At 40.3% G+C, this 71,639-nt stretch overlaps 1 protein-coding gene across 2 annotated transcripts; it reads left to right on the top strand.

Annotated features, from left to right (window-relative positions):
- Nucleotides 1-10,954: 10,954 nt before the first annotated feature.
- Nucleotides 10,955-57,861, top strand: LOC122171177 (tubulin polymerization promoting protein). Of its 2 annotated transcripts, XM_042838584.1 has the most exons (5): nt 10,965-11,040; nt 18,977-19,098; nt 25,608-25,922; nt 45,430-45,583; nt 56,972-57,861. In XM_042838584.1, exons 2-5 carry the CDS (start codon nt 19,055-19,057, stop codon nt 57,164-57,166), a joined length of 708 nt encoding a protein of 235 aa, XP_042694518.1. In that variant the 5' UTR covers nt 10,965-11,040; nt 18,977-19,054; the 3' UTR covers nt 57,167-57,861. The 2 variants fall into 2 exon arrangements, with proteins under 2 accessions (XP_042694525.1, XP_042694518.1); XM_042838591.1 differs by lacking the exon at nt 18,977-19,098 and having other exon boundaries at nt 10,955-11,040.
- The last annotated feature ends 13,778 nt before the right edge of the window (nt 57,862-71,639 follow it).

Below are 71,639 nucleotides of genomic sequence, written 5' to 3'. Positions count from 1 at the left end.
GAAGGAAGGAAGGAAGGAAGGAAGGAAGGAAGGAAGGAAGGAAGGAAAAAAAAGGTTTTTTGCTCTACACATTAAACAAGAATAATCCAAAACAGCAAAGACAAGAAAAACAAAGAAGGTAACACACCAGTATGCTCTTCGGACTTTTACTAGTAATTATGGTCACGTTTTCAACCGTAAACCTTGTTTACTTATGATCTGAATCAATTCTCTCACGACTTCATCAGTCTAGCTGTTGGCTCTGTTCTAAGATAGATGTCTGCTGCATTCTACAAACTGATCTTTGTTTTTCTGCCAACAGTCAGGACCAGAATTGCTCAAAGAGCATTAAATGCATGAAGAAATCTTACTGTCATTAGTTTGGGCTGTTAATCAACTAGCTTGTTACAATCACTCTGTGTAGTGACATGCACAGTACTTGTCATCTTGAATCACATGCATGCAATTTTTATAAAGCTGGGAAATACACATTTAGTAGTCCTTTTTTAAATAAGCTAGATAAGATATTTAGATTTTTTAAAAATCTTTAGTGTAAAGAGTTCTAAAATTTTCACTACATTAATGCATTGGCATTAAGATAAATAATTTTCATTAATAAATTAGCCTTCTTCTAAATTAGCTGTCTTACAAAGGAGATTATGACGGCTTTCATCAGCCTTGACATGGCTTCTCTTTTCTAGGCTCCAAAATGTATATTGGCCCAGTATTCCAGATTTGTGATCAAGCAATCTTAGGGTTGTTCTTGCTTTGATGTGAGTAGTTAGTGGTCTGGAAATGGCTCTTAAGAACAATTTGTCTTTCATGTCTTGGCTATACTTTTTCTGTTTATGCCAAAGCATGAGAGCAGAAATGAAAAATGAAGATGAAAAGATGAAACTGGTCACCTGCTTTCTTTTCTGGAAGCGACTTTCTTCAGGTCTTGGTTTATTCAGCTAGCCCAAAACTTAATAAACTTTGCAGTTATGAATCTGACATACATGAGACATATTTCAATTAGAGAGAGCTACCGAACCTTATTCATATCTCTATTTAATTTGCTTATGGAACTAAACAATTTGGAAATAAGAGTTAAAACTGGAGCCATAATGTGACCTAGAAATGAAGGACTGAACAGTATGGTCCCCATTTCATCAGGGACTTTTTAATGAACAGGTGCAGGGTCCATCTTTCACTGCTATCAGTAAATAATCAGTTTCCTCTTTTAGATAAACATAAAATGCCTGCAAATGAGCTTCAAACATTAACTCAGCATTCACTCACTGTATGAGGAATATAACCATGTCTCAATGTGAGAATAAATTTGAAAAGTAAATGACCAGTGTTGCAGAGCTGAATTTTGACACAGAAGAACCACCGTCTGGTTTGATGGTATCAAGAAATTTGGGCATACTGAGCCACTTTCACACAAAGCAAATTGGGGTATTTAGTGCTGGGGCAGTGAGTGACATAGGAGATGCACAAACCAGTAGATTTGAAAAAGGCTTCATATATTCTCATATCTGCTAACACAAAGTAACCTAAGCTAACTGTATGAAAAAGTCCCAGCCTCTCAGATTTTAGCAGAAAATCACTGTGGATACCTGAAGGGCCTCCTCTATTATCTGGGCAATCTTGGTAAGTTTTTTATCTTTTATTTTGACTTGCCTACAACTTCTCAAAGGATGTGAAAACATAGAGAGAATGCTTCTTGCTTGCCTATTTTAAATGCTATCATATTTTTGATGCAAATAAATACTCCTTGGAATATTATATACAAAAAATGTATCTATACTGCCAGCAGGAGTCCTGCAGATGGCTACTTTTGCCCTCCTATAATTGACTAAGACTGAACACAGACTTAGTTGCAAAGGAACAAATTCGGTGTAACATAGGAGGTCATATTGTCAAAAATCATAAAGGCAGGACAGGTTCCAAAAAAAAAACAACAAAACACCACAAAACCAACAAACATCAATGGAGTTGAATACAAGTTAATAAAAATTGACTAAACATTGACTGAAAGTTGACTAAACCTAATTGGAATGACTACTTGCAATTTAAAAATGATCTCAACATTCTGATGGAAGTTTCAACCAATATCATACTCTTTCATTCACACAAATATTCTGACTAAAATATACAAAGCTTGAAAGTAACAAGCAAATTGAAGTGACCTTTTATTATAATAACACAGTCTTAATGTTATTACAATAAATTGTCTTCCTACTGAGACCTGATGACTTGTAAAATCTTTTTATTTACTGTTTGTTAGTTCTGGTACAAGATATAATGTAACAGTTGGTTCACAAATTGCCCCATGTTTATGGAATCTATCATTTTGTCAGTACTGCATCTCATCGCTCAGCCTAGGACATAATGCTGGCCATAAAATTATCCTACTGTGGTTGAACTGGCTGTATGTATTAGTAAAGAAGCTGTCTAAACAAGAGAGAATATCCTGTCTTGCAGAAAACTGCAAAAAGAGCAGATGGAAAAAACATATATAAAATAACAAAAAAGAAAAGGAAAGGTAAATATTAGGTTAAACAGTATAGAAATAACAAGCAAGAAGTATAGCAATTTAAAAAGACTCTGTCAGCTGTAGAAGGTAGATATGCACATTGGCTGATGGACAGAATGAAGTGGGGAAACATACCATTTTATTTTGAATAGGTCTGTATATTTCTAGTGTTAATTAAATTGTGTAATATTCTGGAATTCGGCGTGGAATCTGTACTTTTCTTACTGTGAAGATCTGAGAAGGGAAAACTGTGGGACCAGATTTTCCCACATCTGTAGCCATCAGCCCAAGGGCAACAAAGTTCATTTGTCAGCTTGTATAAAGGAGTGTTTGGGACCTTTGCACTGTGAGAGCCCCTTCGGAGCCATTGTACAGCCCATGCCCCTGCTCTGCCCCTCTCCTAGGTCTTAAAGAAATATGCTCCTGCTGGAGTGGCTTTGGAACATTAGAGTGTGTATGAGAAAATAATATTTGATCAATAATGTTTTCAAATAGTTATTTAGAAGAGGAAAAGAGAACTTGAAATGCTGGGTCACACAGATGAATCATCAGATCATGTCACAGCTGAACTATCACAGTGGTCTGTGATTAGAAAAAGCATGGTATCCTCCAGTCACAGCTACAGCCTACAAACACAGCTGTACTAACCTCTTGGGAAATGCAGCTCAGCTTAGGATAACAGTGAGATCTCAAGGTCATGGTCTCCTTTTTTTTTGCGAAGGAGCAGACTTCCAGACGAGATTGAACCAACCAAGAATCACAGAATCATAGAATCAATCTCTCCTGAGAGCTAGACTACTCTCAAGAGTTTCTGAAAGGCCACCTTCTATGGCAAAGCAATATTGATTTATTAGTGTAAAACTATTCAGTTTTATGATGATTTTTGGGAATGAGGAAAGTCATTCCTTGTGCAGGGATGAGAGAAGGCTTCTTGGAACTCGAGGGTATTTCCTATAGCAGTGTAATTTTCTCATGTAAAGGAAATGTAGATACTGCTGTAGAAATCCACAAAATACATGAACACGGCATTCATATTATTTAATTTTTTGAATAAAAGTGCAATAAATAAATATAAATGATGGTAGCTTTCTTGAGTTTAAGACAGTAAATGCAGACTGTCCTGCTTTGAAGTATAAGAGGTGTTAATTTTAATGCAGAAATAGAATGAACTCAAAGTTATAATATTATATGAAGGTAGTGTGATATGAACTAAATGAAATTTTGTGATTTTACACTATGCTCTCCTAAAATTAGTTCAGCAGGTGTAGAAGATAAGTATCTTGAACAACAAAAAAAAGTGTCAGTTGAATAAAGAAATAGAGAATTAATCATTTTGCTTATCCTCATCCAGTCTGACTGTGAACTGAAGAGAGGAATGCCGGTCATTAAGGGTTAGGTTGGCAGAGGTATCACAATAGTATAGAACATACTGACTTAGAAGAGACATCTGAGGGCTATTGAGTCCAAGTCCTGGCTCCACACATGACCAACCAAAATTCAGACCATATTCTGAGAGCACTGTCCAAACACTTCTTGAACTCCAGCAGGCTTGGTGCTGTGATCACTGCCCTGGGGAGTCTGCTCCAAGGCCTGACCACCCTCTCGGTGAAGAACCCTTTTCTAATATCCAACTTGAGCCTCTCAAATGCAGCTCCATGCCACTCTCTCGGGTTCTGTCACTTTCATGAGAGTGATCAGTGCCTTTTGCTCTGCTTCTCTCATGAGGAAACTACAGGCTGCCATGAGGTCTCCCCTTAGTCTCTTCTTCTCTGAGCTGAACAAATCAAGCAATATACCTTGTCTTCTAGACCCTTCACAATTTTCATAGCATGCGTTTGAATGCTCTCTAATAGTTTTATGTCTGTCTTAGATTGTGACACCCCAAACTGCAAGAAGTAGTTGAGGTGAATGTGCGTCAGACAGGTGTCCTCTCAACTAGCAAGCAATGCTTGGGCTTGATGCACCCCAGGGCGATTGGTCCTTTTGACTGACAGGACAGATTTCCGACTCACATCCAACCTGCTGTCAACCAGAACCCTGAGATCCCTTTCTGTAGGGCTGTTTTCTAGCTTCTTGTCTCCTGATCTGTACCTCCTCATCCAAGGTTGTCCAACCCCAAGTGCAGAATCTGGCACTTGCTCTTGTTAAACTTCATGTGGTTACTGACAGCCCAGCCCTCTGCAAAGCCTTACTGCCACTGAGGAAGTCATTGGCTCCTCCCAGCTTGGAGTTACCCACAAATTTATACAGTGTACCAGTTCAAGTCCTGCATCCAAGTCGTTGATTGAAACACTAAAGAGAACTGTCCATAAGAAGGAATTCCCTTACAGACTGGATACCAGTCTGATGTAACACCATTTACTATAACATTCTGAGCCTGACTCATAGGCCAACTGTTTACCCATTGTGCTATCCTTTTGTCTAGCTGTATGCTAGACATTTTGTCCAGATGGACACTGTGAGTAATAATACTGAAAGCTTTGTTGAAATCCAAAAAATTACATCAGCCAGCTTCCCTTGGTCAAATAGGTGGGTAATTCTTGTCACAAAAAGAGATTAAATTTGTTAAACAGGACTTTCCCCTCATGAACTTGGTTGGTCGGCTGTGGCCAATCACTGCATTGTCTTTCAGCTGTTTTTCAGTAAGTCCTGGAATAATCTCAATAACTTTATCAGGCACTGTGGTGAGACTGACCGATAACTATCAGAGTCTTTTTTCTTGCTCTTCTTGAAAACTGGGGCTATATTTGCCATCCTCCAGTTGATTGGGACCTTTCCTGCCTACCAATCCATTAAAAAATAATTGACAGTGGTCTTGTGATGGCATAGGCCACCTCTCTTGAGAACTCTGGGATAGGTCCCATCAGGTCTCATAGACTTACATGCAGCTGGAATTAATCCTGCACAAGTTTGGAGCTGGCTGGGAGTTCATTATTTCCACACTAGAAGTCCTCCAGCTCAGCACTCCAGGGGTCTTAAAGTCCACAATCAATGTTGAAGACAGATGTAAAGAAGGCATGAAGCATCTCTGCATTGTCTGCATCATCTGAGAACTGAGATGAAGAGAACTGAGGGCGAAGAAAGGGGTGTACAAGCTCTGGAAACAAAGTTGTGTCACCTGGGAAGAGTACAGGGATGCTGTCCGGATTTGCAGACGTGGGATCAGGGAAGCCAAGGAGCAGGCAGAACTGAACTTGGCAAGGGACGTGAAAAACAATAAGAGAACCTTCTACAGGTACATTGGCCAGAAGAGACAGGCCAAAACGGGCGTACCTACTTTGGTAAATTTAAAAGGAGAACTGGCTTCAACAGATGAAGAGAAAGCTGAGGTGCTGAATGAGTTCTTCACCTCGGTCTTCACTGGTGGCCAGGATTCTAGTCTTTTTCACGTCCCTGAGCCCTGCATCCCCAAACCTCTATGTGGGGACCAAGGAGGTAAATCCCTCCCCACTCTAAGGGCAGAGCAAGTCCGAGAGTGCCTCCTTAGACTGAATGAATACAGGTCTATGGGGCCGGATGGCGTGCATCCCAGGGTCCTGAAGGAGCTGGCTGAGGTGGTTGCCGAGCCGCTCTCCATCATATTTGAGAAGTCGTGGCTGTCAGGTGAGGTCCCGGATGACTGGAGGAAGGGTCACGTCACTCCCATATACAAGAAGGGGAGCAGGGAGGACCCGGGGAACTACAGGCCGGTGAGTCTCACCTCCGTGCCTGGGAAGATCATGGAACAGATCCTCCTGGACAACATCTTGATCACATAAAGAATGAGCATGTGATCTGAGACAGCCAGCACGGCTTCACCAAAGGATGGTCATGCCTAACTAATCTTGTGGCCTTCTATGATGGAGTGACGGCATTGGTGGATGAAGGGAAGGCGACTGATGTCATTTACCTGGACCTGAGCAAGGCCTTTGACATGGTCCCCCACCACATCCTCATCTCCAAATTGGAGGGAAGTGGATTTGATGGGTGGACGACCCGATGGATAAGCAATTGGTTGAAAGGCCGCAGACAGAGGGTGGTGGTCAATGGCTCTATGTCCAGGTGGAGGCCGGTAACAAGTGGTGTCCCCCAAGGGTCTGTCTTGGGACCGGTGCTCTTTAACATCTTTATTAATGACATCGATGAGGGAATTGAGTGCACCCTCAGCAAGTTTGCTGACGACACCAAGCTGAGTGGTGCAGTTGATACGGTGGAAGGAAGGGAGGCCATTCAGAGGGACCTCGACAGGCTGGAGGGCTGGGCTCGGGTGAACCTAATGAGGTTCAACACGGCAAAGTGCAAGGTTTTGCATTTGGGCCGGAAGAACCCCAGGCACCCGTACAGGCTGGGAGGAGTGGGCCTTGAGAGCAGCTCGGCAGAGAAGGACCTGGGGGTCCTGATGGACGAGAGACTGAACATGAGCCAGCAGTGCGCTCTGGCAGCTCGAAAGGCAAATGGGATCCTGGGCTCCATCAGGAGAGGGGTGGTCAGCAGGGACAGGGAGGTGATTGTCCCTCTCTACTCGGCTCTTGTGAGGCTCCATCTGGAGTACTGTGTCCAGGTGTGGAGCCCTCAGTACAAGAAAGACAGAGAGATTTTGGAAAGGGTCCAGAGGAGGGCGACTAAGATGATCAGTGGGCTGGAGCACCTCCCCTATGAGGACAGGCTGAGGGAGTTGGGCTTGTTCAGCCTGGAGAAGAGAAGGCTGCGGGGTGACCTCATTGCAGCCTATCAATACCTGAAGGGAACCTACACCCAGGAGGGGATTAAACTCTTCAAAAGGGCTGACAACAGCAGGACTAGGGGAAATGGATCGAAGTTGAAGGAGGGAAGATTTAGGTTGGATGTTAGGGGGAAGTTCTTTACAAGGAGAGTGGTTAGGCCCTGGAACGGGCTGCCCAGGGAGGTTGTGGATGCCCCGTCCTTGGACGTGTTCAAGGCCAGGTGGGACGGGGTCCTGGGCAACCTGATCTGAATGAGTATGATTGGTGGCCCTGCTAGGCAGGGGGGTTGGAACTACATGATCCTTGAGGTCCCTTCCAACCCGGGTGATTCTGTGATTCTGTGATTCTGTGATCTGTGATCTGTGTTTGAGGTGACCATCCTCATCAGGTAATGGAGTGATTTTATATCCAGTTCTCCTATTGCTGTTAATATATTTTTAATAGCATTAACAATGCTCATCTTGTTTAATATCTTTACTGATGACCTAGATGAGGGCATTGAGTAAGTTTGCAGATGACACCAAGCTGGGAGGTGGTGTTGATCTGCCAGAGGGTAGGGAGGATCTTCAGAGGGATTTAGACAGGCTGGATTGCTGGGCTGAGGTGAATGGGATGAGGTTCAACAAGGCCAAGTGTTGGGTCCTGCACTTTGGGCACAACAACCCCATGCAGCACTATGGGCCTGGTGATGAGTGGCTGGATGAGTGTGAAAAGGAAAGGGACCTGGGGGTGTTGGTTGATGCTCGGCTGAACATGAGCCGACAGTGTGCCCAGGTGGCCAAGAGGGCCAACAGCATCCTGGCCTGCATTAGAAATGGTGAGGCCACCAGGAGCAGGGAGGTGAGCATCCCCTGTACTCAGCACTGGTGAGGCTGCACCTCGAGTGCTGTGTTCAGTTTTGGGTCTCTCACTGCAGGAAGGACACTGAGGCCCTGGAACGTGTCCAGAGAAGGGCAACGAAACTGGTGAGGGGTCTGGAGCACAAGTCTTACGAGGAGTGGCTGCGGGAGCTGGGATTGTTCAGTCTGGAGGAGGCTCAGGGGAGACCTCACTGCACTCTGCAACCTCCTGAAGGGAGGTTGTGTGATGAAGAGGGGTTTGGCCTCTTCTCCAGGCAACAAACAGGACCCGGGGAAATGACCACAAGTTGGGGTGATTTAGATTAGATATAAGGAAAACCTTTTTCTCCCAAAGAGTAGTCAGGCACCAGAATGGCCTGCTCAGGGAGGTGGTGGAGCCACCATTCCAGGCAGTGTTCAAGAGGCATCTGGATGAAGTGCTACGACATGTGGTTTAGTAGCTTAGTGGTAGAAAGGACAGTTGGACTAGATGATCTTGTAGGTCCTTTCCAACCTTGTGATTCTATGATTCTAAGATGTGGCTATTAGTCCTGTTTGTGTATTGAACCTGACTGATTTATTAAAGTTTCCTTGCTTGATCATCCCTCTTCCTTTCATGAATCGCATAATAACAATGGACCTCTGGAGATTATCTACTCCAACTCCCTCCTTCGAAAACAAGTTCTCTGGAGTAGAATGCACAGAAAAGCATCCAGGTGGGTTCTTAATATCTTCAGAAGAGGACACTCTTGACAGCTTGTTACAGTGTTCTGTCATCCTCACAGAAGTTTTTTCCTAATTTTCAGATGGAACTCCCTGTCTTCCAGTTTGTGTCCATTGCCTCTTGTCCTTTTGCTGAGCACCACAGAAAACAGCCTGGCCCCATCCACTTGACATCCACCCTTTAGATATTCCTAAGTGCTGATAAGATCCCACCTCAATCTCCTCTTTTCCAGGCTAAACAGTCTCAGCTTTCTGAACCTTTCCTCATAAAGAAGATGATCCAGGCCCATAATCATCCTTGTAGCTCTTGGCTGGACTTTCTTGAGTAGTTCCCTATCTTTCTTGAAGCGGGGAGCCTAGTCTTGGATACAGTACTCCAGATGTAGCCTCACAAGGACAGAGTAGATGGAGAGGATCATCTCCCTGGACGCGCTGTCCACTCTTTTTTTGATTCACCCCAGAATATCACTGGCCTTCTTGGACACAAGGGCACACTGCTGGCTTATGGATAACCTGTTACCTACTGGGACACCTACTCCACAGGGCTCACCTCTAGCAGGTCATATCCTAACTGGTACTGATGCATGCAGTTATTCCTTCCCAGGTGAAGGACCCTACCCTTGCCCTTGTTACTTCTCATCAGGTTTCTCTCTGCCCAACTCTTCAGCCTATTCAGGTGTTACTGAATAACAGCACAGCCTTCTGGTGTGCCAGCTGCTCCTCCCAGCTTTGTACCATCAGCAAACTTGCTGGGGGTGGACTGTATGCCTTCACACAGATCGTTGGTGAAGATGCTGAACAAGACTTGACCCAGTACCAATCCCTGGGAAACACTGCTAGCTACAGGCCTCCAAATAGATTCTGCACCACTGACAACGACCCTTCAAGTTCTGCCAGTTTCCATGAGAACTCTCCACTCATCTATCCTACACTTCCTAAGGTTACCTGTGAGGATGCTATAGGAGACAGTATCAATAGCCTTGCTGAAGTCAAAGCAGGTAACACTGCTGCTCTCTTCTAACCTACCCAGCTCCTCATGACATCATAGAAGGCTGGCAGACTGTTCAAGCATGATTTCCCCTCGGTAAGTCCACGTTGATTGCGGACGGTGAAACACAAATAAATTTGTCCACATTCAATCACAATCAAACTTGGGTAATTCTGATTCTGCACGTTTTTTCTAAGAGTGATGCTACTAAAAGAGAACATCGGTCTTAGCATGGGTTGTGGTTAGTATGGGTTTCTATTAAAGAAACCGTATTATATTCTGAGCTGTGTGGACTGGGGAAAATTGAAGATGATATAGTATCAGCTGTACGTTAAACACCAGGTGAGTTCTCTTCTCTGGACTACTTACTAAACCTTGTTTATTGTTAATCTGTATTGCACTCATTTTGCCTTTGAAACCAGTTTCTAACTCAGAACTGCACAGCTCTTGATCTGTCTCTCAGTTGCAGGGAGGGACCTTTCTTGGGGCAGCTCAAGTTTCATAAAGAGTAAACTTCCAGTGTCCTCACGAGGTTTTGAGGAACACCTACCGCATTGCACAGCCCAGCCCAGTTGTTTTTTTTTTTTTTTTAGTTACTTATTTTTAGTTGTTTATTATTTGTTAACAAGCACAGTTTAAGGTGCAACTGGTCAGCCATCAGAACCAGAAGCTGACAACGCCTGCAAGACTTGGTTTGCAGACTGACGCTTCTCCCTGGTCATGGGATCATAGAATGGCCTGGGTTGAAAAGGACCATAACGATCATCTGGCTTCACCCCCCTGCTATGTGCATTTTCCTTGGGACGGGAGAAACGGCGGAAGGTGCTGAACCCGGCCTCGATTCCCAGGCTTCCCGACGTAGATTTATGCGAGTACATCCAGCCAACCGATCCGTCTCTGTCCCAGCTCTTAAAAAGAGGAACGGCAAGGAAGGCATCTCCTCCCTGCCCACCTACTGCCGAGCACCGAGTAACGAGCAGGGCGAAGAGAGACGGCACAGCGTACAACCATCCATTTAAGGCAGCAGCTGCCCCTACGTTAATTCATTACCTCACGCTCCGTGGGAGGCGGGAGCGGTCGCCAGCTGGACAGCCCGTCTGTCCTATGGGGACGAGCGGCAGAGGAGGGCGAGTAGGCGGTGCCGGGCGCTCGCCAATGCCGCTGCCGGGAGGGCAGGAGCCTGGCTGAGCCGCCGCGCCAGCTCGGGGTTGGCTGCTGATCGCGTCAGAGTCGGGGCGAGAGTCAGGTTGGGCTGGCAGGAGCTGTCGCTCCCTCGGTGAGCCGGTGGTAAGTGGACTGAGGCAGGGTCGCTTCCTAAGTCCCTCTTTTATGTTCTTTTTCCTATTTTTTTTTTTGAGCGGTCACGCTTGGCTGGTGGATCTTGTCCTCTCGCCCCGTGTCGGCGCGCTGGCTGATCATTTACATTCGGTCAGCGCAGCCCTACGGGGAGGCTTTTGGTTGTGTGCGTGTGCCGTGCCCCGGTGGGAGCGGAGCTCTCCCCGCACCGCAGCGGGTTGCGCAGCGCTGCGCTCCTTGCTGCCGTTATGTAACGGTCTCGGGGGGCTGTGACAAGACGGCGGTTGCTTCTCCTTGCAGGCGTAGCGCGTTACCATCGCTCCCTCCTCTCCCCCTCCTCCCCCCTCCTTGTGTTTTCTTCTGTTTTCCCCGCGACCCCACGCCGTGGAGGGGCGAGGAGAGGGGCTCTATGCGAAGCTGCGTTTATTCCCTTTGCCCTCCGGTTAGGATGGGGCCTCCAAGCAGGCGCATCTTCAGGGGGTTCCCGCAGCCGCACGGGAGTGGAAAAGCGCAGCAGCAGCCCGTCCGACGGAGGATGGGATTGCTGTCCGGATCCCGAGGACGCTGCGCTCACAGCTGGGTGGAAGGACAGCGCTGTCGGCTTCCCGTGGGTAGCTGGCTAGCTCAGGTCTGAGTGCACGCATCTATCTCCTGAAGGCGCCAGGAGAAAGCAGACGAGTAAATTGCTGTTCCACTGTGCTTTGGAGCCGATGTTCTATTGAAGACAGCAGTAAAACCTCATCCCCTGCAGTTGCCTTTTCTGCATTCTTGCGTAGAGCAAGTGATCCACCGCTTTTGTGGAGATCGGTAAAGGACTTGTGTTTGCTTTTTTCAAAATGCCCAAGGGGCTTTGCTGAGAACTACCTCTGTGTGGTGTCCTCCGTGAAAAACAGCATCTGGGCTAGGAGGCTGTTTACGGACTGCAGCGTAACAACCTGCAGGTATAGAGCTGAGTGTAGGATTCCAGGGTAAAAAACTGGATGCAGCAGCATAACGTGAATTAATCAGTTCTCTTCAGCCTCGGTGAAATAACTTTAAAATGGATAAAAACAACGCCAGCAAATCAGCAGTGGTTGCAAGTATGTCTTCAATCCTGGTTAGTCACATGGTTGAGTTATTCATCAGAGAAATTGGGTATCTGCTGGAAGATGCTGAACGCTTACATGAAAAGTATCTTGGAGGCTGACAGCTTTGAATCTTGCAGTAGGTGCTGCTAACAAGCAGTTTACCTATTGACATAGGCAGGTGTGTGGTGGGGAAATTCTTACGGACAGAGGCTTGCATAACTGCTTTTTTTTTTTTTTTTTTTAAAAAAAAAAGAAGAGGTCAGAATCAGCCCCTGGCCCGAAATGAAATGCAATGCAGACAAGTTTGAATTGTATGAAGCAGTAAATGGGTGCATTTTCACTCACTTTTATTGAGCCTTCACGCTATTTTCTCAGCTAGTATAATTAGCCTGCTTTTAGAGTGCTTAGAAAGCTGACAAGTGATAGCAGGATAATGGAGCATAGAGGACTGGAGACTTGTTTTTTTCTTTCCTCTTTTCAGCTAGAGCTGTGAAAATGTGGAGGAAAAAATGGGAAGATATGCTCTCTTAGTCTCAGGCTTAAATTAATGTGATTGTTTACCAGATGTATACTGTGTATACATATAGTCCTAAAATGGCAATGGCTTTTTTTAATCCTTTAGTGACGAGTCACTTTCTTTTCAAATTGTTATTTACAGATCCTTCCCTTTCACAGCCTTCCTATTCCCAAAACCTAAATAAAATGCTATATTGCATGCTTTTATCTCTTGGGTTACAGTCATATACCTGCAAGCAGTCCATTACTTACAACTGTTGGAGCGTTTGCCTGTTATTAAATCACAGTACAGTGCAGTGCTTGGGCAACGTGCCATGCAAGGATCAAATGTCAGATAAAGCTCATGTGAGAATCTCCCACAGTGTATACATTTCTCCCTTGTAAATAAATGGGAATGCTCGTCTAGTAAGTAGTTACCTAATTAAAGCAGTGCACTGGCTGTGGTTTAAAAAAAAAAAAAAAAGTTTTATTTGAATCATAGCTCCATTTACTTACTGTCAGGAGCTGTATATAAGAGGCTGTTTTTTACTTCCTATACCTTGAGATTAACTTTAAAAAAAAAAAAAAAAAAAAGCTCTCAAGAGGGAGGGAGGCAGGCAGCAGTGTTGACTGATGTTAAAGTAAATGTATTCTTAGTGTATGTAGAGATGATAAGTTGTACTTACTGCAGCTAGGAGTGCTTTACAGAATAAGCCATATGACATTTAAATTTGGTAACTTTCTCTTGATGTTAAGCTAAGATACAAATTAAAATAAGTCATAAGATATATTTCATGCCATATATATATGTGTGTATGTGTGTATATATATATGTGTGTGTGTGTATATACATATATATATATACACATATATATATAATGGAAGTCTTTTGTGTGAGAATGTGATTGTACTCATAAGCCTGTATTGCTCCAGACAGGGAAAGCTTGTTGCAAGAATGGTCTTTCTTCTGGTGTAGTTACTTCATTGCTGTTTCTACTTGTGTATTTATGCCCTTGCATAAATTAAATGAACTCTTTTCAGCAAATGACAAGCAGGGTGTTTTTTCTTTCTAGAGACAACTTCTATGCTCTGCGTAAATAAAAATAAATGCAAGTGTACAATCTTTGCCCCTAGTCCTTTTTTTGCCATACTGACATAAATGTTGGATTTCGGAAGCTTTAAAAAGTAACTAAGATCAGTTTTGCTATATACACATTTGAGTGTCTAGGACTGATAAATTCTTGTATTTCTCTGCTTCTCAGTGGGGAAGTTCTCTGTGCAATTAAGGAAAAGTCTTCTCTGTGAAGAGAATAAGTTATGTACTGTACCTGGCTTTAAATGCTTTTAGATATCCCTGCCAGTTAGTTGAAAGGAGATTCTTGCTTATAATTTGTATTGCCATTGTGTCTGGGAGCTGTGATCAGGGACGTCAACTGTTGTATGACAATAAAACTATTGAACATGAACTTGGGTCTGGCCTCCAGAATATTATGATCTAAAACATGGAACAGAATGCTCTTAGTAGTAGAAAAAAACGGAATGCAGCTGTTAGGATGCATGGGTTTATGTATTTTATCTATGTTTTTATCTACGTGTTTTATCTTACATTTTAGAGCAAGGGAAATGGTCAAACTTAACGTAAGGTTCACACAGTTGTCTCCAAGAGTCCCCTGGGATACCAGAGCATCTTTCAGACATGTGACACATGGTTTGGTTTTGAGAGGATTTTTTAATATATTTAACTTGACAACAATTACTTAAAACAAACAAAAAAAAGCCTACGTTGACCCAAATTGAAAATTTTTCTCTTTAGGCAACTTAATTTTTACCTTAAATTTAAGGTCAGGAGTTTTTCTTTAATTTTCTTTTAAAACTGAGTTTTCATTTCAGGGTCAAAGCACAATGCAGGGAAAATCATACTGCCTTTTCCCAAGTATTTCCTGTGAACTGTTCTTGTTCCTTCCTTTCGATTCCCTCACGTGCCCAAATCAACGAAAGATGTAGAGCAACAAATATACCTTCAATAGAAAAAGGCCTTCTCCATATCTTTTCTTGGATTAGTAGAAGATGTTACCTGTAGCATTTCCACTTGTTGATTGTTTCTGCCAAAGTTTTTTTTCTAGTTTAAATTAGCATAAACTGTTGAGGGTTTTTTTTTTTTTTTTTTTTTTTGGTATCTTAGACAATAAAGAGCCATTTTGTTAATAATGCAGTTTCTCTACAAGAGTAGTTGTACACCTTATTTAAGGGGTTTCTTTCCCCTGACACATTACCTTTATAGAATTTATTAACTATCTCTTATACGATGTCTCCTTCTGTTATTTTGTAGTTCTTGCACCATCTTCCATTCCCTGATCATAGCTGATGTTTTGTGGCTTTTAAGTCTGAGTACTTTCAATCCCTATAATTTTGTTCTACTTTTTTTCTGATTAAAATTTTATCCTTGTCAATACCATCAACTTGGCTTTCTTGACATTTTTTACCTATTTATTTATACAGAGCTACCCATCTTACTATTCTTTGAAGTGATCTTCCAACTGTATGTCTCTGATCTCCTTCATGGAGCAGATCTTTATGACTTGGGGTTTTTACATACATACTTTGAAAAGGTCCTGTTGAAGTTCAAATTAGTATTCTTGTTTGGATGACAGTGATGGGAAGAAATGATGGATAGTTTGTAAAGAACTATGTATATAGTATAATTTCACAGTTGTGGAGCTAGCTTATGCAAGTTAGAGGACTTGTGCTCAACTAATCTTACAGTGAAAATAGGTTCAACATGTTCTTTGGAGATATAAGTTATACAGCTGACTCCTGGGGAAGTAGCTGTTGTTTTTGAGTCTTTCTGGATTTGTGATTCCCAAGTATTTTCTTGATATGCTGTAAAAAATTATGTTGTCTAACAGTGTGAGTATCTCTTTCAGCCTTTTGAGAAGCGTCATACTTTATTCTGTGAAAACTGTTCTAGATACTATCTTGTATCCTTGCATATGTGTCCTAATTATTTCTTCATTTGAGAATGAGTGGCAGCTCAGCAGAACTAAGGATGAAGTGGGATCTTCATATGTGATACAGTTGGGTATGGAGAGTGGGGTGAGGGGGGAGGGAAATGGAGAGATGTAGTAGTTTATCTGTGCATTAATATCTGAACAATGCCAGTTTTGATGCTGCTTCCTTCGTAGATGAAGCATTATGTAAAGGATGTGGTGGTGGGATATGGTGGGTGTTTTGTTGAGCTATTTATGAATAATTTAGGGAGACAAAAAACATTTGCATAACAGTGTTGTCATGTGAAATGTGTTTTTAAAAAAGGTTCTATTGGAACTGTTACCAAGAAAATAGTTTGTGTACATGCATATAGATGCTTTATGTATCTAAGTATAAAGTGGTGTTTTATGAAGGTATTCTCTGGAATGGAGAAATGTAATACACTACAAAAGTAAACTTAATTTTTTCAGTATTTGATGATATTTTAGCAGTAATTACATAAGCAGATAGTGATGGCTTCAGAAAAGGAATGGTAACAGCTGCTTGTCTGTAGACAAAGTAATGTTTGTGCTTGACTGTGTTCTCTAAGGCTTTTCTTAATGGAGTATTTAACATCACTCTGTGTCTTGTTTTCAGCTGAGAGACAGTGTTAATAGTACATTGGTTGCTGGTGAGTGATGGGCGCCTGCCTGATGTCGGGCCAGGCCACGTGGTGGGGAAGAGCCACTGCCTTTTTGGTGCAGTGATGGGCTTGAGACAGGGCAGAACCAGGACAGCTGACCTGAATATGGCACAAAGTTCTTCCATAACATGACATCACGTGGAAGGCTATGTAGCAGTAGAGAATTCATAGAACCATAGAAGAATTAAGGTTGGAAAATATCTTCTAAGATCATCTCGTAAAACCATCAACCCAGAACCACCATGCCTACTAAACCGTGTTCCTAAGTGCCCTATCAACCCTTTTCTTGAAAACTTCCAGGGACCGGGACTCTACCACTTCCCTGGGCAGCCTGTTACAATACCTCACCAATCTTTCAGGTTGTAGAGAGCAGTAAGTTACCCCACGCAGCCTTTTCTAAACTTTATTCCCTCAGCTGCTCCTCTTTTTTTTTTTTTTTTTTTTTTTTTTTCCATGCACTCCAAGGCCTCAGTGTCTTGTAGTGAGAGGCCCAGAGCTGAACGCAGCACTTGAGGTGTGGACTCACAGTGCCAAGTACAGGGAGATGATTGCCTCCCTGGTGTTGCTGATTACACTGTTACAAGGCAGGATGCCATTGCCCCCCTTGCTCACCTGGGCACATGGCTGGCTGAAGTTCATCCAGCTGTCAGCTAGCACCCCCAGGTCCTTTGCACAGCTTTCCAGCCACTCTGCTCCAAGCTGGCAGTGATGCACGGGTGCATGAGGTTGTTGTGACTGAAGAGTAGGACTCAGCACTTGATCTTGTCAAGCTCATGCAGTTGGCCTCAGCCCACTGATGCAGCCTATCCACATCCCTCTGTAGGGCCTTCCCACCCTCACGCAGATTCCCAGCTTCCTCCCAACTTGATGTCATCTGCAAACGTACTGCGGATGGACTCAATCCCCTCAGTTCAGGTAATCTGTAAAGATATTAAGCAGAGCTGACCCCCATTCTGACTCATGGGTAACACCACTACTGTTGCTGGCTGGATTCAGCTCTATTTGCCACCACGCTCTGGGCCCAGCAGCCAGGTTTTTACTTAGCAAAGAGTACACTTGTGCAAGCTTCTCCAGGAGAATACTGTGGGAAACAGAGTCAAAGGCCTTACTGAAGTCTAGGTAGACTACATCTATAGCCTTTCCCTCATCCATCAGTCAGGTCTCTTGGTCACAGAAGGATATTGTGTTGATCATGCAGGATCTGCCTTTCATGAACCCATGCTGGCAAGGTGTAATTGCATGGTTGTCCCATACAGGCTGTGTGATTACACTGAAAATGATCTGCTCCATGACCTTCCTGGATGCCAAAGTCAGGCTGACGGACCTGCAGTTCCTCAGATCCTCCTTCAACCCTTCTTGTAGATCAGCGTCAAACTGGCAAGTCCCAGTCATCTGGGATCTCTCCAGTTGAACAGGATTGATGATAGAAGATGGAAAGAGTTTGTGCAATCACTCCTACCAGCTTCCTCAGTACTTTCAAGCAGATCCTATCTGGCCCCGTGGACTTGTGGCAGTCTGGGTGACAGTTTGCTGTTTCCTACTGAATTATGGTGGGGTTTATTCTGCTCCCCATCCATGTCTTCTAGCTTAGAGGTCTGAATACCCTGAGGATGACTGGTCTGATTACTAAAGACAGAAGCAAAGAAGGCACTGAGAACCTCAGTGTTATCGTTGGTGGTTTTATTACCCGCTGCAGCCAATAAAGGCAGGAAATTCTCCTCAGCCCTCCTCTTGCAGTTAATGTGTTTATGAAAACATTTTTTTATCTTTAAGAGTAGTGGCCAGATAAAGTTCTTGTTGGGCTTTCTTCTTTCTGATTTCCTCTCTGTATCCAAGCAACATCATTCTATTCCTCTGGAGCTGCCTGACCCTTCTCTGTAAGATGATAAACTGTTGTGGTTTTTTTTTTTCTTTTTTCCTCAGAGGCTCAATGAAAGTTCTCTGTTCAACCAGGCTGGCTGTCTTCTCTGCCAGCACATCTTATGGCACACAGGGACAGCCTGTTCCTGTGCCTTAAAGACTTCCTTCCTGAGTGATATTCAGCCTTTCTGTACCCTTTTTCCCTTCAAGACTGACTCCCAAGGAATTCTCTTAGCTAATGTCCCAAACAGCTATTGCTCTCACACCTAATCTAGGCATGCTTTCCTTAGGCTGATCTCCAGTGAGCCTGGTTTTATTCCCTTCTCCATTCAAACCTAGTTTAAAGTCCTGTCAACAGGGTCTACTAACTCCTGGGCTAAAATCCTTTTTCCCAGTTTGAGATAGGTAGAGCCATCTGTTGCCAGCAAATCTGGTTCCAAATAATGATCAAAAAACCAGAATTCCTCCAATGAAACCAACCTCTTAGCCATGTGTTGATCAGGTTCCTGTTTCTCTTAGTATTTTTCCATGCTACTGAAAGGATCAAAGCAAAGATCACCTGAGCTCCTGCTCCTTCAAGAAAACCACCCCAGTGCTCTCAAGTTCCTCTTGACAGCCCGCAGGCTTCTACTCGAGACTGTATCTGCCAACCTGAACTGCCAGAATCGGGTAGTAATTGCAGGGCAATAGTAGGCTAGGGAGCTTCCTGGCAATATCCTGGGCCCCAGAGAGGCAGCAGACTTCCTTGTGGATAGGATCTGGTCAGCATATCAGGCCCTCTGTTCCCCTCAGAAGGGAGGTGCCTATGACAATTACCTTGTTTTGTTCTTGGCAGAGGCAGTGGGAGTGGCTGACTCACCCTAGGCAACCCTATGGATGGACCTTCATCAGCATACTCATTTGCCTGTCCTTCATGTTCCAGAGCTTCATACCTATTGTGCAAGGGGACCTGGGAAGGTGAGGTAGGCTGGGAGGCGATTGCCTGCCACCCCAAAGAGGGACCCGTTTCCACTCTTGTCTCTTAGGCCCCTTCCTTCTGCCTGATGGTGATAGCCTAGGGGATCCACTACTGCTGGTGGAGTATCCCCCTCCACGGAAAGAAACCCCTGCAGGTTTCTTTCATGCAGGGTTGGCAGAGTGTGGCTGTCTCTCTTTCACAGTCTTTGAGTTGGCTGCAGGCTCACTGCTGCTTGGGGGCTGGCTGGATGTTGTTTGGCATGTGGTGTGATACTGGGTTGTCAGTTGGTGGGCACTTGTGTTGTTAGCTGCAGTTGGACAAAGGATGGTGAGTAATTGAGTTGTGGATATACACACATAAATATAATTTGTTTCTTTGAATTTAATAATACTGATATTTATTGCTTCATACATATGAAAATAGTACTTTGACAACTGCACACGTTCAGGTATCACTCCTGAAGTTATTTGCGTGAGTTTTGAGGTTCATTTTAAAATTTAGAACTGTACCAATAGGTATTAATTGGTTTTTATATGTAGATAAAACATCTGTACCAGAACAACAAAATTGAAGTGAATGTTGGCTGAAAGGTTCAACCTCTACTGCCATACCACCGACGTGAGCCTTTGATGCCACAGGCCAGCGTAACTTTTGGAGCAGCCCTTGTGTGTGTGTATTTCCTTTTTCTTTTTTTTTTTTTTTTTTCTTTTTTTTTTTTTTTTAATTTGTCTTAGTAAATAGATTTTTGTCTCAGTTCAATTCTCTTCATTTTTGTTTCCAGTTTTCTCCTTTTACCCACTTGGTGGAGAAGGAGGTAACAAGTAAGCAGCTGAATGATGCTTAGCTGCCTGCCAGGTTAATCTGGCAGTCTGACATATTGTTTTGTGAAGATTAGTGTGTTTTGTGTTTCCAGCTGAAGTTCTTAATGCAGCTTCATGATATAGGGAATCCTGTCCATAGCATTAAATACATATATACTGTTAAAGAGAACTCATGGTTTGGTAATATGGTTACTCATTAAGCCTGTAAGAGGATTTAATTTTATCTAAGTGAAGGTAAGTAAATTAGAGTTTTTGGCAATGCTTGGTCTTTAGTGTTTACTGCTTGTCTCTTCAGTACTGGGGAAAATGGGTGGTTCATTGTCATGTCTGCAGAAATATGCCCAAAGCAGAATTAGAAGAAGAGTGAACTCTGATTGCCACTGATAGACATGAAGAAAGTTTAAGCCTTAACATTATGTAAAACACTGCACCTTATTAATGGGCAGTTTTATTACTCTGGCTGTTTATTTCTTCCCTCAGCTTGAATGTTTATACAAAAATGTGGGAAAAAGATTCCATCTGCTGCACTTTCATTGCTGTTTTCATTTGGCATAAATAGTTACAGATAAAAAATAAATGACAATTCCCTTTAACTGTAAGTCATTTTTAAATAATGAGGAAGATAGAACAAATGCTGAGATAAAACAGATGCAGTCATATAAATTCAGATGGTTTACAGAGTTTGATAACATTTACAAATCCAATTTATTCATATAAAGATTGCAACTCTTTAAATATTTTAAAAATCGAACTGAATGGGATATCTTCACAAACTTTGTATGATACGTTTCTGTGGTATGCTGCATAAGTGTCATCACTATTACAGTAACAGATCCTGATAAAAAGTATGCCTTAAGCAATTGCATGCTTACCAACAATATGTGCAGGAAGTAATAACAGGAGGATGGAAGTGAAAACAGGTAGAAGTGAACATAAAGCTGTTGTGTGCCTGTGGACAGAATTCTTTGCAATATTTTCTAAAAGCCTTTCTAAAACCTTTCAGTTTTAAGATCATCTAAGAAATATCTTTAGGAATTCTTGTAGCTTGGGCAGGACCCAACGGGTTAGAATGTAGGTGTGGAGAGGTGTCACCTGGCAGTAAAGAGGCCAGGAAGGTTCTTTTGAGACCCCTGGCAGAACGAGGGTTGGCTGCAGGATTACGGTTTTTGATGGAGATTTACTGTTACAGAAAAAGAAATCAATAGCATAGCATACTAAGTACAGTTTCTGGCACCTAGCATATCTTGTAGTTGTTCAGAATTTCTAGACTTCTGAGTTTTCAGCCACCCAGATAGACCCTCTGCAAATTGGGCCGAATTTTGACCAATCAGCTCATGATAGAATTATGAACTAGACTCAGGTTTAAGTAAAAGAACATGAGTCACTCACTCAGTTCTTGGAGAAAGAGGATGATGGTGGAGGAATCCTGGACCACAGAGGGATCATGGTTTTGCCATCCTGCAGCAGTTCCAACCTAGTCACGCTTAGGGCTTGGAGCCACTTGATTTTATAAACAGTGTTCCCAGTGCTTTTTTTTTTATTTAGACATTGTAATCTGGGTGCAGAGTTTGTTGTTTTGCCCATCTAGAACTTTCCTTGTGTCCTGCAAAGTCTATCACACATTGTTCTGACCAGCAAAATAGATTTACATCCTGTGCTAAGCTGGCATCTCCTGCCATATGCCTGAAAGATGTTTGTTTAACCTGTTCTTTTTCTTATTTCACAAGGGCACGTTATCCTTCTTTCATCTCACCTTTGCCTTATCACTGTCTACCCGTGTAACAATTCAATCCCCCTCCTGCTTATTAGCTCTCCTTAAGTATTTCTAATTTTTCTTTTGTAGTTCTGTACTTAGTGCAATTTGCTGACTTTGCTAACTGAATTGCAAAGAATCTATCCAGCACATCTTTATTTATTTATTTTTTTTTAAGTCCCAATTTTATTTTATAGTTCTCAACAAACCAGTAAACTTGGGGCTGCTGTTTCCTTGAGTGTTCACTAGAATGTTTGACATGATCAAAGATACTAGAAAAGCTATGACCTTTCTGAGGTCATAGCAGAATCCGGTTTTTCTTGGCTGGCTGAACTGAAAGTTTTCCTCAGTTCATAGGACTTTTGTTGTCATCTTAACTACTTGTCATTCGGTGAATTACAGAACTGTAGGAGTTGGGATATTTTTCTTTTCTTCCACTTGCTTGGAGACACCATCCAGAATAAGCTGTTTCATCACCTTCCCGTGGAGCAGAGGTGTGTGAGGTGACTCTCCTGTATTTTCCTAACTCCTCTTTCTTGCTGTATTTGAAGATTGGAATGACGTGGGCTTTACTCCAGTCCCAAGGCGCCTCTCCCATTCTCCATGACCTTTCAAAGTGCCTTGGCAGTTGCTTCTACCAGCTCTGTCAGTACTCACGGGTGCATTCCATGAGTGCCTATGGATTTCTGCGCCTCAGATTTGCCTAGATGATCTGTTACTAGATAGTCCTTGACCAAGGGGAAGTCTCCCTTTCTTCAGGCTCTCTTCAGGGTCTGGGGCTCATGAGGATCAGTCTCAGCAGTGAAGACTGAAGCAAAGAAGGCATTCAGTAAGTCCGCCTTCTTAAGTGTCCTCCATAACCAGAGCACTCACCTCATTAAGCAATGTGCCCACATTTTCTATAGTTTTCCTTTTGCTATTGACATGGTGAAACTGTGATGTCCCACCTGTAATTATAGGCTCGCCTTTCGTGTTGTCCTTGATTTCCCATGCCAGATTCAATTCCACTGGGCCCTAGCTTCCTCATTGCATCCCTACATGCCCTCTTAATGTTCCTATAATTACTCCAGCTGTTCTGTGTGTTTCTGGAATCCCAACTTTGGGACTTTTTTTTGCTTTTCACAAAACCTTCTGAACTCTTAACATCTGCTTATGATTTCTCCTTAATGTCTTCTACAGCGTGCTAGATTGGAGCCAGCAATATTTGGAGGGGATGGGATAGGTGGCTAATCCCTCCTTCCCTACCTTTTTTGTCTCTGGAAATGTAGTATTGTTTAACTGCGTGCCGGGCTTTTTAAACAGCGGTGAAAAGAGTTTCTTTGTTTAACTGTAACTGTTATATAGTTCATGCTTTTAAAAAAGTAACTTAATTTTGTCTAACCAGAGTTCAGAATTGATATTTTTAGAGTAGCCAGTTTCTTTGTCAGTTCAACAAGAAAAGGAGTATATCCATGAACCTTCTCTAGCCACAGGGAAAAAGTACACCACCAGTTTTGATCTGCCTTGACTTTCTACTTTTGCTAGTGAAGATTTCTTTGAAATGAGACCGCTGTGAATATCAGACATCTTCATTTAAAATGGAAGCCTTTTTTATGTCCTGTTGTTCCTCTCTTCATGTTGCCCAGAACTCCTCAAAATACACCAGTGCTGTTATTGATGTCTGAAGGAACTAACTGTAGAAGTAAACTACCTTAAGGCCTAATACTTTCATTAACTTCCTCGTAGCATTTTTTTCCTGCGTGAAGTTTGTAAACTTTTATTTTGTAGAGGGGCCTTGACTTCCTGGCCATGGTTTTCTAGATGCAGCACAGGATATGGTTGGTGTTCCAGGCTGTGAGGGCACGTTACTGGCTGATCTGGAGATGGTTTTGAGAAAACAGATATCTGTAATGGTTGTACTAGCTTAAGTTTTACTGTAAGTAAATTAATTGTTGTTTCACTGCTGGGGACTTTTGGAAGAGTTTAAGGTAAAATTACTGTTCTTTGGAGGGCAGGTAGGGCACAAAGGAAGTAGAAATGGGAATTGGTTAAATGCTTAACTTTTTAATGAGCTTCTAATTTTCAATTTTTGGCCTTCTTTTGAACTTCTTTTTATTATTTCATAGGTACACATGTAAGTCTCAGGTTAGACTTAGTAAATTTCAGTCATCTTAATTTTTGAATTTGGTGTTTGATTTGTTCCAGTTCTTACGCAAACAGTGTAAACAAAAGAGGATTAAGATATAACAAGATTTTTTAAAAATTTACTTGACCATATTCAGAACATGCAGTACAGCTTTGGCCATGCTGCGTTTGTCCAATTTTGAAGGACAAAGGCATTTTAGTATAGTTCTGATTAAAAAGTTGTTTCTAATGATGCTTTAAAAGTCTCATCTCTAGAAATTCAGAATGCTCATCAGACTGTTGTCTCTCCTATTTTCACAGCAGTTTTCTTGTCAGTATAAGTTGATCATACTTCCTGAAGTATGGGTTTGTGGTTGTTGTTGATGGTGTCAGGATAAAAATGGAATTCCCTGGAATTTCCCTGGTCCAGTTAGAATGTACCATTGCCAGATTGGAGAGATCATAATGAGAGTTTGCTGGGGATTAAATTAAGAGAGACTCTTCAAGGAAATTATTTCACTATTATATTCTGAAAAAAGAGAATCAGATCTAAAGGAGCAGGATTGAATATTGGAGTTATTGCTACAGAACTTTATTTTTTATGTGTGTAAGGTGTAAGACTAACTTGAAGTGTGATGATCTAGAGTTCATCATGGAATTTTGTCTGGTCTAGAGATTATGAATGTGAAGGTTTCTCCTTCAGGAGCCTGGTTGGCCTCATTCTTGATCACTGGTGCATAATAACTATTTATGGCTGGTTCTGCAAAGTGCAGAAAAGAATAAGCCTTGGTTGCTCAAGCAACAGAGGCTAAGCAGTACTGGAAGAGGCAGAAGTCTAAAATTATTTCCAATATTGATGAGTTTGTAATCAAAATACAGTATATAAGCTAAAATTTCCCATCCGATGCAACAATTAAATGTTAACTAGAAATCCCTATCAGTCGTTGAATATGTTACCCACTTTACCTTGTACTGCTGTGATTTCAGAAGGATGGAGAGGATAAGTATGGTGGGCTTTTTAGCTCTTATGCCAGTATTTGCCAGAGTTCTGATACTTGCAGCGCTTATTTATGGATTAAAATTTCTAGCAGCACCACAGATCTGTGTGTGAGCAGATGTAGTTACTGGGACAGGCACAGGGTGCACCCTGTCCATAGGCTTCTCAGGGTTTTTCCCAAGCAAATAGTGGATGGACAGAAGGCACGTCCCTTCTCAGTGCTCCTGCATTCTGGACATGTGAATTCTAAAGGAATTTTATGGCTATAATTCTCTGAGCAAGAACTTGAGAAATAACTGGAGAGTTTTTTCCAAGTATTTCTGAGGCTTCCTTAGTTGTTATCTCTTTAAAGCATGAATATTTTTGCATTTTTCAATTATTAAAAAAAAAGGGGGGCTCCGGGGCCCAACCCAAAGACTAGAGTATAAAGGACTTTTATATTTTATATATAAAATATATAAAGGACTTTTTATTTTTTGGAAAAAAAAAAAAAAAAAAGGATAGTAATGCCTACAATGTAGAAGACACTCAAGTCAGTAGAACAACTCTGATGAATTCATCTTGCCATTAAAATTCAACTTGTCATTAAAAAAAGAAGCAAAGAGTAAGTGTTCTCCTGTTGTCTGCTGTAAAGATGGTGAAACTAGGTTTGTGCCCTGTTTTGGAGCGTCATTTTCCTGCTTCAGTTGTTCGGTGAAGGGCACTGAGTTCTTAGGATCTTCATGGGTCACTTACTCCTGTGTTATGACACGTCAGACAGTAGCCTATAGTTTAACAGTGAGTAAACTCTATTGCAAATTAAGGTAACAAAGTTTATCTTCCTCTTCCTCGTAGCACAATGGCTGACAATAAAGCAAAGCCGACCAAACCTGCAAATAAGACTCCTCCAAGGTCTCCTTCAGATCCAACTAAGGACCGAGCTGCAAAACGATTATCCTGTGATTCAAATAGCTCCCATGAGGGAGCTGTGGCAGGAGAAATAAGTGCTCTGGAAGAGGCCTTTAGAAAATTTGCTATCCATGGTGATACAAGAGCCACAGGAAAAGAAATGCATGGGAAGAACTGGTCTAAGCTGTGTAAGGACTGTCAGGTGATAGATGGGAAGAATGTGACAATCACAGATGTTGACATTGTCTTCAGTAAAATCAAGTAAGTTCCTTTCTGCTATTGTTTCTATGTCTCTCCAGTATGTTTTGTGGATAACCATCTAAATTTGATTCCTCAAGGACTTTGAGTCATTATGCCTTTGTCACAGTCTCTTTAAATGCTCCTCAGTGAAGCTGCTGCATTCAGGTTCTGCCTGCTGCGTTAAACTGACTTCAGCATAGTAGGTGTTGAAGAGTAATGCGGTGCAGAGAGATGGAATAACCTGTATCTGTCTTTATGTCCTAATCAAACTTCTTTTTTAAAGTACAGTAAGTGCTGTGAATGTTTCCTGAACAATATCTGAATGAAGTCAGGATGTAGTCTTAAATCTTGACAAAATTCAGCCTCAAAGAACTGAGGCTAAGGTGGGTTATATACTAAGGTCTTTTTCCATGCATAGTCTTTATGTCCAGCAAAACAGCTGCTTATATTTAAAGTGCAGGGTACTGGTCACACCAAACTGTTTTTTTTTTTTTTTTTTTTTCTTGACTTTATGATGTATGATGCTGGCATTTGTTTTTAGAATTTCTTTAGCTTTTCTCAACTTCAATTCTCTTTCATTACAGGAAATAATAAATTCTTGATACTACTTTCTCATATTGGTGTCTGGGCAAGTTAATGATAGGGCGAGTCTGTGATAATTAGCTGATTTAAAGAAGTATCTGTTGTGATGCCTGCTAGGGGAAAAATGAATCCAGTTCTATTATGCAGGATTCAATTGTGAGGTGGCAGGGACTTAGAGCTGAAGAAGGATGTCAGTGCATCACACTGCTATTGATCAGCAGTCTCTGCTTAGCTCAGGGTTTCTTGTCTGCTTCTGTGGAGTGAGCCTGTTCAGCATTTTCTCAGGCTGCTGTTGAGTGGACATTTTCAGAAGAGATATGCTATCTTTCCCTCTCCCTCCTTGATTTAGCAGTTGGAATACTTCTGCATTTGTTGCAGTTACCTTAAACAAGTTACCTTGTTTATTACTTACTCTTTTCTTATTTGCATATATATCATGTATTTTAAAACTACTTTTCCTTTCTTTCTCTTTTGTTTCAGATTTAACTCTAAGCTAAAGGTTAACAATAAATTTGGAGTGCATCAAGAAAGGTCTACTCAGTATATAAACTCCTTGCTTATCTTACAATGAAATATTTCCAAACAGAGCACAAGGGTGGCTTTTGTGTTGTTTTTGTTTGACAATTCACGTTTTGTTTTATTTTTTTTAGTGTCCTTGTTGAATGGAAAACATTAAACACTGTAAAAGAGTTTCCAGCACCTCAGAAACTGCAGTGTACTTTTCTCATGCCAAATGAAAGAGTTAAGTTTTTGGGTATCTAAACCCTGCTGCTTTTATGTTCACCAGCTTTGCTCTTATCTCACAAAGACAGACTTTGACCTGTGATTCTGATAGCCATCCATAGAGATGGATGGTGTTGGTGGCTACTGGAAGTTGGCCAGGGAACACAGTCCATATACTAGAAGAAAAGTTTTGTTGCATAAGATTACAGTTGCGTCTGGCCAAACAAATTTTCTGTCAGGTCTTTGACTGGGAAATGAGTGCATTTAGCAGAGTTTGTTTTCTAGCCAGCAATGCCTGTAGTGAATGACAATGGCAAGCTTTGTCAGAATACTAGAAAGTAAGTACTATCTCTGAGTATGAGGTCCCTGTTTGCCATCTTGCTAACTTTCTCAGGGTTGATTTATTGTTCTGCTACAGATGCTTTAGTTATTTATTTTTAATATTTTAGCTTAACTGTTATACTTGAAAACAAGTTAAGTTGCAATTATATTCTATGAGAAGAAAACATTTTACAAATTACTGGGTTTTGAAGTTTTAATGACAGGACCAGAAGTATTATTTCACTTTTTTATAACTTCAGCTCAGGCTTTCTGGTAAAGTGTGGAGATTAATATAGATATCTTAGTTTTAGCTTACTCCAATAATTTTTTTCCACTTCCAATACTTATTATTGTATATTGACATCTGTCCTTTGTATTTGACATGTTAAGAGTGGTAATGCATTTTGGGTATACTGAGCTTAGTGGCATGCAACTTGTGGATATGCAGTAGTATTTAGAAATAAATGGTTTTCATGGGAGAGGGAATTCCATGGTTATCCTTTCAGTAGCTGAAACAACTGCCTGTTTTCTTGAAATTTTTGTATATTAACTGACTTGTTTCTTTTATGCAACTCTTCCAGAGTTGCAAAAGTTTATTGGTCATGCTTCTTTTAGTGTGCTTGCAAGATGGGTTGAGTGAATCTTACTGCCTTACAGAAAGCAATCTCTTTGGTGACACAGGAAAAGGGCACATAAATGTTCTGCATTTAGTATGAAAAATGCGTCTGCATTCTTGTTAATCCTGCAAGACTGAGAGGCACAACACAACAGTCTAAGAACTTGAGGGTTTTTTGTATTAAGGAAAGCAGAATATCTAATAATAGGTGTTACTGATCTCTGACCAGCAGTCTGGCATGTTGTTCTAGGAACTTAAATTTCTTTGTTGAGGTCAACAACTGCACTCAGGAATGTGGTATGTTAGCTATGCCATACACATACTTCATTTGTTGTATGTAGTTAATATGGTAATAGCCACGACATAAATGCCTCTGCTGTTATTTTAGAAGTGTTATCACTCAGTACTACAAGAGAATGCTTTAAGCACTGCCATAAAACTGTTAATTCTATGATATTATTAGACAGAAAAATCAAAATATTTCTGTTTATACTGACATGTTGCTATGGTTGCAGGCAGGCCTGGGTGACATCAGGGCTTGGATCCATTATGAGCATTTATTTAGGTAGTTGTCTCCATGGTAACATTTGTTTGTTTTGATGTTACCATGTGTTAAATCTTAAACAAATTTTTGCAGTTCTATGCAGGATTGTTATTGAAAGCTGTTTAATCTACAGAAGCTTTACAAATATACCATACTCTCCACCCTTTAAAAATATTTTTGGTGAAAGATCAAATGAAAGCATAATTGTCCTCTGAGATTCCATTAATAGTTTCTTATGTTGCTTTGACATGTTTTCTTGTTGCTGAGGAAGCCATGTATTCTGAAGGCCAGAAAACACTCCTCCATCTTTTCGAGAAAGGAAGTTTTTGTTCCCATGGAGAATCTTCACAACAATTTTCATGTGCCCTGAACAGTTCCACTCATACTCTATATTTAGTGCATCTTGCAGAGTCAGCTGTTTAGCCTAGTTCCCACACTCTGGATCTGTCAAGTCTCTACAGGAGTGCTTCCACCTGAGATCAGCCTGGACTTAGTTCAGCAGCAGTTAACCATTGCTATGAGACTGTGAAAGACTTAAATTTGATGTTTTCACTAAGAAGCTGGCAAGATTGTGTGCCTATTTTCTTTGTTTGTCAATACTCCAAAAGTAGTGCCTCCTTCTTATTTCCGTAGACACTACAACAAATACAAGGAGTGCTGTATGACACTATTTGATAGAGCAAATTGTCAGCTACAAAACACTGTCTTTCAACATAGTCACCACTATTAGCTATGCATTTCTCCCAGTAAAGAACAAGAGTGTATGTGCTGTGCTTGTGCAAGTCTGCACCAGCAGAGACGACCTGTGCTTTCACAGCTGCTATGCTGACATCATTGCTGGGAAAATGTTGCCCCTGCAATCCATTCTTCGTTGACGCACACAGTTGGAAGATCCAGATGGTATGGTGAGTGTGGTAGGACAGTCCAGCCAAGATAGGCAATGTGCTTTACAGTTTTCAAACTGGTATGGGGTCCAGCATTACTGTGTTGGAAGACAACCTTTTTCTCACTCTTTGGACTGACTCTGGAAGTTCAAGCCTGCAGCTTAGCCAGCGTTGCAGTGTCTCAATCAGAGTTGATGGTTTTTCTGGCATTCTGGAAATCCAGAAGGATCACCTCTTTCCTATCCCTGAACACCAACCAAACTGTTTAAGTCTTAAGTATCATGGTGAATACTTCAGTTTTACAATGTTAGTCCTTTCGTGATTGTGGCTCAAGCTTCTAGGGATTCTTCTAAACCTTTGATGGCAAAATTGAAATAGAGGTCCTGTTGAATCCAGAAAATTTGTGATCACTTATCTGTATCAACTCTGTCCTGCTGCAAACAGGCCAAGCCTATGCAGCAACATAACTTTCAGCAGATGCATTTTTCTCCTGCAAATTGTATTATTCTGCTGTATTATGGTCTTCTTTTTGTGTGTGCACCTTTGTTGCCTTTTTAACTGTCATTTCCTTTTGCCTCAGTGATTCAGTCTCAGTAAGTGTGTTTGTTGCTTTAGATCAAAATTGTGAATGGAATGTTTAGCTCTTTGCAGTTCTCATTGCTATAAACTGGTCTTTGCCTTTCAATCTCATGATAACAGATGAACCAAAATTTGCTGGGGTTAGTAGAGCTGACATAAGAAAAAAGTTAGAGATCTTGTACTTTTGTTAAGCTTGTGAGGGTTTAAAAGATTACAGCTTTGATTTTCTGTGTTTGGTCTGAGGGCTATTGCTCTTCCAGGGAAATGCAGGTCTTCTGGGGATTGTGAGTAAGGCTTTCTAATTGGATCTCCTTTTAGGAGAAGGTTTGGACACTAAGCCCAGAAAAATCATGTATTCTCAAGAAGTTAGGTGAGTCTTTTCTGTTATTATCTGTGGGTGTGTGTATGTCCTGAGGTATTCTGGACTATTTCTTAACAGGCATAAAAGTACAAGTCTCTAGAAGAGGAGTAAGCCACTATAATCTAATGAGAAGAATTAATTCCTTTGACTCTTCATCTCTGCTGACACAGCAGAGCATTGTACCACTTAGTGCCATTTGTGATCATGAGCACCAGCAGCTGCAGAGCAATGGTGATATTTGGCACCAGGCTGTGACTCCCATGACACATGACAGCACTAGCTTCATGACCCAGATGTCTTGAATCTTTATTCTGCGCCTTGCAGCTGAAAACGCTGTTTAAAAAAAGATAGTAAACTAATGACTGAAGCAATTGTGCTGATAGTGGTTGTATAATTTATTCTGTGCAAAAGATAGGACTGATAGTTTTTATTTCATAACAAGGATGTTTTGTTTTTCTATCAGCCAGCGACAGACGTAAAGTGACATGGTAGCAGTTCATTCACCACAACTGAGAAATCAGTGTAAGAAAACAAGATCTCTGTTTACTGATTGGAGTTCATTATACAGGATCCAGGTATACTCATTACAGTATACCAGTTAACACTGGATTTGTATGTTTCCTTATATTTGAGGTGTTTGTCACTCAGTGTGGAGTGTTGTTTGTTGAGCTTTTGAAGGGAACTGACAACACTGAGAACTGAGATGTTACTTGATTTGCAAGACCCAGAGCAACGTGGGATTGATATGAGAAGCCTCTGAAGTGAAGATCTGTAGAGGAGATGGCAGCTTGGACTCGTTATCTGGTACAGTCTGTGTTTAACAAAAAAAGTATGTTCAGGTCTGCAGCAGTGAGGGTCTGTGCTGTGAGACAGATGGAGTGGCGACTACACTGCTGACTGTCTTATCCAATCATTTTCCCCAGGATAATTTGTAGTACTAGGAGAAGTTAATTAAACCTATTTTGATTCTCATTGTGCTCAGTCTACTGTATATTTGGAATTGGTTCATTGGGTTGGAAGAACTGCAGGGGGCCTCATTCACCCCCAGCTGAAGTAACCACTAGTTGACCTTAGCGCCCAGGTAGAATTTGCTGCATCTCTCCATCACCCTCTGTCTGTTACTGCTTAACAGATCTGCATAGTCTCAGAAGATAAGGACATCAGCCTGGAAAAGTGCTGTCTTGCCTTTGCAAGGTCCTCTACTCCAACCACTCTTGTGCTAGTGTGATGGTTGTCCTTTATTTTTCTAGCAAGTATTTGGGATGTTAACCCTTTTTCTTGTCAGTTTACAGTAGCACTCCAGTGTTTGTTGCTGAGCAATGCTGTGCAGAGCCAAGGCTTCTCATAGTGTTTTGCCAGCAAGGGGGCTTGAGAGGAGCACAAGAAGCTGGGAGGGGATAGAACCAGGACAGCTGACCTAAACTGGCCAAAGAGATATTCCATACAATATCACATCATGGGAAAAACTATAAACCATGAACAGTTTGCTGGAGGGGCTGCTGCTGCTTGTGGATTGTCTGAGCATCGGCCTGCGAGTGGTAAACAGTTGCTTGCACATCGCTTGCTCTGCAAATATGTATGTTATTATTATTACCATTATTTCTCTCTTCCTTTTCTGTCTTAGTAAATAGTTTTCTTGTTAGCCTACAAGTTTCACTACTATTTTTTCTTTTTTTTTTTTTTTTTTTATCTCCCCATCTCAATGGGGGCAAGGGGAGTGAGTGAAAGGCTTGTGATGCTGAGCTATCTGCTGGGTTAAACCTCAACAGTAAGTTGATAGATAAGTATGAAAGTTAAGGAAACAATGATAGCTGGACTGGAAGGGGAGGCCAGAGAGATAAACTGGAGCAATGAAGATATACTGTCGATAAAAGAGAATCAGGTCTGGGAATACTTGAGGAAACTGGATGCACTTCATTCTGTGTGCTGTAATGGGATGAACTCATGAGTTTGGAGAGAATAGGCAGATGCATTTGGCTAAGCTGTTCTCAGTCTTTGACTGTGGCAGTTTGGTGAGAAGTGCATGAGGATTAGAATACAACAAATGTTACTCCTGACTTCAAAAAGAGGTATGTAACTAGCTTCACCTCCTTTCTGGGGAAGGTAATCAAGCAGCTGATCCTGGAAGCCATTTCCAAGCATGTGAACAACAGGAATATCATTAGGAGAAGTCAGCTCGACCAACTTGAAAGACTCCTACAGTGAAATGTCTAGCCTGGTAGTTAAGGACAGAGCATTGGACATTGTCTGTCTCTATAAGGCCTTTGAAACACTGTCTCCTGTATGGTCCTTGTAAACAAGCTGTTAATGTAGGAGCTGAATGTGTGCGCTGAGGAGGATCAAAAACTGGCTGAAAATCTGGGCCCAGAGGGTGATCATCAGTTGAGCTGATGGATGAATACAGGATGAATACAGGATCCAGTCCTGTTCCACATATTTATTAATGATACGGATGATGGGAAGGAGTGTACCCTGAGAAAGACTGCAGGTGGTACAAAACTGGAAAGAGTGGCTAATACTCTAGAGGGTCATGCTACCATCTAGAGGGACCTTGACAGAGTGGAGAAATGTGCTTACAGAAGTCTCAAGCAGCTTAGTAAGCAAAAGTTCAAAATCCTGCATTTGAGAAGTAGCAACCCACTAATATATGCCATGGACCAATGAACTGGAAAGCAGATCTGCATTAAAGGCCCTGGTGCTCACTTGTTCTGGTGGACACCAAGTTGAGTATGGGCCAACTAGTTTGTCTGTGCTGAAAAGAAGGCTGCAAGCGTATCCTGGGCTGCATTAGGTGTAATGTTAGCAGCAAGTTGAGAGGTCTTCGCTCTGGCCCTGGTGAGGCCACAGTGGCAGTACTATGTCCAGTTCTGGGCTCTGAGTGACATGGACATACTGAAATGCCACAGTGAGGATGAGGGGACTAGAGCATTTCTCCTGCAAGGAAAAGCCAAGGGACCTAGGACTATTCAACCTAGAGAATGGAATTGGTCGTATGTTTATTCATTGATCTGGGTGAAAGCAGCAATGTTATACGAATATGTATGGATTTAGTGTGCTAGGCTGGTTTTTTTTTTTTTTTTTTCTTCTTATTTATTGTCACCACAGTGCAGCATCTGCTTTCTGAAAAATGTAGAGTGTTAGTCTGTTTGTATTGAGCTGTTTTTTCATTATGCTTCAGTTTCAGGTTAACTTGTTCCATTAAAAATATCTCAGTGTGTTTGTGTTTTCCCCATTGTTTTTCTGAGATAAGGTCACACTGAAGTTATTAAGAAAAGTGTACTGAGCAAAACTGTGCCCTCAACACAGAATTTGTCTTCTGACATTTCTTCAAACACCAAACCTTAGAGAATCAAGTTTCAGCATTTCTTACCTGCTTGCAATTATACAATGAATGGTCTTCAAAAAATTTTGTGTTCATCAACTAAAACATTTTTAAACCTATGTTTGCATACATTCTAGATGACTGCTATATAATCTGAACTAGAAACTATCTGCCAAATAATCACAAGAGGAATAGAGAATTTGAAGACTACTTGAGAAAGTTTGAATTTGATTATGGATTACCTTTAACTTTTATTTTGTCATATGAAGAGGACTGAACGAATGTTTGAGTAAAGGCATTCTCGATGACTTTGAAAATAAGTCTTAAACCACCTCTTTAGTTTATTTCCTATTTTCTTGTATCTGTAAGAATTAGGTTGGACTCATAGATTTCCTATTTTGTTTCTCATTTCCTATTTTTCTCATTCTGTCTTTTTTTCTGAATGATAGGCACAATTTTTAAATTTCATTTTATTATTATTATTATTTTTTTTTTGGTGCATTTGCTTGGAGTAAGGAAACCAGGTTTGTTCCTGCTTGGAGTAACTTGATGATTCTACCAGCTTGTAGCTAATTGAACAATGCTTTAAGAAATGTTCTTGCTTTGGATAATGTATTGAAACACCCATGATCTAGATTTCAAATGTATGCTTAGTAAGAAAGAAAAATCTATTGTGGCCAAAGCAATATTTGCACATCTAGATGTTTGTAGGTTTCCTGTTTTCAAACAATGCCGTTGTTTTCAGATGATTTCTGTTGGATATCTGTTAAAATATTCTTCTACTTTAATTGTAAACAATTTGAGAGACTTCTTTGGCCTTAGTCTGCCTGTTCCATTGATTTCTGTTCTGTAAAATGGGAATGGCTGCTGGCAATGCAGAAAAATTACATCAGTAAATTTAAGTCACTTACTGCTGTTTTAGAACACATGAAGACAAGAGGGAATTGGAGAGCGGGGAAGGGTTTGTGAACATTGGAGATGTATGGAAATTCAAATCTAAATGGATTACTCCTATGGTGGGGAAGGTTGGCAGGTTTGTTCTTCTCCCCAGAGCTTTCATGTGACCTTCCTTATTTTAGGTTATTTATCTTGTTTTGTTGGAGAGAGAAATTGGGGTATTTCTACTGTGTGTATACCTTCTCTCTGAAGCCTCCTTTCTTGAAGCATATGGATTAGCTCTGGGCAGTTGATTATGTCTGATAGGTTCATCGTGGGTTTTTCTGCATAAGACCTCTGCAAATGGACTGCCACTGTATTTAGTTTTTCTTCCCCTGCCTGATATATTGTTCTTGATTTCACACCTCTCTTTTTCTATCCACGGCCAATGATTCCCAAAGCCTGAGCTTATGCTTTCAGTTAAAGCCAGTTGTTTATTTTCAGTGTTACCATTCTCTCATATGTCCAGCAAAAAATGTATCTACAAATAAATGTATATCTAGGTTTTCTGCTTCTGTCTTCTGACTTGTTAAAACAACCCAACATCCATTCGCTCTTACTTACATGAGCATGTCTCACTCTTCAGTACATTTCACTGGTTTTGTGCTTTCATTGGAATCAGAAATTGCTCTTATGCTTATATAAGATTTAACATGATGAAATCCTTTTAAAAATTGGAGTGTTGCTGTTTTATAGCTATCTGGTAACGATATTTTCTAATTTGCACAAGCTTACAAAAATCTGTTGGTTTTTAAACCCTGCGTCATTAAGCTCTAAAGGCAAAGCCTACCTCAGGTTAGATGAGACTGATGCTCTGGCTTCCATAGCATCATTTTCCTGTGTTGTTTAATGTTTCAATTATGTTTTAAAAAGAAGAACTTTAATGTATAGTATTAACTATATCTTTTTCTGTGTAAAACAAACAACGACAAAAACAAAAAACAAAAATAATGCACAAAACAAAGTCTGTCAAATTACTTGACCATGAAATGTGAGTAAACTTATTTTATCTTGGTGGTATGATCACTTAAAAAATAGCTACAGTGCCTGAGTGAACAGGTGAATGTGAATTAAAGCATGCTTTTTGTGTTCTTTTCCCTTTATTTTCATTTTCTTCATTTGGTGAGGGTTTTTTTTTTTTTTTTAATCTGAGCAGTATTTTCTGAACTAGAGTGGAAATTTTGTCAAAGACATCATTGCAAACAGGGAAGAATGTCTGGAATGCAGTAAGAACAATAAAATGTTCAAATTGCAATTGTAATTTTACTTGAATTTTGTGGTGATTTAAAAACACATCTCTGTAACACCCACCCACCCATCACCTTGCCATCATGTGAATTGGCCAAACACTTGAAAAATACTGTTTTTGTAGAAATAAAGATCCTACTGATAATTTTAAAAACCAAGGCTAGACCTTGTAGAAAGATGGAACTAGGCTTTTTGCTTGAAAAAGCACAAAAACTTGAGGAAAACAAGAAAATATTCCAGGAAAATTGGTAGCACAATAAAGTTTCTTTTAATGAAATTTTAAGGAAAAATTGAGAGAAGACAGGCAATTGGATATGTTGCTAGGAAAGAATCTTGGATATTCACTGTTGTTGCACAAGAATGAGTTAGATTTGGTTCTTATTCTCTTTACCTGCATGATGGTTTACTTTGAAGGTCTTAATGAAACCTTAATTTAAGCTCTCATGTCTTGAGACTTAATGAATTAAGAGCTTACAATGTTAAGTCATTTAATAATACCATTTTTCTTTGAGTTCATGTAATTGTTTGATTATTTCTTATTTATTTCTCAATGAAATAAGATGTGGTATCACATAATCATGCACCATCTAGTCCTTAGTGAGAAACTTCTTTCTCTGTTGAGTTTCATTAATAACAATAGCACTGTTTCTTTTAAATATGTGATTTCTGCTTTGGAGTCTTGTTTTTTTTCCTCTCCTCTTTGAAGTGCCACACAGTGTTCTTGGAATTGGTTGACTGCTCTCGTCAAAGGTAACTTATCTTACTTGAATGTCAGCGCAGTCAAAACATAAGCATTACGTATGAAGAGACAGCAGTAAAGAAGGTTACTGTCAGCCAAAATCCAGAAGATGCTGGTGCTAACAATGCAGTTCATTATCCTTGGTATCTTTTATCTCTTTTAAATTCAGGTTAATAAATAATATGACAGAAGTTCCGTAAAATTGTTATTAATGTGAAATCTTTGTGATCCTTCTTGTATTCAATAATACTACATTATTTTTGTATATATTACTTTTATATTCAATGCTTAGTTTTGTTTAATTCATTTGGATTATTTGCTTGGAGTCAAATGCATTCTCTATTACTTAGTGGATATTTGCCTATGGATTGGTGCCCTTGCTTGACGCTAGGCTAGGTGCTTCTATGGAACGTATTTTCACTGAATGTAGACTGCTCTCCCTTTTAATCAAACGTTTTAATACAGCAGAGTCTGAATCAAAGTAAACCTATCTGCTGTTATTTTCCTGTGACAGGAGTATGTCCATTCACATGGGATGGTTGGTGAGCTCGAGACTGATGGTTTGTACAGTTTCCTACTTTTCCTTAGTCATCAGGCAATGAGTATGCGTGCATTGCTCAACTCTAAAAGAAAGTACAGATAATGTTGATTCTTTGCTATGTCAGCTGTAATTCTTTTGTCATAAGTCTCTGCACTTCAATAGCAAAAAACTTTTGAAGCTATAGTGGCTATGTAATCTTCCGCTCGTTAAAAGAGGATGTGCTGTTTGTGTGATGTGCTGTCATAGGAAAGAGCTTCTTATCACTAGGTTGTGTAAGCTTGTCGTAGTCTGGGGAAGATTGTTGACTGAGATCATTAGATACTGATAACTGTAATTAAATATTCATCTGTCTCGAACTGCTTTCTTTTACTTTTATGAGGCAGACTTAATGAGCTCTGTGACATCATCGTCATGGATCTTTGTATTTCAGATATGACCAGAGATGTCCCTGGCAGCTCTCAAATACTAGGGCAATGCAGTTGCAGTTAAAAAGTTTCTGCCTTCATCCTCTGTGATCCATGGGTGTGTTCTCAGTATAGTGAATATCCGTAAGATGGCAAGAATGAAAGAGAGCTTTGAATAAACTCAACTCTCTGAATAAGAAACTGGAATATCTGCAGGGTGATTCTTAGGCCCTGTCTTCCTGCTTCAGCACTAGTTTGTTTTCTAGTATATGGGATCAAGGCCTGTTTCTAGGGTATCTCTTTTTCTCTTTTTGGTTTGTTTGTTGTTATTTTAAGGCTGTATCCTGAATCATTCTGTACTTTGATAAGCTGCTTCTGCTACCACTTGGTCTGTGTCCCTTGGCAGTTAACTTTCCCCTGAGTCACGCTGAGAAACTGTGCCTGTCCTTCATGTATGTAAATAATAGGTTTTTACGTTCCTGGATAACTCTGTTGGTTTCATATCTTTTATTAGATTCTTGCCCAGAAGTAGACAGCGTGTCAAGGATAATAGTATGTTTGTGATGAAGTTTGTATGTTTTAGACTTGTCTGTTTTGTGTGGGTAAAGTTTCTGCATTCCTTGAATAGAGTTCAAGGATTCACAATCAGAAAATCTCTTTTCTTTGTATAATACTTGCTTAGAAGATTTTTTTATTAGTAGCTAGCTGTTGCATAGATCTACATAGATGTGTATCCTTAAATAGACAGATGCAGCACTATCTTTATTCTCTTAAACTGAAAAAAAAAAAAAAAAAACAACCAAAACCCAACCCATTACTCTTTTTAGCTAATTTTGTCTGTTCTTCCAATCCCTATCTTTACAATCAGATGTACTTTCTGTTTCAAATTTTTCTTCATTTCATCCTCCTTGAATTAATCTCTATTCATCTCTTTTACTTGTTTTAGAATGTTTTCCTTTTGAAGCTTTTACCTACTGCATGTTTTTGCCAAGTAATTTTCTTTTTCCTCTCTCCCTCTTCATTCCCATTTGTCCTAGTTTCACTTCATCACTGTGCATAAAGTTGGGGAAGTCCAGTGTTTACCTCAAGAAGTGTTGATATTGAGTGAGAAGAGGCAATAACCAACATTATTACAGCAAAAATCTCCTAGATTAAACTAGAATGAATTCCTACTTTTTTTTTCCAAACTAGAACTGACTTGAACTTGCGTCAGACCAGCACCATACATCATCTCTCCTGCTCTGGACTGTTATAGCAGATGCAACCCTGGTCATGGACAAAATGAAATCTGTGGACAATTTAGAGGAGTGGCCCACAGACTATAGCAATGACACCTGTGTAATTAATCAGGGTGTGTGATAAAATGTTGGGTGTAAATGGTATGGAATAAAAGGTGAATATTGTCCTGGTTTCAGCCAAAACTGTTAGTTGTGCACTGATGTTTTGTTTGTTGCTGATGAGAATGCTCCTGGGGCCAGGCTGTGCCACGCAGCAGGGAAGAGCCACTGGCTTTATGATGTGGTGTGACAGCAGTTGTGGGGTAGAGCCAGAGCAGGTGGCCTGAACTGGGAAAGGAATTAGTCCATACCATGTGAAATTACGCTGGAGGCTGTACATCTGTGGGGCAGCTGATGCTTGGGGCTGCTGGGCATTGTGGCTGGTGGTTGGTGAAGACTTGCAATGCTGGTGGGATGTTGGTCAGCAAGCAGTTGTACTGTTAGCTGGGCATCAGTCATTGGGTGGTGAACAATTGCATTGCATATATATATTTAGAGAGAGAGAGTTATCATTGCATATTTGTTTCCTTCTTTCCCCTTCTGTCTTAGTAAATAACTTTTATCTAAATCCACAAGTTCTATTGTGTTTCCAGTGCTGACAAAGATACCTACTAGTGCTGCAGTGAACTATTGAAGCCCTCTTGCTTCAGATTTTTAAAGCACTTCACATTTTGTCACATCTTCATGTATTTAGAAGGATCTAGATGTATTATACTTGTCTCATTCTCTAGTGAGACAACTATTACCTGGAGGTGAATTGGTACTACCGCGTTCACTTCCTGGATGAATGGTACGTATTCTTCTGTCCTTGTTGCCCTCCCCTTGATTTCAGAGAGTTTTCTATCAGTTGTATGTTGCTATCACTGTGTTGCAAAGAATCCATCTCACTGCATTTTTTCTGTGCCATGCTTGTTGTTTTGCTGTCCTTGATAAAAAAATGATAATGGCATTGCCCTATGACTGTGGGATAAGTGAACCTGTTCAGTTTAGGTCCTTACTTTAGGTCCTTACTTCTGATTGGGCCAGGTTGCTAGAACCAAGCAGGTTATATCTATAGAAAAACTGTAAAAATTGTCTTGACGTCTTGTTTGTTTGGTTCTAATCTTTCTCTGAAGGGAACTCATTTCTGTTAAATAGCCGTATGCTCAAAGATGTCCTCACTCCAAATATTCCCACCACCTCAGGTGAAGATCTCTGTTGTAGATTCTTCCTAGGATCATTTTGTCAAGGATATATTTTGGGAGGATATCTTCTTTCCTAAGAATTTGCCAGTTGAATCCTGCTTCTGTCATCATCCAGATGTTCAATTTCAGTATCCCAGTTCTACCCGTTAATTGAGAGGGAGTCCCTGATACAGAGTGATGCTTCAAGTTTTATTTTCTCTTGGTTCTTTTACTGCTGCCTTTCTTTAAAGCTGTTCAATACTACAGTACATAAAACCTGCTGGAGTTGTACGGCAGTGTCTTCTGCCCTCTCTCTGTAGTTGTATTTGCAAATAGAAAATTCTGTTGGCACGTGAAAATCAGTGAGTTTCCAGCTGTAGTGAGTTTTACTTTAGCAGATTTCTACTGACAAATTGAACAAGATCTGTCTGTTTTTTCTAATTTAATACAAGAGAAATAAACTAGAAGCATGTTTCTTTTTCTTTCTCTCTCTCATTACAGTGTTGTTTGTTAAGCAGCCACATTTCTCATGTTTCTAAGTTCAGATTTGTTTTTCTATTTAAGGATAGAGCAGATTCAGCCCAAGTTTGAAATCTGAGTTTTGTTAGAAAATCTCATTCACTAGAGATTTGAGGAAAAGGCATGTCTTGTAGTCTGCTGTGAATGTTATCAACACATTTGGTTTTGTTAGGATTTAGGGAATAATTCTGGTAGATGTTTATTGATGAAGATTTTTGGCTGGAGTTGTAAAGTTTGCTATTGAATGTGATACCATTACATGATTAATTTGGATTATTTAGATATTAATTCTTAATGGAGGAATGATTTAGAAGAATGTGAGAGCAGGAGTGGCACATTAGAACTTTCCAATTAAACTTACCATGCCAGTAAGTCAGAAACTGTGACAGATAAGCCATTTGGGCATTCTGTTACCAGAGCAATCCTTCATTTTTATCTTCTTTGGGAAGGGCATAAATATGGGGAGTATTCACAATTGAAGGTACTCAGATTTACAGGGGAGAATGTGGTCACATTTTTAGTGACATCTGAATTGGCTGACACATGCAAGTCGGTGAATTTGGAGTAAGTAAACCTTAGGAACAAAATTCATTGAAAAAAAGTTTATTCAGAAACATTTGTTGTACTTCCATCTGTAATTATGCTGCCTCCAGACCTATGTCAGACTTTCCATATTCCACAGACCCAAACTTTCTAATCAGGTGACAACTGCCAACACTAAACAGTGCCAATTAGTTTATACTGCTGTAGTCCTTCCTGGCATGATAGCAAGACTAGAAGCTTCTTTCACTGTTTCTACACCATCCTTTCCCCTTTTGAATCTAAGAAAAATGAAACATGATTAGCAAATGGTATGGGATGACTTTTTGTAGATTAGAGATTTAGACAGAAAACTGTTAAATTGGAGACTGCTGTAGTAACAGCTAACTGAAATAGTGTTACTGCAGATAGATTTCCGTTACTGGTTGAGAATTTTGTTTGTGGGTTATATGGAGTGTAATTATCTAGTAGTCACTTGTTAGTTCAGTGTACAGGTCCAAATAACGTAGAATAGTATAGAAGTATCAATTTGCAGCAGTAAATTCTCACATTACTCTGGACTAATCTTGTTATCCTGTGACAATGTTAGTAATAACATTTCCAAATAAATATTGTGTCATTTGCTATTACAACTTGCTTTGGGCCGGTGCTTGATCTTTTGTATTTTATGTTTGTTACTCTGATGTCCAGGCTTGGAACTGATAATTGTTTTACATAAGACACCAAGCTGAGCGGTACAGTCGATGCACTGGAGGGAAGGGAAGCCATCCAGAGAGACCTGACAGGCTGGAGAAGTGGGCCCATGAAAACCTATTGAAGACCTCATGGTGGCCTTCCAGTGCCTGAACGGAGTGTATAAACAGGAGGGGGAATGGCTGTTTGTGAGGGTGGATGGTGATAGGACAAGGGGAATGGTTTTAAACTGAGACAGGGGAGGTTTAGGTTGGATATCAGGAGGAAGTTTTTCCCCCAGAGGGTGGTGAGGCACTGGAACAGGTTGCCCAAGGAGGCTGTGGATGCCCCATCCCTGCAGGCATTCAAGGCCAGGCTGGATGTGGCTCTGGGCAGCCTGGTCTGCTGGTTGGCAACCCTGCACATAACAGGGGGTTGGAACTGGATGAGCATGGAGCTCCTTTGCAACCCAGGCCATTCTGTGATTCCGTGGTATATGAACCTGGACCTCAAAAATAAACTGAGGAATTAAAACTTTATTTCAGAATCTAGTGTCACATGTGGAGAGATCCATCAAGAAAGGGAGAATAAAGGGCACCTTCCAGACATTTTTCTTAATACCATTGGTCTGTTCCCAAATGTAGGGGCAGTTGGAAAGAAATTTAATGTGTACCATGGATATGCTTTCCTCCAGTGAAGGGTGATGCGTTTGGATATTTCTGTTTGTTATAGGAAGTGTAGCTTAGAATAGAATGCCGTGGCTTATCCTTCCTATACCTAAAGGTGTCTTTGTCTCATAGTTAAGCACAAGGCTTAAAAAAATTATGTTATTAGTCTCCCTTTTGTACATATTTTTTACTTTTCATTGCAGAGACCACTTTTATGATGCTTGTGTTTTCATGAAAGCTTTCTTTTTCCACATGCCCTCTATTGTTAATGTTTTCCATTCCTTTCTGAACTTTATCTTCCCCTGCCCTTTACATTTCAAAAACTTCTGCCTTTGAAGTGCAAACCCCAGAACTGTGAATGGGATTATAAAGGAAGGTAGGGAGGGAGCAGGCAACAAAACAAGCAACAAAAAGGCAACAAAAATAGTACACCTGAGTAGAGTGCCTTTAGGAAGGAATTGTTGTGAGCATAAAAATTAACTTCTGGGAGTTTCCTAAGGTGTTCCTGATTGGTGATCCAGGTTAAGCTGTAGCAGTGCTGATTGTTGACTTCCAGGTAACATCTGTGATACAGAAAGTTGCATGTGAAAGGTCTTCGTGGTGGATTTGGCTTTGAATCTTTACTGAACAAGGGCCTTAGTGTGGCCTTATGCTGAAGCTTTGTGGTGATTGCCAATGTAGTCTTTCTCTAAATAAGAGGTACACAAATACGAAGTCTTGACCTCTTGAGCTAGTTAGAAGTTCTTGAACATGTATCATCATCAGAAGGATGTTAATCCTATTAATGAGAGTTCTGGATGAATTCCAAGCAGTTAATTGCACTGTGTGCAGTGTGTTTTTTCTGATTAATGAAATGTTGGATTGTATTCTTTGTTTCCACTGTCACTGTGTTCTTTTACTAGCTAATTCCATGAGATAATCCAGAACGGACTTCACTTGAAACAGACAAGTGCTTGCAGAAAGCAGAATTTGATCAAAATATACAGTTTATTTTTGCCTAGAATTGGTAGTACTGATAGTAGGGGTTTGCTACATGTGTCTTTCATCTCCAGCACAGCTCCACCACCAGTGAACTGTTATATAAAGGGTTGTGCGAAGGCTGGCATTTTGTTGTAAATAAATAATTTTTCTTTTTTATTAAAAAAAAGAAAAAGACGAGGCTTCACTTTGTGTTAATTGACATAGGATTTATTTCCGAACTGTTGGCATCTTAAACTGTGAAATCTTCCTTTTCCCTTTTGTTAGTGGAGTCAGTATTGTGTTTGAATGTGATTTGACCCCTGAGTATGTCTGAAATGAAAGTAGAAAAGAAAGAAAAAACATCTGACTCACTCTGGGCTGTGACTTTTTGTGACAGTTGAATTTAAATTAAATTTGTAGTTTTTCAAGCTTGATTTCTCCGTTGCCAGTGCATGCTTTCCCTATGCTTGCATCCATCGTTTACTTCTTGATAAACAGCTGTCACTGCTAAAAGGATTGTCTGGGTTTTTTATTTTTTTGCTTATTTGGTAGAGATGCTGTCCAAATTGACATAAAATAAATGCTTAGGCTGCAAACAAGTCTGATGTAGTAGCATGCTTCCCAGCAACGTGGATTTGACTTCAAGGGTTTCCTTATTTCATAAGCAATCAAAAAATCATCTATTACTCTGCTGTAGCCTTAATTAGTACCATTTTTAGTGTCAGTCAAAACATCTTTTTGGAAATTTTTCTATTTGACCTGCTGAATTTTAGCTTAAAACTAATGCATAAATTTTAATGTGTAAATTCATTTGAAGATCAGGGAGTCTGTAATTTACTAAATAGGAGAAGTTGTTTTAGCAAAATCCTTTCCTTTGGAACAAAACCTAAGCAAATACTTACCAGTGTGGGAATATGGGCTTCCCATTGGTGAATACAACAGGAAATCTTCAGCTCTGAATTTCTGGGGGCTTTGTAAGACTGTTGTATTTTTTTCCATGAATGTGAATGTTTTACAAAGGTGATGGTAAGAAGGCAAACAAGGACTGTATGCAAATTAATCACTACAAAATTTGTCTCTGATAAAAGAGGATTTTTAAGCTTTCTAGTGGTACACTAGCATGGGTAACACCAATTGCTATTTTAAATTTGATTGTGAACACGTTGAACCTGTGAATAAAGTGACATGAACTGTTATTCAAAGAATTACAGAATCATAGGGGTTAGAAGGGTCCTCTGGAGATCATCTAGTCCAGCCTCCCTGCTAAAGTGGATTCCCTACAGTAGACTGCATAGGAAAGCATCCAGGCAAGTTTTGAGCCTCTCCAAGGGAAGCTTCACAACCTGTCTGGGGAGTTTGTTCCAGTGGTTTATCACCCTCAACGTAAAGAAGTTGATATAATTAAAGGTATTATATTAATACCTTGTGTTCAGATGGAGCATCATGTGTTCTACTTTGTCCCCTTTGCCCCTTGTCCTGTTGCTGGGCACCACTGAAAAGAGCTGATCCCATCCTCTTGACAGCTAAGGAATTAAAAAACAAACAAACAAACAAACAAACAAAAAATAAAAAAAAAACCCTCACCAAAGATGCTTTTTTTTTTTTTTTTTTTTTTTTTTTTAACGAATACAGATCTGCAGACAATCAGTGTCTTTCTTTAAGCTACAGACGTTCTGATAGCTTGCTAGTCTTTCCTCTAGTTCCTCTTTATTTCTGAACTGACACCTGTGGGATTATTTCAGTGTTATCCTACTCATGTTTATAAAAAAGAAAGTGATGTTTTATTGAGCTGATTAATGGTGCAAATGGCTCTTTCTTTTCTGCTAGGTTTTCTCTCATTCCCTATAGTAAACTAAGAATATTCTGCTATTCTTGGGGTGTTTGTTGTGTTCTCTTATAATTTCTTTAAATTTCTGTATGTTTTGGCAGGGGAAAGTCTTCTAGAACTATTAGTTTTGAACAATTTAAAGAAGCTCTTCAGGAACTCTCCAAGAAGCGATTTAAAGAAAAAAGTGATGAGGAAGCAATTCAAGAAATATATAAACTAATTGAAGGAAAAGCACCAATTATATCTGGAGTAACGGTATGTTACTGTTCTAATGGATGAATTATTTTAGCTGTCTTTTGTTCTATCCTAGCTTTATACTCACCTGCTTCCCTCTGCAATCCAAATCCAAGTCAATGTGTCTCTGAGCCTGGGGGCAACAGCTGTACTGAGCAGAGTGAAAACAAAGATTATGCAGTGCGAGATTATTGTGCTGTGGTGTGTATGGCACTGTCATTGCTTCTGCTGGGAGTTGTACCACGTGGTGATCAGAAAAAATCAAGGAGAGCTCTACTCTGGTTGAAACACAAATGTTTATGAAGAGTGCTGTATCCAAATAAAAAAGTAAATTCAGAACCTCATTAAACAGTTCTACGTTGATGGTAGTTGATGGTGAAATACCAAGAAAAATTAAGTAAAAACAAAACAAAACAAAAACGACCTTAAAGTCAACCACGTTAATCCCAGAAAACCAGAAATCCAGAAATAATTATCATTTGGTCTAGTCTTTGGTTTCTTTTCTCTCTGTTTGTTTTGTTGTCTTTTTCTTTTTGGCATGTAAACTTTGATAAGTCTACTAACATTAATAAAATAAGTTTTAAACCTGATGTACATAGGTTTGGTTATCCTTCTAAATGTTCAGTTTGGACAAGCTTTTACTTTGTACTTAATTCAGTAGATACTGGATTGTTCACTATGATCTTGAATAGTCCTTTCAGTCTAGTTCAGCTGCTCAAAGTTAGTTGTCTCCCTGAGTTTAGTCAGCAAATAATCTTTCCTGAAACTGGTTTTGCACAAATGAGCAGTGAAAATGTCAAGTGGAGAAATCTCTTTCGAGTTGTATAGTTTGTGAGGTTTCTACAGGACTTCATCCTGTTGCTCTTGTGCTCCATTTGAAATAAGGGGTAGTTTTGATACTTAATGATGGACCTTCTTTTTCTCCTTGGGTCATTTTAATTCATTAGAATAACTTGTTTTTCTTTCAAGGGGTTCTCCTCTGAATTGTGCATATTTATTTCCTCTGAATGGTGAGGCCTAAATGAATATACACTTCTGACTCCTTTGTTTTCTGCATTTCAGCACTTGGGTACTGAAGTCATAGAATGGTTTAGGCTGGAAGAGACCTTTAAGATCATCTAGTTCCAACCTCCCCTGCTACAGGCAGGGACGTCTCCCACAAGACTGGAGTGCTCAAAGCTCCACCCAGGATGACCTTGAACACCTTCAGGAAGGGGGCATCCACAGGATCTCTGGGCAACCTGTCCCAGTGTCTCACCACTCACAGTAAAGAGCTTCTTCTTAACATCTAGTCTACATATACCCTCATCCAGTTTAAAGCCATTTCTCCTTGTCCTGTTGCAACGTGCCCTTATAGAAGGTTTCTCCCTGGCTTTCCTGTAGCCCCCTTCAGGTACTAAAAGGTTGTTTGTAAGGTCCCCCTGGAGCCTTCTTTTGTCCAGGCTTAAGACCACCAATTCTCTCACCCTGTCCCTGTAGGGGAGTAGCTCCAGCCCTCTGATCGTATTTGTAGCCCTCCTCTAGACTCACTCCAACAGCCTGATGTCTTGTGGACTTCAGAACTGGACACTACTCCAGAGAGGAGAGTAGAGGGACAGAATCACCTCCCTTAACCTGTTGGTTACACTTCTTTTGGTGCAACCGAGGATACAGTTAGCCTTCTGGGCTGCATATGCACATTGCTGGCTCATGTTGAATCTTTCATCAACTAACACCCCCAAATCTTTCTCCTCAGAGCTGCTCTCAAGTCATTCTCCACCCAGTGCATATTTGTGGTTGGGATTGCTCTAACTCAGGTGCAAGACCTTGCACTCGTTCTTATTGAACTTCATGAGGTTGGCATGGTCACACCTCTCTCCAGTCTGTTCAGGTTCTTCTGGATGGCATCCCTTCCCTCTAAGAAGTCAACTGCACCACTCAGCTTGATGTGCTCAGCAAACTTGCTGAGGGTGTACATGATCTGTATGCTGATGTTGCCCATAGAGATATTAAATAGCACTGGTCCCAGCACTAATCCCTGAAGAACACTGCTCATCTCTTGTCTCCATTTGGACACTGAGGCAAATGGAGAGAGACTGTAAAGATGGCAAAGGCTTGTGACTTCTTAGAATCTTGTGGATTTGCTGCACCTCCAGATTTCCAGTTTCGGGGTAGTTATGATGCCCTGAACAGTGGTGAGGGTGAACAATACCTGTCAGTGTCAGCTGATCCTGAATTTAGTGCTTGCAAAAAGGTGAAAAGACTAATAGCTACTTGCAGGCAGCGGAGATGCATCTACTGAGGAGAGTGTTAAACTGTAGAGTTACCATAACCTGAAGAGGCAAAGCCGTAAGAGTCAGAACAGGTGTGCCTGAGTAATAAACTTGACAGAGGGTGGTCTCACTGTTCTGTAAATGAAGCAGAACTTGTGATATGTCTCAGATATCTGTGCAGGAAAGCACCTCGCATGGAGAGCAAGCAGGACAAATTATAAGTTTCCACAGTTGCAGAACTATGATGTCATTGGAGTTCTGGAAGCATAGTGGAAGCTCTTCTGACTAGAGTGTTATGAAGGATGAATGGAGGATCTTCAGAAAAGATGGTTGGGAAAAAGGGGAAGAGGACTTGTGCTCAATATGAAGCCATAGCCTGACTGCATGGGGATCTGGCTTAGGTCAGATGACAAATGAGTAGAGTGCTTGTGTGTGAAGAGAACAGACCAACATAGGTGATGTTGTAGTAGGTGTGAACTACAGACCTACTGATTGAGCAGAGGAGAAAGACAAAGCCTTCTTTAGGCAGCTGCAGAAAACCTCACAAGCCTATGCCTTGGCATTCAAAGTTGTTATCAGCCATGCCAAAAAGTCTGGGAGTAGGCAATCTAAATGACTTATTCTAAAATGGAAAAAAAAAAAAAAAAAAAAAAGAATTGAGACAGTGATCAACCATTTGTGGAGATGCTCAGTTGAATATGCAGTGCACAACCAGAACGAAGAATTAGTTAATAACACAGAATTATAGAATGTCTTAGGTGGGAAGGGATCTCAAAGATCATCTAATTCCAAAACCTCTTGCATTGGACAGTTACTACCCATTTGATCATATTGCCTGGGGAGCAGATGAACCTGACTTTGAACATGTCAGGGGATTGGCATTTACAGCTTTGCTGAGCAGTGTGTTCCAGTGCCTTACTGGTCTCTGAGTAGAGAACTTCCTCCTAGTATCTAGTTTAAATGTCCCCTCTTTTAGTTTAAAACCATTTGCTCTTGTCCTATTACTGTAAGACTATCTAAAAAGTCAGTCTCCCTCCTTTTTATGACTCTAAGTATTAGAGTCTAAGTATTAGAAGGCTGCATTGAGATCGTCCTTAGAGTCATCTTTTCCTCAGCTGAACAAGTCCAGCTGCCTCAGCCTTTGTTCACTGGAGCTCCACTGCTCTGGTCATCTTTGTGGTCCTCCTCTGGCCCCACTCCAACAGCTCCACATCTTGTGCTGGAGGCCCCAGCAATGTGTGTGGTATTCCAGATGGACTTTCAAAGGGCAGAGTAGGGGGAGGACAATTTCCTCCCTTGTCCTGTTAGCCCTCCTATTTTGCCACAGTCCAGGATACAGTGAGCCTTCTGGCCTGTGACCGCACACTGCTGGCATATGTTCAACAGGAATTCCAAGCCCTTCTCTGTGGGGCTGCTCCCAGTGACTTTTCCTGAACACGTCTGGGATTGCCCCAGCTCAGGTGCAGCACCTTTCACTTGACCTTGTTGAACCTCATTCAGTTTTCACGTGGGACCACTTTTTAAGCTTGTCCAGCTCCCATTGGATCTCATCCATTCCTTCTGTTGTGTCAACTGCATCACTTATCTTGGTGTCATCAACAAGCCTACTGAGGACATACTGCTCGATTCTACTACCTGTGTTTTTGATAAAGATGTTGAAAACTCCTGCTCCCAAGATGGACCCCTGAGGGACATGACTTGGCACTTGCCTCCACCTGAACATAGATTTGTTGAAAAACACTCTGGCTGCAACTCTCCAACCACTTATTTAAGGATGAATGTGGAGATTGTGACTGAGCTCACACAAAGAAAGGAAGTGTACAGAAGGTGGAAGGAGGGAGAGGCTACACGGTATTGTATTATGTATATGGATTATGTATTGGGAGCATGATAAAGTAGGCCGAAGTTCAGCTGGAGCTGAGGCCGCAAAGAGCGCTGATGAGCAATTAAGAACTTTCTGTTAAGTGTGTCATTAGCAAAAGTAAGAGCATGTGTTGATTGGTGGGGATGGGGATCTAGTGACAAGGGACATGGAAAAGATGGAGATGCTCAACGCTTTTTTTTTGCCTCAGTTTTGACTGGTAGGGCCTAACCTTTGGGGTTCATGGGTCCCTGGCTTGAAATAGTAACCACAGTAGAAGAAGATGGAATTAGGAATCGGTTCAACAATTAGACCTTAAAAGTCTGTCGGACAAGATGGGTTACATACAAGGGTGCTGGAGGAGGTGGCCAGTGTCATTGCAGAGCTGCTGTCCGTTGTCTTCAAAAGGCCATGGCAACTGGAGAGGTTCACGACAACTGGGAAAAGGCAAATATCACATACATCCTTAGAGAGGGCTAGTAGGTGACTGTATCCAAGTACCTACAGGCCAGTCACCGTAACTTCAGTCCCTGTGGAGGCTGTGAAGCAAGTTATCTCAAAAGCACTTTCTAAACATGCAGAGGGCAAGGAAAGGATTTGGAGCAGCTGGTGCAGCAAGGCCGTTCTTTCTAAGGGCAGAGAAGTGGCGGATCTAGTAAATGCAGTGGACAGGCAACATAGTATACTTCGATGTCAGTAAGACCTCAGAGCCAGCTTGTTATCACCAAACTGGGGAGGTACGGACTAGATAAAGTGGCCATAAAATGAGTAGGGAAATAGCTGGTCTGTTGGGCTTGGAGATGCAGTCAGTAGTGCCAAGTCCAGCTGTCAGCCAGCAGCAGCTTGTGGTATCTCTCCACGCAGATGGATGGGACAGAGTGTTCTCTTGGCAAGTTTGTGAAAGACTCCAAATTGGGAGGAGTGGTTAATATGCTGGAGGTCAGTGACTCCGTTCAGTGGAACCTTGGCAGGCTGTAGAAACAGGCTGATGGTAAGCCTCATGAAGTTCAGCATAAGTAAAAGCAATTTCCTTGGCCTGCAATGAATTAATCCTATGTAAGACAGTAGCCCAGGGGTCCACAGGTCTTGAAGCAGCTTTTCAGGAGAGGATCTTGTGGCCATGATGTTGAACAGGAGTTAGCAACAGTCCTTGTATCAAGTGAACTTGTGCAGCAAGAAAGGGTGGCCACATCCAGTCTGCCTGAGCAAGAGTATAGCCAGCTGATCCATTGAAATGATGCTACCCTTTTATTTGGCAGCTGTGAGACTGTATCTCAAGTGATGCGTCCAGTCTGGGACTCCCTGGTGCAAGAAAGAGATTGATACATTGGAACAAGCCCAGTGCAGAGCCACCACGATGCTCAGGCTGAAGCCTGTAATGCATGAGGAGAAGTGGAGAGAACTTGGCGTGTTCGGCTTGGAGAAGGCTAAGGGGAGATGATATTTCTGTCTCTAGCCACATGACTGGAGGATGTACATTCTGACTTGATCTTCTTAAAGTTAGATGTGGTGGTTGTTTTTACCCCAGACATGGCCAAATACTGAAGTAAGTTTCCTGGAGAGCTTGTGGAATCTGCATCCTTGAAGGTGTTCAGAGCTTGACTGGATAAGTTTCTGAGCAAGCTCATTAAAGCCTTGCTGCGAGTGAGAGTTTGCACTGGATACAAGCTCATATGTATGCAAATGTTCCTTCCAACCTAAATCTTTCTGTGAATTGATGAATCTAAATAAATCAAGATCCTGGACCACATTGTAAGAAATCTGATAATGATTAGCCTGTGGGCATGGAACAGGCTATCTGAGCAGATAGCTTGCCTTTCAACTTTTTTTCTCCCCTGAGGTCTCTTTTTGTCTAAAGCATTAATTGTTCTATAGTTAGACATGAGTAACTTTTATATTTAGAGAAGGGAAAGTGTGTGCCTGCTGCTACTGAACTGTTAAGTAGAGTTTCTGAAAGTGGTCATCGCTGTCAATGAGCTGCGTGTGATTATAGATTTATTGTTATTATCAGTTGATTTCTTTATTGCACTTATATCTAATCTAAACGTCTGAAAAGCCGCTGCTAAAGAAAACTGTAGCAACAACATGGTACAAAGTATGTAGGTCTTGAAATGCTTGAGAGCTGGAGTCTTGAGCTAGTATTACTGGGGAGGAGAAGAAAGGGTCATTTTTAAATGCTGAATGTGCAATACATGATCTGCCCCTTATAACTAGGCATTACACCGCCTTCCATTGATGGTGTTAGGTCAGAGTACTGTTGGACTTAATGATCTGAAATTGTTCCTAGAAGTGGTACCACATGCAAGGGACGTCCGGTGATGAGTTAGTTATCACGTTCTTTTTGTGTGCTGAGAGGAAGAAGCATCCATGAAATCTAGCTTTTTCTTTCAAGTTTGATGTGTTCATGAAAACAGGGAAGGAAAAGAAAATTGAAAAAATATTGGAAAAAAAATAAAACAACAAAAAATGACAGCAAAAAACCACCTTCCCTTTGAAAAGTTTTTTTTCTTGGTTGTCATTCTTTACAAAGTGTCTGGATGTTACCAGCAAATAAATAATACAGTGACTGAACTGTAGTAGTTTCTGAGCAAGCTCTCAGAAGCTTTCTTTTGAGCTTTGCTGTTAGTAAGGGCTTGCATTGCATCCAGTCTCAAATGCGGTTTTCTTCTAGGTCATTTTGTGTTTTATGAATTTAAGCTGCAAAAATGTCCAGTGACATAGAATCCCTAAATCTCTCTGGGCAAGGTGTTTCTAGGCTTAGCCTTCACCTAGTGGTGAAGAATTTTTTTTCCACGTGGAAAAAATTCCCATCTAGTTATAATTTCCCATGTTCGAAATTACGACAGTTATCTATGCTTTTCCCTTTTTTAAAAAGATATTTTTCTTTCTTCCTACTGTGCACTTTTAAACTGTTTATTCTGTAACTTCACTGTTGAAAACAGCAGAAGGGTTATTCCTTCCTTCCCACCCACTGCAACTGAACAAACCCTCTTCCTTGAGCTCTTCCCTGTATGGCACACACTCCAAGTTCCTCGCTGTTTTATCAGCCCTTCTCTGCAAGGTGGGAAAGAGTAGTGAATTGCTAACAAAAGCTACGCAATCATTTTAAACCACTGAATCAATTAGTGTAAAGACAATTCCTTTTTACTTTCTATAGCTTCTGCTGAGACAATGGCCTGCTATCTTCTCAGTATGACTGTAGTGTGAGGGGAGACTCAGTTGAAAGGGATGGGGAACGGTTATGCATGCCATTCCTGACTCATCTGGGGTGCTTCCACCAATTTGGAGATACAGTTAAAAAGCAGCTTTCCAGGAAAGTACCTGTGAAAATACAGGTTACACTGCAGGCTTGTGTTAATGAAAACAGTTATGTGAGTGAATGGAAGAATGGTTGGTCTTGGAGAACAAAAGTGTTGATATTTTGGGAGGTATGCTGGCAGGTTTGCTTGATGTTCCAACAGTTTACGCATTCATTGTACTTAAGTTTGTTGTGCAAAATAAAACATTTTTTCGTAATGAGAGTTTTAAAAAGAAGAAGTGAGATGTTTATGTACACGTGTATCTTTTGTGGTATGCCTACTTTGTGGTGAACTCTATGTGCAGACAGAGCAGAAGAAAAATGAAGGCTTCTGTCAGCTCACAAAATGGAAAAAGAGAAGTTGCTCCAAGTAGTTTATTGCCTCTAGAAAAGTATAACTAGATTATGTAACTTACTGTAGATAGTAAGCAGTTCCAGCAGTTGGTGATCAGGAGCAGAATTGCTATGTGATGAGACAGAATCATTTGTCTGTGAATCCCAGCGGAAAAGAAGGTGAAGTGCTTACTTGCTCAAGTGGAAATTGTCCTCATTCAGCTCTTTGTGCTGGTCACAGTATTTTTTGTATTTCTCCCACTGATGATGGTCAGCTTCTCTTCCCCTATTTCCCTCACTCCCTTTATTTTCTTTGTCTTGCAATACCCAACTGGAATTAGTAATGAAAATAGGTTTTACATTTTTTTTCCCCTTTGGTTGCCAGCTTAGTCTCTGTAGAGTTTTTGGAGGTGCTGGTTGATTTTATCAAAGAATCATGGAATCATAGGTTTGGATTGGAAAGGACCATTAAGATTATCTAGTTCCAACCCTCCTGCTATACGCAGAGGACACCTGCCACTAGACCAGGTTGCTCAAAACTCCATCCAGGATGGCCTTGAGCACCTTCAGAGTGGGGACATCCACAGGATCTCTGGACAACCTGTCCCAGTGTCTCAGTACCTTTGCAGTAAAGAGTTTCTCCCATATATCTAGTCTAAATATACCCTCATCCAGTTTAAAGCCATTTCCCCCTATGCAACATGGCGTTATAGAAAGTTCCTTCCCAGCTTTCCTCTATGTCTACTGGAGGGTTGTTGTAAGGTCCCCCTGGAGCCTTCTCTTGTCCAGGCTCAGGACCACCAATTCTCTCACCCTGTCCCTATAGGGGAGCAGCTCCAGCCCTCCAATGATCTTCATGGCCCTCGTTTAGACCCACCTCAAGTGCTGGATGCCTTCTTGTGTTGGGAGCCCCAGAAGTGGATGCAGTACTCCAGGTGGGGTCTCATGAGAGAAGAGTAGAGGTGCAGTCACCTCCCTCAACCTGCTGGTCATGCTTTTGTTCCTGCAAGCAAATGGAAGGTGTGCACACTGAGTTCATAAAGGCCATTCATGATAAAAATGATAGTAAAAAGAGAAACATTTTATACTGTGTATGTTCTACTCCGTATTTACAGAGGCAAAGTCGATTTTGAAAATAAATAAACAGGATGCTTAGTTGAGCCCTGCCCTTGTGTTTAATGTTTTTGTGACCCAAAGGAGAAGGAATGTTTTGCTTTTAGTATAAGCATTCGTCATCAGGAGCACAGAAGGAGAACAGAAGGGAGAAGCAAGGTGAATAGCATAGCTTTATTATGACAGTTTATTATCTCTGATTTTCACATTTAATTTAGGAAAGACTTCAGGAATTACTCATTCAAAAGCAACTTGGAGAAAGTCTTCATACTTCACATCAATTGCTCTTATGCTTGTTTAAAGCATTGTAACTCCTCTGATATAGGAAGCCTTCTGATCCATCTTGGGCTGAAAGAGCACATGATGTGGCATCACTGTTGCTGTTGCTCTGGATTTGTGATTTTGCTTTTTCTGGGGCTTTAGGGTTTAACTTTTCTCTTTTTTTTCTGGACAAAAACAGTTTCTTTTTCTTCCGTGGTGTCAGTGAACCTTTTATTTAGAGTTTTGACTTTTTTTTTATTCTCACACGTGTGCATGTCAGTATTTTAAAATTTCGGTTAATACGTATGAAGACAAAGGTCAGAACCATTGTCCCAGCATGATTTTTTTTCTTTTAAGATTTGTCATAGGGATGCTAAAGCATAGAGCTGTTCTGTCACCTTTCTATAATTGACTATATTGCTGAACATTGAGAAAGTGCTTGACTTGCAGGTGAAGAACAAATTATAACAGAACATTTTCATGTCTCAGAGCTAGTCTACAAAACAGCATTATGAAGGAGACAATCTTACAGAAGTGTGTTCATTTGTTGTTTTTTGTTTGTTTGTTTGTTTTTATATAATAATCTCCAGTGGGCAGAGTTCCCTTGTGACGGTATCTTGCATGTTCAATTTACTAATACTTTGAGGAAAGCAGAGCAAATTCTTTGTTGGGCACCGGGCTGGGAGTTTTTACCTTGCTACTCATGATGTCTCAGCTTATACAGTCTATTACATTTTCATTTTACCTGGCTGAGCTGCTTAACACAATTACTGATCACAACATAATTTTTTTCCTACTTAGCTCAGCTGTGAACATGGGTTTTCTGGTTAGAAGTTGCTAGCAGGCCAATATGTGTGAGAAAGCTGTATGTTTTCTTGCAATACTTCTTCATAGGCATAGTCTTATTCTCTGTTTTCAATACAGAAAAATGGCTACAGCTGCAAATAGTACACTGAGACTACTGAGCAGAAGTTCCCAAAGGTCATTGAGCAGTGCTTTTTAAGAAAAATATGCTCCAGAAGTCATTTTCTTTCAGTGACAGAACTCCTCCTCTGCGTTGTCTTTCCCCTCAAGACATAATGTAAAAGCAACGCTGCAGAGCACAGCAGTATTGTACATGTTAGGAGGGAGAAAAGCAGGAGTTTATAGTATGAGATTCTCAGTAAGTAATGCATGTGGGCAGACAAATTCCCTCAAAACAGCTTTTATTTCAGTGGTGTGGAGGATGTGTGGCTTTTCTGGTGAACAAGACTCAGTTGCAGCTTTCGTTCTAGGCTAATCTACGTATTCTGTTCTCTTGGTGTGTGTTTTCCAAGTCTCTGATGTTTTTATGTTTAGCTTTTCAAGACATTCAAGCTACTTTACTCTGTGGAAGAATTATGTGTTATTTTGAGAGCCTTTAGGTTTTAATGAACACTTATTTAGGCTGAAGATGGGGGTGGTGGGGAGCAAAGCTTTTGATGAAGGGTGTTTCCCAGCACATTTACTTCGCTTCAAGGAAGCCAGTGTCACTTTTATCTATAAAATGCATCCTAACATATGGTAACACAAACAAGGATACCCAAATTGTATTACTTTATTCATCTTAGCACCATTTTCACTGGAATAAAAAATCTTTTTTTCCCTTTTCTTTTAGTATGCTTTGTCTTCTGATTTTAAAATGTAAATTAAAGATCGAAGTGACCATTCCCAGTTCAAGCACACACGTGGTGTGCTCCCATACGGTTCTGTGAAATACGTTATTTGTGCACTCACATTGTCTTTGTCTCAGTGACAGCAAAACTTTGATTTTAAGTATTCTTGTATTATTCAAAACAGCACGGGAGAAAGTCTGACATTCAGTCCTCCTTATTTGTTAATTCTCTCTTAACCCCTACAGCTTAGAATAAATTTCAGTCTCTTGAAATAAGGAATTCTAGTTACATTGTTTTGCTGAAACTAAAACATTCTAAATTGCTGGAGCTGGGCCTTTGTGCTTGGATGTTGAGTTAACAGGTTTTAAACATGGCAGCTCCCTATGGCGTGTTCATGTCTTCAGTATTGAAACTTCGTTACTAATTGGAAGTGTCTCATGTTGGAAGTCTCCACCAAAATTTTCCTTGTGCTATTTTGTTCTTGGCTGTATGCTTATTGTAGTTAAATATATTGCCAATAAATATTTTTGCTTAGTTTTGCTAGAAATGTGTAGAAATTTACATACTCTCCATTGGTAGCCTCGTTACTGTGAACGGTACCTGTTTTGAGAGTACTTGATTTCTGATGTGTATTTTCTTGTCTTTTTCTTCTCATAGAAAGCGATTTCTTCTCCAACTGTGTCACGCCTTACAGATACATCAAAATTCACGGGTTCTCACAAAGAGAGGTTTGATCCCAGTGGGAAAGGAAAAGGCAAAGCTGGCCGAGAAGATCTGGTTGATACTTCAGGATATGTATCTGGCTATAAGCATGCAGGCACATATGATCATAAAGTACAAGGAAGCAAGTAAGGCTTGAAGGTTTAAAATACAGGGGGAGAAAGGGAAAGAGAGAATATATTTTTAAGAATGACATAGATGAGTCCCACGTGTTTCAGTTATTGTGAATGCTAAGACTATGTGTTCAAGAAGTTTTTTTCAGAAACTGGAACTGATTTTAACATCTGCTGAGCAACTTGCAGCATAGCACCACTTCATTACATTCCTTATGTGTATATTGGCAAAAGAAAACGTACCAGTACAAAAAGGACATCATTTTGTTGAGCTCTTTAGACACAAAGAAAAAAGCAATGTCAAGAGCTGTTATGCCACACTTTGTCAATCCGAGCAAAAAATAAAAAATAAATTAAAAAAAAATTCAAACATTCCTAAATATCCAGTTGCTCTGAGGTTGTAGAAGAGAACCCTCTGAAAAAAGGTTCTTTCATAGCAGCATTTCTGAAAAGTATGCCATTACTTAGGCAGTTTGATTTCACTACTGTTCTGGGGCTTTTAAAAAAATGTCTTTTATGGGATCTGGCACTTTCCTTAAAAGATTCAACAGTGTATTATTGTGGAGTAAGTTGTTGTATTATATAAGGCGCTAATCTGTAAATTTCATACACCATTTATGAAAACTGAAAAGAAAAAAAAAAGGAAAAACATATTTTTGTGACAATACAGGTTCTGATGTATTTATGTCAGCAGAAGGAGGTGGCAAATACCAACCCTTACTGTCCTCGTGTCTATTCTTTCTGCGTTGTTATTGTGTTTACTGTAGTGCGTTTCTGACTGGCTGGATTTAGATGGAGCTAATGTACTAACGTGGTGGGTGAGGAACAAGATCTTGCTAAGAAAGTCTTCTAGGTCTTTTTGTAATCTGTTCTCAAATTTGAACTAATTATGCTTTAAAACCTTGAATATGACTAAACACTGCCAATCAGATTGCTATTAAGTGAATGTTGTGCACATGCATTGGCATATATCCCCTTTAAGCTCTAACACATGCAATGGAAGTTTATGGCCTTTTGTATTAAGGAAATATATAATATTAATATCCACATAATTAATTATAATGAATTGTAATTAATCACACAGAAAAATATACCGTTATACCCAGGCTACGTGTTCTGTTAGTTTTGTCTGAAGCCAAAGGATTTGTTTCTCTGTGCTGCCTCACTCGGTTGTGATTTTATTGATGGGAATAGCTTTATATTTCTATGGAAAAAACAATTGCATACATTTAAGGTACAGGCAGCTGGGTGTGACCTGCCTCTGGCTCAGATTGCCAAAACGAGTTAACAGGAATAAAAATCACTCTTCTTCTTCTCCTTTTTTTTTTTTTTTTTTTGTCTTTGTATATGTGTGCATACATATTACTGGTTAAACAAGAGAGAAAAGGCCAGTTCAATTTTCTGTGAGAGCTGAACAAGTACTCTGACGTATTGCTCTGTCTGTAAAATTATAAAAGATATATTTTGGAGTATTTAAAAACACCTTCTAGTAGTTTTGCTTTGCTTGTTTTCAAAAAGATGCACTGATTTTAATGTTTTGACTGTGGATAAAGGCTGATAAGTTTACAGTTTTTCTCTCACTCTGATCAGCATGCCTTTCAGAGTCATAAGCTGTATACTCTGATCTGTGTCATCACATTTCTTGCAGGTCACAATCTGTATTTGGCCCATATACAGAAAGCGCGCTGGTTTTCAGTCCCTAACTGTTCATGTTTTGTTTTTTTGACATTTGGCCTGTCTTGTAATTCAGCCTCCAATGACCCTTTGAACCCATGCATCAGCCTGAACGCAAACAGCAATGTGCAAATACAAGGACTTCCTCATGAACTTGAAGATTTTTTGTTTGTTTATAATTTGTTTTGGTTTTTGTTTTGAGGAGGGAAGGAAGTTTGCCGAAGACTCAGCACATGCTATTGTAAGGATTTGAATATCTTTTTCCCATGATTGACTCTACTCATCTGGGAAGATTTTTGACGTATCTAAGGATGCTCAGGATGAGAAGCTTTTTGAAGTCTAACTAACTTATTGCTCTTGAAGAAAAGTTTCAGTGGAGTGAAGGAGCACACACTCCTTTGTTGCACTGCTTACCTGTCACACTCCAAAAAAGAAAACAGCACATTGTTATACAAGCAAAGATTAAATTTTTCCAGCATGGCAGTAGACTGGCTAACTGCAGAGAACCCTCTTTGTGATACAGCATTCATGCCTGTGCACCTCAGGAACACCCTGGGATAGGCCTGTAGCTTTTTTTGTAAGTAAAGAGGCTAAGTCTGTAACTCTTGACAAATCCTCAGCTAAGTTACAGGCACGATCAATGCCCTTGTTCTTCCCGTTGACTCAGAGACTTATTGGTAGCTGAAAAGATCTGGACCCTGCTTGAATCAAAGGTGAGGTCTAGTCTATTGCAGAGCTCTTCCAACACGTTTTTGGTCTTGCTGTTTGTTGCTAGCTAGCTGTCATGACAGGAATAGTAGGTGATACCTAACCTAAGGTGCACAAGTGATAGGCTTTCTAAAGTACACAGATGCAGATACCAAAATGTTACTGCAGAAGGAGGAATGACAGGTTAGAAAGGTTTTACAGACTTACTAGGTTTTAAATTGCTAGTGCATGGCATGAGCGAAATAGGCACACTCGTAAGATGTAGAAGGCATGCAAAAGAATTGGGAGTGGGGACAGATACAAGCTGGCACTTGAAACGGAACAAAACTGCATACTTGGAAGAGGCTGATGGAACTAGCCAGCAGTCTGCTAGAGCTTAACTTTATATTACAGTATGAAATTCCTGCAAGAACAAAACACTTTGGATGGACCTGATGCAAATTTGTGCAATATATACAGTGATATATTAAGTTTTGGATCAGGACCTGAAAAGGTGCTTCAGATACCATATGGTATTCTATTTTGAAGGACACACTTTTTCTTCTTCACTGCAGTTGGATAGCTTTAAATCTCTATCAAATCCATGAAAAGAAATTTGATATGACAGCGAAGAAAGGAAGTTGTGGCTGGAAAAGTAGTAATCGGTAAACATTTTCCTCTCTACACTTGATACAGGAGATGCAGGCTATGAATGAAAGCATAAAACCATAGAATCATAGATGCATCATATATATCTGTGTATTAGAACTTCAGCCACCCATTTATGCTCTTACCTTCTCACTAATTTTGGTGGGTAGTGAAAAGCCTAAATAATAGCTTGAATGTTAGCCATGCTTGTTAATGTTCCAGGCCTATTTGGAAATGAAGCCAAGTGTGTATTTTATTGTTTGTTCATTGACTCTTCCCTGCACTGTTAGGACAGCAAGCACGGCTTGTAATTCAGAGATTATGGGAAAGGAGAGGTCAAGAGTTGCAGTAGAGCATGCTCATCATCCTGTGCACCATTATTCTAGACTACCTAAATGACATGCCTGAAGTAAGGACGTGTACTTAATAAGGTTTGCATTCATCTCCTTTTTTTGGGCATCTAAATTCATTCCATCAGACTTTCCAGTCTGGTTTTCAGCAGCCCATCTGCAGTGCTCTTTTACGTGATGTCATCTATAAAACCCTACTATTCTTAACAATTTTGCTTTCAGTACTGCTGAACATTCTTTTGAGATAAACATGATCAAAAAGTTCAGGCAGCTTTTCGTGATAACTGTATTTAAGAACAAACTCAAATTATACCGTTTATTTAAAATTAAAGCCTTAGATACTGTAATAGTTCGCAATCTTAATAAGACTACCTATACCAGATTGAGAACAACAAATTCAAACCCTGACTGAGGCAAAAGAGTAATATTATGGGAAATCTTAAGTAAAATGTTCAGAAGAATTTTTTTAATTATTATTATTAGCTCTTGTTTGCTAATTCCTCTACTCATTCTTTGTGCTTTAGTTACTTGTTGAGAGTTTTCCAACAGTCATACCTGTATGGAAAATCAGAAACAAGAATTACTGTCCTTTATATGGCTATCAAAGCTATCACAGTATTATTACTGAAAGGCAGACATTGAATTATATGTTGTTTCAACAGTCCAGTGTGAACATTTCTGATTAATTGTAACAAAGTGCTTGGAAGACCAAAGGAAATGCGGAACATTGGCCACTTTCTTACTTTAGGAAAGTGAAAGGGTAATTTCCAAACTACTGATGTGTCACACCTTGTTTTTCATTAACATAGAGGTTATCCTTCAAAGATATTTTTGATTAAAGTATGATATTTTTAATGTATTTTACTGATATTACCTCGATCAAAATTTCCTCTGATAACTTTTTGGAATCATGAAGTTCATGTATTATTTATTTCCGTCATGTTTTCCCTCTGTTGGCTCAATTAATACCATTTTTATAGCAGATGGAATTCATTGATAACCCAGAACTAGAGTATATGACTAGTTAAGAGTTTGGCTTGCAAGTGAGAGGTATCAAGAGAGTCCTTGTGTATCCTTCTCCAAACCCAAACCTTTAAAGTTGTAGTTAAGAAAGTTTTTTTTCTTAAGCCTTGTCATAGTTACAAAATAAACTTCAATTATTTGTGTCTGCATGTGTGATAAGTATCAGCTGTTTGGAATATAAACTAGCTTTACAGAAATTGCATGTATTCTGGGGGCATGCGCCTGTCATCCGTGAGTAAGAATTCTCTGTTAGCACTGGCCAAGAATCAAACCATTTGCTCTCATGATAGATAAAATGTAATGTGTTGCACCTAGTACATATCCTTTAAACTGACTGTTAGCCTTGCGTGTGCACTAAAATAACTACAGCTTTGTGTACGTTGTTTGTAGTGTGGATATTACGTTCTTTCTTTGTCTGTTAGTTGATGGTAGGTAATGTAATACGTGAGACTTTTACAAGTTTGTGTGCACACATACTTTCTAGATTCAGATAAATAATTAAGCTGTGTAGGCACTGTCCTAAACCTTAAATCTTAAAGGGCCAAGCTCTAATCCTGGAACTGGAGCTATTCAGGGCCAGTTGGAAATGCTACCATTCTATCTCCATAGCATGAAAGGAGGGATCTAGGAGTGTTTTTATGTTTTAACACATACAACTACTCCCTTTCTATTTCTGGAGGAAAGTGTTCTTCAGTAAATCTGACATAGACTTGTTGTGACAAGAAGAGTTCTTCCCTTGTTAGGAAGTAGGAAAGAGCCAGGGATAAATCAGTAGTTCCTCTGAGTGCTCCGAGGAGATCACTTAAAATTATGCCCTCTGTATTTTTCTTTAACCCAACTTTGAGAAGTTGACACTCACTATGTATGTGCAAAGTTTTTTGTCATCAGTTGAGTAAGTACAACATTGTGGTGTACTGGAGCAGGAGATGGACTCTGACTTACAGTGTTTGTAGACTCGAGCCTTGCATAAACCTTTAGAAAATGAAGTACCTGAAACATAATGACAGATTTCAAACTTGTGTGAAATTCTTAGTAAGGAGTGGTACGTGATTCATGAGTGTGTACCTCCTATATTTGGAGTTTTGCCCATAAAATAACATTTGGACATTGTCTACTTTTGTGCACCCAAGTGCCCATTTGGCTAACTAGATATAAGCTGGAAATGATAGACTGAGCTGTTCCTTTTAAGTCTTCAGAATCCTAAAACTAGTGACAGACCATTCATTGCATTCATGCTTGCTTGTTTAACTCAAAAATAATGTTTCAAAAGATTTCTCAGCTACGATGTTTCAGGAGGCTAACGAATATTGCAGGTAGATCCTCCAGATCTTTACTGTCTAATCAATTTGTATTTTCAGGAACAAATAACTGATATGTACTTGGGGGTTTATTTTTTGTTTGTGTGTGTTTTTTAGTATATCACCTGAGCTGTATTTCTTCAAAATCCACGTAGAGATGATGGGATTCAAAACAAGTTTAAGATGTAACTGTTTATACTTCTTGGAAAATGTTTCAATTTAGTTGTTTCATTCCAAATAATTGATTGCCCACTATAGGCAGATTTTGGCAAGAGCAAACTTGATAATAAATGAATAATAATTAAAAAAAAAACAAAAAAACACAACAAGCATATTTACTGAGTATTTTTGACAGATTTACAAATAACGTACTGGTAGTCCAAAATTATTTAGAAGTAACAATGATTTTGCTTTGTAGTCATACTCACACACGTGTATTTGCATTATTTTGGGACGGATGAGTGGCTAGAGTACAGAGGAGGCTTTCTGGCTTGTTGGTTTTGGATTATTATTATTATTTTTTTAATATATCTACAAATTGACACTGGAGAGCCCAACTTGCTAACGTGACCTGGAAAGATAATAAGTACCTTCCACATTCCATTGTGGGTAAAGCATCCAATGACTTAGTTTTCAACAGTATTTTTAAAGCATCTCTTTTTATGAGTTAGTGTACAGCATATGGCGCTTGCACAAAGCATTTGTAAAGCTCTGAGGTAATTCATGTAATGGCAACTTCAACTTGACTTCATATGTTTTTATTCAAGATTTTTTATTACACATTGTTCAGGACAGGTCACAGACTTGAATAAAGTTGCATTCAAGTTAATTTAAAATAAAGCCCTAAAACTGTACTCACACTTCATCCTCTTTACATTTTACTCTGGATGCTGTAGATGATAAATGCAAAAAAAAAAAAAAAAAAGGAAAAAAAAAAAAAGGAAGAGCAGCAATCTATGTGGTAATATTCACCCACAGTGATGAATTACTTTAAGCTCCAGTTTATGTTGGATGCTTTTCTGCATGCTTGCATTTGATCAAATGTTATTTTAAACAAAGAAATTAAATAATGTGAAATAATGCAGCCTGTGCTGTGTTCAGTAGAGTAATATTAATACAAGTGAAATGCTGAATATCTGTAACATTTATCCTAAATACATACTAGCTCTTTATAAAGGCTTTGTGTAAGGGCAGTTATCCCATAAACTGTAGGTAAATTTGTTGGCAGACTACTTGTTAGCACTGTAGTGCATGAAATGACAAGGTCATCAACAAAAACAAGTTACAGGATGCAGCAGAGATGTGTCTGTGTTTATATTTGTGCTGAGTTCAGAATATGTAACTTTTGGCAAATTAGTACATCAGGGAAGATGCTTTTAATGCAAAGGAATTTGTCTTTCTGCGAAGCAGAGAAATAGTTGATGTTGGGTAAGTATGTAGGCCACTCTGAACGTACTGCCTCCTATTTGTTTCCATGGACACTACAACAGGTACAAGGAGCTCAGTAACACTATTTGGTAAATTCTCAGCTATGAGGCGTTTATTTTTCAGCATAGTCACCACCATTAGCTATGCGTTTTTTCCAGCCATGCACAAGAGCCTGCATGCAGTGCTTGTAAAGTTCTGTGCCAGCAGTGGCAATCCACTGAAACACAGCTGCTGCTGCCTCACTGTTCTCACATCCATTCTTTGATTTCCATGTTTGCTCAGCAAGCATCAGTGAATGCCAGTGGCTAACATCTTTTCTGCAGGGAGGAATTCAGTGACACACCTTTGCTTCATCCACACTTCCATGCCAAACACCATTTTGTCAGACTGCCCCTCTGCTGCATCTGTTGCACAGAATCAAAATGGAATGGAGTGTTGGTGGGAATGTGCAGCTTCTACTGCCATACCACCAACAACCACCTCTGATGTCGTGGGCCCACGCACTAAAATAGGAGGCATTACTTTCAGAGCACCCCTCATATGTTGATGTTTATTCTTTGCACGGTTTTATGTATCAGATTTAAATATTGCAAGAGGAACATATTTATACAGAATTATATTTTTGGAATCTCTGGGGTTGGTTTTCTTCAGCCATTAACCATTTATTAATCTATCCACATCATGCTTTATTCCTTTGCTAGATTATTTATCTGTCTGTGCTATCCCGATTTTTTTTTTTTCTTCTTATTTTTGTTTAGGTGCTTTGATAATTTATTTGCACAAATTTGAATGTGCATGCCATTAGGATCTGACTGTAAAGCAAAGAGGCAAAACAGTTTTATCTTTGCTTACCCGGTGCACTTATTAAAACCTAATTGTTAAATAATTGAGGTAGATCTTGACATAGTTTTCCATGGAGTACTGTCCAGCATGATAAAAGCCTTCAGTGAATTCTACTATTTCTTGCTCTTGTTTTGATTTCTTTTTCATCTTGGTCTAAAAAAAAAAAACCCCAACAAAACAAAACAAAAGAGCCTAGGAAGCTGCTACCTGCAGTATTTGCAACATTTGACATTTCTAATGTTAGCTGTCAGCTGTACTGCCTACTTTGTTCTCTGTGGAATTTTCAACATGGCAAAAACTTTGCAAGATTAGTTAATCTTGCAAGCTTACTTTTTTCTCCCTAGTACGTCGAGAAATCTTTTTGTGATTATTGCACATGAACAATTTGAGCAAAGCGTGTCTTGATCTTACCTGCAATGGCTAAACATATCCTGAGCAGAGACTTTTAACTGTATTGTAAAGGGGTCCAGGCACTGTCTGGTGCAAAGCACACTAGGCAAAATCTTACCACCACTGCAGTCACTGCGAGAATTCTGACATTAGCCAAAACAGAACCACCATTGTAACGGGGTTAATGTGCTTAATAAGCATGACAAGAAGTTTCACGGGATCACAACACTGATTCCCTCTTTCCATATCTTTGTTTCTGTTAATTTAAAATTACTACTACTCGATCTTTAAAACAAATAAACTTGAAGGGGGATCATATACTACTAGTTTGTACTAATTTTTTTTTTTTTTTTTTTTTTTCAGGAAAGGGAAACAAATTATATATATATATGCAATATATTTTTACACTGTTTATTAATTTTAGGAAGTATTAAATGTATCACTTTATCAGTGTGAGTGTCATAGTAATGACAATGCTATGGATGTTATAAACGTTCCAGAGTTGTTTCATTAAATTCTAAGAGAGTATTAACAAAGGAAAATCTATTTTGTCTCCAATGTTACTATCAAAGTTTTTGGGAAAAAAGTTGAAGTACAGCAATTTGAATAGCACTGTAAAAGCTTGGCTTGGGAAGTTGTAGTGAAATCCATACTGTAAACACCATTTTTTAAAGCAGGAGTTCTCATAAAGTATGTTACTGCTGTTGACTGACTGTTTAAATTTGTATCTTTAGTTGGTAAAGTGATCAATAAATGTGTTACTACATCATTTTCTGGTTTTCTTGAAGTAAATTATGCTTGCTGTTAAACTTTGTTGCAACAATTATTTTACAGTGTAGATGTTAAGCAAATTGCTAATGAATGTATAAATTAAAAATATATATTCATGAACAGCTAGTTCTCAGACTATTAGCAGATTTTTTGGTTTTTTTTTGTACCACTTATTTTCCTAGTTGTAGTACTAAAGCTAGCCATTGGCATTGTCGCTAAAGAGGAACTAGAGCCTGCCTGCTGTGCTCGTAAAGATTTGCACTAGCAGAGGCGATCCACTTGTTGCTGTTGCCACTGCTATATCACACCACTCATTGCCTCACTGTGCTAACATCCACTGCTTGCTTTTCATGAATGTTTGGCAATTTTTTCTGCGTGGAGGAAGTCAGTCTCACATTTTTGCTTCATACGCTTTTCCATGTCTTGCATCTTTTGTTGGACTGCATCTCTGCTACCATCTGCAGCATGGCAAAAAAATATACAGAGTGTCATCAGGAAGGTTCAGCTTCTACTGCCGTATCACAAACATCCACATCTGATTTAGTGGACCCACATAATAAAATAGGAGACTTTTGGAGTAGCCCTAATAAATGGAAATAAAACAAAGGCAGCTGTTTAGGTAGTAAGGGATAAACTAGTACAAGAAAACTGAAGGATAATGGGCTTGTTGCTGGTCTGTACACTTGTGGAGCCGTGCCCTTGATCTAGCTGTACTGTCGTAGTAAATTCAGTTCCTGGCTGAGGCAGCACTGTTCTGTGTACATACATGCATATTGATGTGTAATTGCCAAAAGCTGGCACAGATCACAGAGGTGCTTGTGCTGCCAGCAACTGTGTGAGTTACATGTAAGTTAGCAGCTACAGTACTGGTTGCAGATGTAAAATGCCAGTTTGCATGGATTCACACAAATCTAGATCAACCTAAATGGTGGCCACTTGCTACATTAAAAATATATTAAAAAAAAAAAAAAAAGAAAAAAAGTTTACCTCTGTACATCTTTATTTTATTACCATCATAATGTGAAAACTTAATTGCACTCATAAGTAACAAAATAATCCATATTGTGCCATCATAACTTCTTATTTAGAGAAAATATCAATCCCAAAAAGATACTAATTAGGGTAACTTTTCATCATAGCTTTTCATCTGGTCTGGATAAAGTCAGCAGCAAACAAGTAGTTCCCAATCTTGTCTATAGGTAGTTTATTGCCTACGGTAATGTAGATTATTTAGGGACACAAGAATCAAAGAGCACGCAAAAGCTGAATTGATTAGGAACACAAAGAATTATGTTTTCTTATACTACTTGATAGTAATGTAGAGTTAGTCTTCAGAAGTGTCCACCTTTTTAGTTATTCTGGATGCATCAACCTGAAGACAATAGAAAGAACTTTTGCTTCCTGTAGAAAATCTAGACTCATCTTCCCCCTGAATGGGGATATAAAAGGGAATATCATGCGTTTGTAGAGAAGCATATAGTTTCAGATTGAAAAGTAGCCTTTTCCTTCATTGTACGGCATTTGAAACGAGTTTTGTTGTGGAAGACACAATCCAGACCTGTCAGGATCAGCTAATAAATGAGGAAATGTGCAACAATTTATGTAGTTCTTCACTTCTACTTATGAATGAAGGAGAATTTTTTGTTTGTTTACTTTTGTTTTCTTTTTTTCAGAAAGGTCATTGTGGAACTTCTTGTTTTCTCCTTCCCCTCTGTTTTTAGTTCATGGCCAACTAGAAGTACAAAGTCTTTGAGGGCCTATTCATTCTCGTTTAAAACTAGAAGGAAAATACAAAGTAAGGCAGACTTGAATCATTATTAGTCATAGAATATGAGCTGACAGGGAAGGAGAACGCTCTGGCTGAACAGAGACATTTGGCTGGAACTTGGGAACAAAAAGAAAGTTTATCATCTTTGGAAGAGGGAGCAAATAACTTACGAGGACTACAAGTATGTTGTGATGCTGTGCAGGGAGAAAATTAGGCCAAAGCCCAGTTGAACTGAACTTGGCCACTAAGGTGAAATACAACAATAATTTTTTCTATAAATAAATCAACAGTAAGAGGAGGGCAAAGGAGAATCTCCATCCCTTGTTGGACATGGAGGGGAACTCGGTGACCAAGGATCAGGATAAGGCTGGGGTACTTAATGTCTTCTTTGCCTCAGTCTTAGTAAGAGTAGTTACTCCCTGGGAACACAGCCCCCTGCTCTGGCAGATAGGGATGGGGAACAGAGCAGGCTCTGCATAATCCATGATGAGATGGTTTTGAATGTTCTCTGAAAGCTGGACACTCACAAGTTCATGGAATCTGATGTTTTGTACCCTAGAATACTGAGGGAGTTGGCAGATATGGTTGCCAAGCCACTCTCCATCATCCTTCAGCAGTCCTGGCTAACTGGGGATGTCCTGGGGACTGACAGATGTGGCACCCATCTTCAAAAAGGCCAGAAAGATGATCCTGGAAGCTACAAACCTGTCAGTCTCACCTCGGCGCCAGGGAAAGTCATGGAATGGACAATCTTGGGAGACGTTATATAGATCAATTAAAAGTCAACCAGGAGATCAGGCCCAGTCAGCATGGGCTCATGAATGGTAGATCCTGATTGACAAACCTGATTTCATTCTATGACAACGTGATCCGCCTACTCAATGAAGGTAAGGCTATCAGTGTGGTCTACCTGGGCTTCTGTAAAGCCTTTGACACTGTCCCCAACAGCATCTTCACAGATGACCTGGCTGCCCACGGTTTGGATGGGCATATGCTCCACTGGGTGAAACACTGGCTGAATGGCTGGGCCCAAAGAGTTGTGGTCAATGGGGTTAAATCCAATTGGTGGCCAATTGGTGGCCAGTCACAAGTGGAATCTCCCAGGGCTTGGTATTAGGACCACTGCTATTCAACATTTTTATTAATGATCTCGATGTGGGGATTGAGTGCACCCTTCAGTAAGTTTACAGATGACACCAAGTTGGAAGGGAGTGTTGATTTGCCAGAGGGGAGAAAGGTACTACAGAGGGACGTGGATAGGCTGGAACAGTGGGCCAAATCGTATGATTTTCAACAGGGTCAAGTGTCAGGTCCTGCATTTTCCTCACAACAACCCCAGGCAACCGTAGGCCTGGGGAGGAGTGGCTGGAAAGCTGCCTGACACCAAAGGGACCTTGGTGTACTGATGGACAGTGGGCTGAACATGAGCCAGCAGTGTGCCCAGGTGGCCAAGAAGGCCAGTGGCATCCTGGCTTGGATCAGGAATGCTGTGGTGAGCAGCACCAGGGAAGTCATCCTGCCCCTGGACTCGGCTCGAGTGCTGTGTTCAGTTTGGGGCACGTCAGTACAGAAAGGACGCTGAGGTGCTGGAGCAGGTCCAAAGGAGGGCAACAAGTGGCTCTGGGCAACCTGTTCTAGTGGTTGGCAGCCCTGCACATAGCAGGGGATTAAAACTAGATGATCATTGTGGTCCTTTTCAACCCATGCCATTCTATGATTCTAAGGCATATGAAGGGCTTGGAGAATATGCCTTATGAGGAGCAACTAAAGGAACTGGGGCTGTTCAGTCTAGGGAAGAGGAGGCTGAGGGAAGACCTTATTGCTCTCTTCCAATATCTGAAATGTGGTTGCAGTGAGAGCGGGGTTGGTCTCTTCCCACTGGTGACAGGTGACAGGATAAGGGGAAATGGCCTCAAGTTGCACCAGAGGAGGTTTAGATTGGATATCAGAAAAATCTTCTTTACAGAAAGGGTTGTTAAGCACTGGAATAAGATCCCCAGGGAGCTGGTTGAGTCACATCCCTGGATGTGTTTTAAAACTGTTTGATGTGGTGCTCAGGGGCATAATTTAGCAGTGGGTTATTAGAGTCAAGGTAGTATGGTTAGGTTGTGGTTGAACTTGATCTTGAAGGTCTTATAAACACTTAAAAATGGCAAAATCATATTTTTATTTTTAAAACTGATGGTCCATGAGTTGAAGTGGTTGTTTTGCAAAGAAAAATTGATGTCTTTTCACATGATAAAAGTGATTGTTGGTGGTGGGTAAGGATTTATTATATCATTGGCTGCTTTTTCCCCCCTGCTTTTTGGTGGTTAGCTCTTGTACATGGCTCTTGTACAGGTGAGTAGCCAAGCTCCTGAAATGCTTTCAGTCACTCAGATGTGGAACATGCTCTCCTCATCACAGCACCAAGCTGCTGGAGTTCAGGAAGAATCTGGACAATGCTTTCAGTAATATGGTCTGATGTTTGGGTGGTCCTGCGTGAAGCCAGAAGTTGGACTTGATGATCCTTATGGGTCCTTTCCACTCTGGGGTATTCTACGATTCTATGAGTAGAAACTCACTTTTAGAATCAGTGGCCATATCTTTACCTTATTTCACACTGAAAAATCTGAAAATTGGATCTTCAGATCTAAAATCTTTTTGTAGCCAATGAAGTCTCAAAACTTATGAATTATGATAATTCTTTGTGTAGAATTACACAGTCATACAATTATAGAGTTCTTAGAGTTGGAAGGGACCTCTAAAGGTCATCTAGTCCAAATCCCTTTCAATGAAATAAGTCATCCACAGCTAGACCATGTTGCTCAGAGCCTAATCCAGTCCCTGACCGCTCTCACTGTAAAAGACCTAACCTAAAAGATCTAACCTAAATCTACCCTATTTTGATTTGAAACCATTTTCCCTGGTCCCATCATGACAGACACTTCTAAAGTCTGTCCTCTTCTTTCCTGTATCTTCCCTTTAGATACTGAAAAGCCACTATCAGTTCATCTTGGAGCCTTCCCTTTTCTAGGATGAACAGCCCCTGTCCTCAAACGGGAGGTGTTCCTCTGGATGCACTCCAACAGGTCCATGCTACTCATGTCCTGAGAACTCCAGTGATAGGACAAGGGGAATGGTTTAAACTGAGACAGGGGAGGTTTTGGTTGGATCTTAGGAGGAAGTTTTTCCCCCAGGAGGGTGGTGAGGCACTGGAACAGGTTGCCCAAGGAGGCTGTGGATGCCCCATCCCTGCAGGCATTCAAGGCCAGGCTGGATGTGGCTCTGGGCAGCCTGGTCTGCTGGTTGGTGACCTGCACACAGCAGGGGTTGGAACTGGGTGAGCATGGAGCTCCTTTTCAACCCAGGCCATTCTGTGATTCTAGGATTCTAGGATTCACAGAATCCACAGAATTCACAGATTCTATACTGATGTTATCTTTTATCTGCTTTTTCTGTCTTCTTTTTCTCTATTCTTTTTTACTTTATCACTTCCTTTTCTCCTTTTCATCTCTCTCTCTCTCTCTCTTTTGACTGGATTCAAGGCTGGGAATCTATTTCCTCTTCTTTCTGTCTCTCTTTTTACAGTCCCTGACTCCTTTCTGGTACATAAGGGTAGTATCCTTACAG

The sequence above is a fragment of the Centrocercus urophasianus genome, unplaced genomic scaffold (genome assembly GCF_019232065.1).
Source record: "Centrocercus urophasianus isolate 14NV4802_14NV808 unplaced genomic scaffold, USGS_Curo_1.0 seq_11, whole genome shotgun sequence".
NCBI lineage: Eukaryota > Metazoa > Chordata > Aves > Galliformes > Phasianidae > Centrocercus > Centrocercus urophasianus.
Note: the sequence above shows the minus strand (reverse complement) of the source record. Positions and strands in the feature narration are given on the sequence as shown.

What these genes read in the sequence shown, in the direction of transcription:
- LOC122171177 (XM_042838584.1), top strand. Translation starts at nt 19,055, where the DNA reads ATGTTCCAGAGCTTCATACCTATTGTGCAAGGGGACCTGGGAAG. An exon ending in GTGCAAGGGGACCTGGGAAG is followed by an intron (nt 19,099 to 25,607) that starts GTGAGGTAGGCT and finishes TCTTCCTCGTAG; the next exon opens with CACAATGGCTGACAATAAAG. An exon ending in ATTGTCTTCAGTAAAATCAA is followed by an intron (nt 25,923 to 45,429) that starts GTAAGTTCCTTT and finishes ATGTTTTGGCAG; the next exon opens with GGGAAAGTCTTCTAGAACTA.